Source organism: Phoxinus phoxinus, assembly GCF_949152265.1.
Source record: "Phoxinus phoxinus genome assembly, chromosome: 3".
Lineage (NCBI taxonomy): Eukaryota > Metazoa > Chordata > Actinopteri > Cypriniformes > Leuciscidae > Phoxinus > Phoxinus phoxinus.
Window position 1 is genome coordinate 19,636,126 of NC_136878.1, and position 72,089 is coordinate 19,708,214.

The following is a 72,089-nucleotide window of genomic DNA, read 5'->3' on the forward strand; positions in this document are numbered from 1 at the left end:
GCGGGTAGCTCTTGGGTCGTGAAATCTCATTGACTTTGTGTTTATTAGCATTCACACAGAAACAGTCATGGGTATGGTTTTAATAAATGCAAAACTACAGAATATACGGACTACGCAATATACACTGATTATATGTCTATGTACATAACTTACAGTTAAACAATACAAGACAAAACGGATGACAGATGAGAGAGGGAGAGAGAGAGAGAGAGAGAGAGAGAGAGAGAGAGAGAGAGAGAGAGAGAGAGAGAGAGAGGGAGAATACGAGTGATCATAGAATAGCAAAATCACAGACCTTTGAGAGCCAACAATGAATCAAACCTTAAAACATTAACAACTCATTGGATACTTGCACTGTTCGTGTGTGTGTCTGAGACCAGCCTGCGTGTGTCCTCGGAGCAGAGCGCGTGCTCTCGTGTTGCCGGAGCGCGCTGGTCGCGGGAGATTTGAAGGTCTCTTGGAAGTGAAGTTACAGAGGGAATAATTCAGGCTAAGTTCGTTTCACTCTTGGGTGGAAGCGAACAAAGGAGAATTTGAAAACAAAACAAAAGACTAAGATAAAGAAAATAAAAGAATACGCAAACTCCTGAGGAGTTCAGGAACGGAGACTTTCACATGACGAAGCAGTGATGAAGAGCGTTTTCTTCAAGAGCTGGAGAGTTGGATAGCGTTGGAAGCAGTGATGAAGAGCGGAAGGAGGCGGAAGAGAGAGCGTTTGGCTTTTTAATGAATGTATGGATCACGCCGCCTTTTGCGCGAGTGGCCAATCACCTTCAGTGATTTGGAAGCGGGAGAACTTTCTTTGTCTTGTCGAGAAGCTGTATAATTTATGATAGAGCTTGGAATTGTCATTTCTACGGCTGAAAAGGATTCATATTGTAATAATCATACCATTGCAGTCTGTTATCGAGATTCAACTCCGTTAGATTTAGAGAATTACAGAGATATCAAACACGTCAGTGTTAGCCTCCTTCGGCGAAGACACCACACTGCCGCTCTCTCAAAGGCCGCGCCGTAAAAAGAGCTCTCAGAGAGCTCCAGAGGCCTCAGCGGTCCGCGAGCTCACGCCGGCCAACTCCCCGCGTGCCTCGCTGTCTGACTCGCCTTTACCGCTCGTTCCATCACCTTCGGTGCGCCTGAGGTTGAGGACGTCGACGAGGAAAGCTGTTCGCTTGCCGCTTCGGGAAGCGAGGACTGGTCAGGCTCCATTCCAGACCCCGCCCCCTCAACCCAAGCAGGCGCCAGTGGAACTAGAGCCAGCGTGGACACTGAACTCGTCCGCCTGCTGACGAAGGCCGTCGAGGACCTCGACGAGTGGTTTCTGCAGGGGCGCCGCCCGGAACCTCAGCAAAGGCCTGCTCCGTTCCTTCCTGAACTCCACGACGAGCTGACAAAGTCATGGAAGGCGCCATTTTCTGCTAGGCTCAAATCGTCTGCTTCCTCAACGCTCTCCGTTGTGGACGGCGCCCTGGATAAAGGCTATTAGCATCTTCCACTCATCGAAGACGCTGTGTCAACGCACCTTTGCCCGCCCTCCTCTGGATGGCAGTCTAAGCCCGCACACCCCTCTAAAGCCTGTCGAACTACGTCAGCCCTCGCCGGTCGCGCTTACACCGCCGCCGGCCAGGCTGCATCGGCACTACACCATGGCGGTGCTTTAGGTGTTCCAAGGCAACCTTCTCCGCACTCTGGACGAGGCTGGCCCCCGACCCTGAGGCATTTAGAGATCTGCGCAGCGGACTTGGCCCTGTGAGCTACCAAGACAACCGCGCAAGCGATCGTCAGAAACATGGCGGTTCTCACTGTCTTGGAGCGCCATCTGTGGCTAACGCACACGGATATGAAGGACACGGATAGAGCTTCCTTCCTGGACTCGCCCATTACACCATCTGGTTTGTTCGGCCAGTCCGTCAAGGGCTTTGCGGAACGTTTCACTGAAGCTCAGAAAGCGTCACAGGCCTTGCGACACTTTCTGCCTCGACGCTCGAGTTCTGCATCAGGCCGCTCTAAGAAACAGCCGCCTGCTCAGACTTCAAAGGCGCCGCCGCCTCCGCCGCCAGCTTTCCAGCGCCACCAGTCTGCCGATGCTCGCCAGCGCTCGCTCTCGTCGAGCCGTCGAAGACCACCTCCTCCTGGGGGTCCGAGACCAAGGATTGGGGTGAACCCTGAGCCTCCTAAGCCTCCTAAGCCCTCCTGACCACGGGGGGAAAACGGCGACGGTTAAGTCCCACTGCGGCCGGACCACCGTCGAAAAGCTTGCGCACTGTTTCCCCAGTTCCCGCTTCAAAGGTGACTGTTTATATCGCAGCAAACAAGCCCGTTGCACAACATGCTCGCCTGCACACAAACGCCGTTTTCACGGCGACCCAAATAAATCTGAAAAAGAGCAAAATGTCAAGTCAAGTCAAGTCACCTTTATTTATATAGCGCTTTTTACAATACAGATTGTATCAAAGCAGCTTCCCAGTGATAACATGAAAATAATACAAAAAACAATTTCATCATCGTCCACCTTTAAGGCAGATCTATAATATTGTTGAATATTAAATGTCCCCAACTAAGCAAGCCAGAAGGTAAGGCAACAGCGGCAAGGAACCAAAACTCCATCAGGTGACAGAATGGAGAAAAAAACCTTTGGAGAACCCAGGCTCAGTCGGGGGCCAGTTCTCCTCTAGCCAATGAGTGAACAGTGTATGATTATGATTCAGGAGCATTACAGGTCAGAAGTTCAGAATGAAGAGGAGGAGAGACTGGTTGACACTTCAGGTCAGCGGGGTCGTCGTGTCCTGGCGCTGGTCCTTCATCAGATCTGGATACGGCCTGGTTCCGGTGGACAGCGGTAAACCTCGGGATAGACAGAGAGACTAATATTAGCGTAGACGCCATCCTTCTTATGATGTACCAAGTACATCAGGATTTACGGGAAGTGTTCCCGGTCCCGGCTGTTCTAAACTATGCAGCCTAACATTGAATTATAGAAGTCTATAATGTGTTATGTGTATGCTAGGCCGAAGAGATGTGTTTTTAGTCTAGATTTGAACTGACAGAGTGTGTCTGCTTCCCGGACAATGTTAGGAAGACTGTTCCAAAGTTTTGGTGCTAAATAGGAAAAGGATCTACCGCCAGCAGTCGATTTTGATATTCTAGGTATTATTAACTGGCCGGAATTTTGAGATCGCAGTAGACGTGAAGGACTAAAATGCGTTAAGAGCTCGCTCAAGTACTGCGGAGCTAAACCATTTAGTGCTTTGTAAGTGATCATCAATATTTAAAAATGTATACGATGTTTAATAGGCAGCCAATGCAGTGTTGACAGAACGGGGCTAATATGGTCATACTTCCTGGTTCTGGTAAGAACTCGAGCTGCTTCGTTTTGGACCAGCTGTAGTTTGTGTCAAGCGTGCAGGGCAACCACCCAGTAGAGCATTACAATAATCTAGCCTTGAGGTCATAAACGCATGAACTTGTGTGGCCTAAACGCATGTTCTGCATTATTCATTGAGAGCATATGACGTAATTTAGATATATTTTTAAGATGGAAGAAAGCGGTTTTACAGATACTAGACACATGACTTTCAAATGAAAGATTGGTATCAAAGAGCACACCCAGGTTCCTAACCGATGATGACGAAGACTTAACAGAGCAGCCATCAAGTGTTAGACATTACTCTAGGTTAGGGATGGGCGATATGGCCTAAAATCCATATTGCGATATACATTGCAGCCTCTTGCAATAACGATATATATCACGATATATAAATTATAATAAAACCATTTCAGAACAGGTTACACAGACCCTAAGGAAAGCCAAACAACTGCTAAATGTTTTTTTTTTTAAAGAAAGAAAGAAACAGTGTATGTAGTTTTGAGAACATTTATTGTGCAAAACTGTAATTATACAACATAATGTTGCAGATAAATAAAATTCAAGTACACTAGACTTTAAGTAGCCCTAATGTTTATATTGTGGCTAGAAGCTTATGAAACCCCAAATTCAAAATTAGAATATTGTGAAAAGGTTTTCATAAAGCTGTACGCCATAATCATCAAAATTATAAAAAATAAAGGCTTGTAATATCTTACTTTACATGTAAGGAGTCTATATAATATATTAGTTTCACTTTTGCATGATATTCTAATTTTTTGAGTTTCTCCTGTTATACGTCAACTAAAGAAAATGCTTCAAGTAGGCCTATAAAAGTTTATTTACAGTAGTGCCATAGACAGTAAAAAGTGCAGAATAGTGCAGAAGGCACTCAAAATCAAATGTAGTTTTAGTTTGGCTATTTTTTTAAAGGACACAAAAGATGCAAAGAGCAGAAAAACTGATGTCTTTTCAGTTACAAAGCAACACAACAACGAATCTTAAAATCGGGCGCACACAGAGATTTTGTGTTTACACCACTATTTTGTGAATACGAGCTGGTATTCAGTGACATGTTTTGTTTTGAGGTGGTAGAACAGATTAGTCGTGTGTGTTACCGAACTGTTGCCCCACGCACTCTGTATAGTTTGCTGCTGCTCGTCGGACGGCTTAAATCCGAACCAAGTCCAAATAATGGATGTTGCACCGATCTTTTTCACCAGCTCCTCCGTTTCGCTTTCAGCCATGTTTACTCAAGATGACGACGAATATGATGCGTTTCAGCCGGTTGCAGCTCGTGGCTCTAAATTTCGCGGGTAGATTGTGTCATCAACATGCATTATCGCGATTAAAATCTCTATCGTAGGCCAATTTTGTATCGTTTATATCGCATATCGTTTATATCGCCCATTACTACTCTAGGTTATTACGTGTGGACATTTTTTGTCCAATAATTAGAATCTCTGTTTTTTCTGAATTTAGTAGTAGGAAATTACTAGTCATCCAATTTTTTATATCAGCTATGCATTCCGTTAATTTTGTGAATTGGTAGGTTTCGTTAGGTTTTAAAGAAATATACAGCTGAGTATCGTCGGCATAACAGTGAAAGCTAATTCCATGTTTCCTAATGATATCACCTAATGGTAGCATGTACAAAGTGAACAGCAGCGGTCCTAGTACTGAGCCTTGTGGTACGCCATACTGAACTTGTGATTGATAAGACATCTCTTCATTTACTGCTACAAATATGATTTAAACCATGCTAGTGCAATTCCACTAATGCCAACATAATGTTCGAGTCTATTTAAAAGGATGTTGTGGTCAATGGTGTCAAATACAGCACTAAGATCAAGTAATACTAATAGAGAGATACAACCAGGATCGGATGATAAGAGCAAATCATTTGTGACTCTAACGAGAGCTGTCTCGGTACTATGGAACGGGTCTAAATCCGGACTGAAAATCCTTGCAGATATCATTTCTTTCAAGAAAAGAACACAGTTGTGAGGATACTGCTTTTTCTAATATCTTTGACAGAAAAGGCAGATTTGAGATCGGCCTGTAATTGACTAGTTTTTTAGGATCAAGTTGCGTTTTTTTAACAAGCGGTTTAATCATAGCTAGCTTAAAGGTTTTTGGTACGTATCCTAGAGACAAAGATGAATTAATGATATTAAGAAGAGGATCTATGACATCTGGAAGCATCTCTTTCAGCAGCTTAGTCGGTATAGGGTCTAACATACACGTTGTCGATTTAGATGATTTGACAAGTTTCTAAAATTCTTCCTCTCCTATAGCAATGAATGAATAAAATTTTCCCTCAGGGAGACTACAATACACTTCCTGATGCGATACTGTATTAGATGGTTGCATAGTTATAATTTTGTCCCTGATATTATCGATCTTATAAGTGAAGAAGTTCATAAAGTCATTACTGTTGTGTTGCTTGGAAACTTCTGGGCTTGAAGCTTTCTTTTTCGTTAGTTTAGCCACTTTTTCAAATAAATACCTAGGATTATGTTTATTTTCTTCTAATAGGGTTGAAATCCGAAACACCTCTAGTTTTGTTTTCTTCCAGTTGCGCTCCATTTTTCTGGCTGCTCTCTTAAGGGCCTGAGTGTGCTCGTTGTGCCACGGCGTTGGACTATGTTCTTTAATCTTCTTTAAGCGCAACGGAGCAACTGTGTCTAAAGTGCTGGAAAATAGAGAGTTAAAAGTTTCTGTTGCAATATCAAGTTCTTCTAAGCTATCCGGGATGCTGAGATGATGAAACTGATTAGGAAGATTATTGATAAAGCAATCTTTAGTGGCAGAAGTGATAGGTCTAACATATTTATAACACGGAGTCGGCTTTGCAGCCTTGGCTAAATGTAATTTACACGAGACTAGATAATGATCTGAGATGTCATCGCTCTGCTGCAGTATTTCAACGGCATCAACGTCTATTCCATGTGATAGTATTAGATCTAGAGTATGATTACGGCAATGAGACGGTCCTGACACGTGTTGTCTAACTCAAATTGAGTTTACAATGTCTTTAAATGCCAATCCCAATGCATCTTTTTCATTATCTATGTGTATATTAAAATCACCAACAATTAGTAGTTTATCTGCAGCCAATACTAATTCTGATAGAAAGTCAGCAAATTCTTTGATAAAGTCTGTATGGTGGCCTGTACACAGTAGCTAGCAGAATTTTCAAACGTGATTTATCGTTTACACTATATTTTTTACATTGAGCACCAACACTTCAAAATAATTATATTTAATACTAGATTTCTTAGTTTTTTTGAAAATATTACTATAAATTACTCCTTTGCGTTTCAGACGAGGTTCATGTTTATGAACCGTAATCTTGTGGGGTTGACTCATTTAAAGCAATGTAATCGTTTGGTTTTAGCCAGGTTTCTGTCAAACACAGCACATCTAGGTTATAATCTGTAATCATATCATTAACTATTAGCACTTTTGAAGTGAGAGATCGAATATTCAGCAACCCAAGCTTTATCATTTGCTCATTTGTATTATATCTGTTTTTTATTTGTTGAACATCAATTAAATTTGTAACCTTAGATGGGTTTGAACGTTTTTTGGATTTCCAAGATTGGGGAACAGACACAGTCTCTATATGATGGTATCTAAGTGAAAGAGGCTCTATGTGATGGGATTTATCTGACCTTGGTGACGTGAGGCCGCTAGCAGACGGTCGGTTAAGCCAGTCTGTCTGCTTCCTGACCTGAGGCCCAGATTGTCATGTTTTATCTCTAAGACTATGAGCCAAATTACTAGAGAGAAGAGCAGCACCATCCCAGGAGGGATGAATACCATCTCTTTTCAACAGGTCAGGTTTGCCCCAAAAACTTTTCCAATTGTCTATGAATTCTATATTATTTCGCAGACACCACCCAGACAGCCAGCCATTGAGTGAACACAATCTACTAACTATCTCATCACTTCTGCGAACAGGAAGGGGGCCAGAGCAAATTACAGTGCTTGACATCGTACTTGCAAGTTCACACACCTCTTTAATATTAATTTTGGTGATCTCCGACTGGCGGAGTCAAACATCATTAGTGCTGACGTGAATAATAATCTTAGAGAATTTACGTTTAGCATTAGCCAGCACTTTTAAATTTGCTTTGATGTCAGGCGCTCTGGCTCCCGGCAAACATGTGACTATGGTGGCTGGTGTCTCTATTTTCACGTTCCGTGTGATCGAATCACCAATTACCAGGGCACAATCAGAATAATTCTCAGTGGGTGTTTCACTGAGCGGGGCAAATCGATTTGTTATCGGAACGGAAAAGTGTTTTTTTGATCCGCGACTAGAGCGATCTCTCACTGTCACCCATCTGCCCTGCTGCACTACTTCAGCCGGAACCGACTAATGTAAAGAATTCACTAGGCTAGGCGCATCCAAAATAGTATCTAAAGCTCTAGCACTCTTCTTACTATTCTCGATTAAAGTTTGGATGCGTGTCTCTAGTTCTGAAATCTTCTCCGTCAGCCTGACTGTCTCCTTGCATTTATCACATATAAATCCTATATTGCCGACAGAGAAGGCTATGTTAAACATGTGACATGAAGTGCAGGTGACAATAACAGGACAAGACATTACTCACCGTGTTTGTTGACTGATTCTTACTCACCTGGGCTTTCTATGAACTCAAAGGCGCGGGCGCACGAGAGAAAATAAAGAGTGCACGGGTGGTGCATTAAAAGGCTAGCGAGTTAGCGTGTTGTGCTGACAATAACGGAAGCTAGCAATGTCAGGTTAATCTGAGATGTTGGGTAAGCTGTATTTAGTAGTATAAACAACTAGAAATGATAATAAGCCTAATACGATGCTTAGACGCAGCAAACAAACTCACAGCAGCAGCAGTCACAGCGAGGCAGACAGGAGCAATCGATGTGTCTCCTGTCTGTTCAAAATCAAAAAATGTCTGTTTCTTATCCGGTTTATGCCAAATGTGTTCTAAATGTAGGAATTGTGCCCACTATTCAGTGCTCACCCCTACTCATAAACACTGCCCGTTCAGTGTCCCACACACACTTAGGGCTCCCTCCCATAAAACATTTCCCCGCTATCGTGGCATGTGTATCATATGTAGAGAAGACGCCCATAACTCTATGCGCGCCGCCTCACATAAGCGCTGTAAATACAGTGTCAAAGCACAAACAGTTCAGGCCAGCGGATCCCTTTCACACAGCGATCCGAGCCTAGACATCATTCTACCCCTAGCCATACGTGCAAAAGCATGGGAAATCATCCCGGGTGTGTCAGAATGGGTGCTACAGATAATAAAGCGAGGTTATTCGCTGCAGTTCGCACGCAGACCCCCGCGCTTTCGAGCCATGGTCGAAACGGCGGTGAAAAAAGAAGTAGCACATCTGCTTTGCGCCGAAATAGCGAAACTGATGAAAAAAGGGGCTAGAAACCGTCCCTCTGACACAGAGCGAGGCGGGTTTTTACAGTCGTTATTTTCTCGTCCCGAAAAAAGACGGCGGTCTCCGTCCCATCCTAGATCTCAGACATTTGAACAAAGCGCTCATGAGGCGATCGTTCAAAATGCTGACGACCAAACAGATCCTCACGCAAATTCGCCTGGGGGACTGGTTTATGTCAGTGGATCTGAAGGATGCATATTTTCAAATACAAATAGCACCCCGTCACAGGCTATTCTTGAGATCGCCTTCGAGGGTCGAGCTTATCAGTACACTGTCCTACCGTTCGGCCATATCTGTAGAGCGGCAGGCTGGGCCTCTCCGTCTACATTTATCAGGTTCTCTCCGTCTACTGTTATCAGTCTAGCTGCGCTATAGCAGTTATGCTGTCCGACTAGGTTGGCATACTGTGTTATAATGTGTCAAGCATTCTTAGTCATGTAGCACTTAGGGTTCATTCACATTCGGCCCCATTCCTACATATTCCCGGTTTAAGCCAGGTTAAAAGCCCAAACTTAACATCCGAATTAGGCAAATAATCGTGTGTTGTAAAATGCAGTCTACTCTTACTAAACTGTGGTACATGTTTGATATTAAACAGTGTTATACATGACTAACTGTAAAATTTATACAAGACTAACTGTACATTTCTGAAATGCATTTTCTGTAAAGCTAATTTGAAACAATATGTAGGCCTATTGTGAAAAGCGCTTTACAAATAAATTTGAATTTAATTGAATTTGAATTTTAGAGAGAAACGCAAGTGCACCAGAGTGAAGGATTTGGACTTTAAATACAATCGGATTATTAGGGTCCATGTAAATGCAGCTTCTGTCTCCACTTTAAAAGGGATGATTATCAGCACATGACCTAGACACACATGAAAGACAATACTTATTACACTCAAGAGAACCACCTGTCATGGTTCTGGGCTCTTTCTGTTCCTCTACCTCCCTCTACTGGTCTTTTTGTTACACTCACATTAGTTCCACCGCATCAGCTGAACCACATTATCTCCTCTCATCGACTTTGATTAGGGCTCACCTGTTCTCTATATCGTTAATCATCTTTGCTACATCTAGGTCCCCTTTTCTCCCTGCTCTTCGTCAGATTCTTGATGTTTATACCCCGAGTTTACACGCACCTCTCGTGTCCTTGTCCTGTCCAGTTGTATGTGTTCTACCACCTGTGATTTCATCTACGTTGGTAACCTGTTACGTTTGCTCTGCACTGTGTACAGCTTCGCTTACGAGATCGGGTTCGGCTGAATCATCTCGGCTCTGAGGCGCAGACGAGGACGGTGGGCTGTGAACGTCAAATACCCACGCTCCTCCCGCTAGTTTGCCAGGAGATCTGAGGAGCAGACTTTATTTCCTCAAAGACTGTTAATGTTATATTTTACTGTGCCTGCCAGAGCGGCTACCTTTCTGTTATATAATACCTGATTAAAGTGACCATTTCATTTCATCTCGCAATTGGGTCCTCATCTCCTTCTCCACACCATCACACCACCAAAGAGAAAATGTAAACAAAACTACTTCTCACTGGCAACAACCTTTCCCTAACTAGCTTACTACTTGTTTGATGGGTTGTCTTGATGACACCCAGGGGTGCGTTTCCCATACAACTATATAGCTCACTGCTTAACTACCATAGTACGATGCATCGTTGGAGAAATCAACTAGCTAGTCACGACTGTTTCCCGAAACCGTATGTCGCAAGTATCGTTCAACCACGTTGGTTTATGACGTCTCGCACGTGGTGGACTAATAACTTATTTTAATTAATCTGTTTGAGATCGAATTAACGCTAGATTTTGTCATATAAGTTACAGACATGGCATCTGAAGACCATTTCAAATTTTTCTCAGTTATTTTGCTTTATTACCAGACTCAATATTTGGCTCGTTCTTACATAGTTGAGCACGTTCGCACATGCGCAGTCTTCAAAAATGGTGCTTTAAATATCTTGACAAACTAGAAGATGTAAATTACATTTGTATGTATTCTAAATAAAAAAACACGGGTTGTACTGAATGTCAGCTTGCTTATTTTGCTAAAGATAAGGATTTATTCAGTCTGCATCTCATGTAAACTAGAAACTATGCTTCTAACCACAGCTCGAGAGCTGTCGTTCAAACCACACAAGTTTGCGATGTTGTTTGCGAATGTTCATTGGAATGATGGTTTCGGGAAACACCAAATCGTTGAACTATGCTGATAACGACGGAACTTGCGACCATAGTTGGCTAACGATGCTTTTGGGAAACGCACCCCAGATCAGTACAACCATCCCGTGTCTTTGCTCATAAACACTTTCCGTTTACACAGTAACACAACATTAAACTTCAGGTTAAATGATGAAACTTAGGTGTAAAAATAAATAACCTACAGTATATATGTGGTGCACATGTGCAGTATACTGTACGTGGGAAACAGCTGATACCACATTAAAGCAGAGATAATCTCTCTTTAATTTTTTATTAGGTTAAAGGGCACACTGTGGTTAAAGCAGTCCAAAATGACCATGTGTGTTTCACTGGCTGGAATAGAAATGGGATTCCAGCATCTAAACTCATGTTTCCATTTAAGAAAGTTCTAATAGAAAATAACTAAAAAGATATACCAGAAATTAATCTTAAGATGTGGAAAAGCATATTTATATGAACCCTGTAGCAGATTTATACAGGCGAAGCTGGGGAGGGTTCTGGAAGTGTGCTGCACACTGCAAGAGCAAACAATACCAACTTTTTGAATGTTTGAGCAGCAAGTTCATTGCCTGCTGATGCAACAGCAACCAATCAGCTATGCTATGTAAGTAATGACATGATTGCTACCAATAAGTTAAAGACCTATCAGCCTGCACCATTCAGACCTTCATGCCAGAACTACGTAATTAAAAGACACAGAGGAAGGCAAAGACTGTTGCCAGAAGGAGGATGGTTGTGGTCACCCTCTGACCCTTGGTACTTTTAATTGAGTCTAATGGGCTTCTGGGGGTTTAAATTAGAATTTTAACAGCCATGGCTCACTTGAACGTTCCATCAATGTAAGTCTGTGGGATTTATGGGAGTTTGAGTATTGATCATCATTTTAGGAAAACCGAAAGTACAATCAGATAGAAATAATTTGGCAATCCGAGTCAGAACAGTCTGAAGGTCTGAGCCGAGTTTGGTGGATGTATCTTTATACCTTCTAGAAGGAAGCTCTAAGGCCACGCACACACTGCAGCTAAATTCAGTTGTCAGTTCACCTTTTAGTGTTTAATCCTGTTCTGCACACACACAGTTCAGTAATTTAAGGTAGTGACAACTGCATTTACAAACATTTCACAAAAACTGAACATTTAGGGACTTACAACGAGAGATATGAAAGATGGCAGACGAGATATTCTGTTTACAGCATGGTAATTCGCATTGTTTGCTGGCTTTGCCCACTCAAGGGTGAACATATTGTGATTTTGAATCATTTTAGTCTCTATGTGGCTGAGGCTTAGACTGTAGCTGCAGACCAAGAAATGTCTACAATCTTTGAATATTTGCATAATTTATAACAAAGGGATTTTTGCAGGATGGGGAAGTGCCATTTTTATCATTGGCTTTCTTCTACAAAGAAAAACGGACACTTGTTGTGTGCTTTCACTGTATTAGACATATTTTACAGTATTTGTATATATTCTTCTATATTCTTTAACTATATATCTTGTCAGATCTGTAACATATGTTATTGTTTAGTCCAATTTAGCCACATTAGCCTGCTACAAGACCTTCCATGAGTGAAAAGTTAAAATGTTTTCTGATTCAATAAAGGGAGAGTGAGAGTGAGGGGGAGGGTGAGGGTGAGAGTGAGAGTGAGGGGGAGGGGGAGGGTGAGAGTGAGGGGGAGGGGGAGGGGTGGCTGAATGTATCCTCATCCCCAAAAGGATTTATTTACTTTGGTGTGTGTCATATGTCAAAGTAAGATATTAATAGACTAAAAATAAATCATTATAATACACATGAACTGAGATGGAAGCTGTGACCTATACATTTTGAAGCAATAAAGGTTTAACTTATAACTGATTTCTCTGTGAGTCTGTCCATACATTTCTTGTGTCAAGAAGGCTCATGGGTCAAAAAAATGGGTCAAGAAAGCTCATCATCGTATATAAAAATATATGAGGTTGCCCATGTATAGATTCTGCTTAGTGTGCATGCTCAACTTCTATAAAAGCCAAGAGGGTAGACCAGAAGAGATGCAGAAGACCTCAGAAGTTCCATCAAGTGGTAAGAGCGTATGCTGACTGTGACTGAAAGGAATTTATCATCACTTATGCGTTTGTAATTATGTTTTTATTTATATTAATACATTTTAATGAATTTTTTTTTTTTTAATCCAAGGGTAGTGAACATTTCATCTGGTCTCAAGGACAAAAGGCAAGTGAGTTTAAGATTCAGTGTGTGGATTAGGGTAGATGAAAACAGTTGTTATATGCTGTATTAGAGACAAAAACTGGAGAAGCATGTTGTTTTTAAAACAACATGCAAAGTGTTGCTATTATAATCCATGATGACATTTGCATAAATATAAATTATTAGAAATGTCTTAAGTTTTATCATAAAATATTAAATTAATATAATAAAAAAATCTTCTGTATCAATTGAGAGAAAAAAAACTACAGTTATCTACAGAGGATAATTTTTTTGTGAGCATTAGTGAGTACACACATGCAATGTAATGTCCGTTTCATTCATACTCGTAGCAGGTGGACGCACTCGGGCTGAGAGTCCACAAGTTAGATAAACTTCATATATGCCACAATTCATATTGTACTGTATGTGCCGTCCCCTGACACCAGGATTTAAATTTCATCACCAGAAAGACATATTCAATCGACATTTTTTGCCATTAATGGGCCCCTTACCTGCTTCTTGCTTGCTATCTAAATGTTTATCTAGTATTGTTTTATGTGTCTGTATTCATGTGTAAGCCTAAACTTGGGAATATGCCTCTTTCCTAACACAATTCATGTGTTTTATATTTTATGTCTTGCCTTTGTTGAATATTTATGAAATTTGTAATGGATAAGTTGATATTTTCTCTCTTTAGTAAGCCGCCACCATGAGTACGGACGCGGAGATGGCCGCTTATGGCAAAGCTGCCATTTACCTTCGTAAGCCTGAGAGGGAGAGGATGGAGGCTCAGGCCAGACCATTTGATGCCAAGTCTGCCTGCTATGTGGCTGATGTCAAAGAGTTGTACCTCAAGGGAACAATCAAGAGCAAAGAGGGTGGCAAAGTCACAGTTGAGTTGCTTGACACTAAGGAGGTAAATTTTCATTTTCATTTCATGTAGATCGTCATTAAATTACTTATTAAATTGTTTTCTTTTATATCTAATATCTAATTTATCAAATTGATAGGAGAGAGTTGCTAAGGAAGCAGATGTCTACCCAATGAACCCTCCCAAGTATGACAAGATTGAAGACATGGCCATGATGACCCATCTCAATGAAGCCTCTGTGCTGTATAACCTCAAAGAGCGTTATGCTGCGTGGATGATCTACGTAAATTCTAAAACGACATAAAAAAAAAACATTTAAGTTAATTTTTCTATGTTGTTGGAAGCTGACCATGTCTCTGCTCATTTCAGACCTACTCTGGACTCTTCTGCGCAACTGTGAACCCCTACAAGTGGCTCCCAGTGTATGATGCAGAAGTGGTGTCTGCCTACAGAGGCAAAAAGCGTATGGAGGCCCCACCCCACATCTTCTCTGTCTCTGACAACGCCTATCAGTTCATGCAGACTGGTAAGACATTATGGAATTGAATTATATGGAATTTGTTAAGATGAATTAGATGTTGCTGTTAATATAATACATTATATTACAAATTTCAATCAACAGATAGAGAAAACCAGTCTGTCCTTATCACGTAAGTATTTTAATTTTAATTTAATTTTAATTTTACCAAAAATTAAAAGTATAACGTAGATGGAAAATTTATGGAGATATTTACAAAATAGAATTTAAGATTGAACAAAGATTGAATATACTTTGAAAAGTCTACATGTCTTTAAATCTTCTGTATTCTAATCTCTTATAAACCAGTGGAGAATCTGGTGCTGGAAAGACTGTGAACACGAAACGTGTCATCCAGTACTTTGCCACAGTTGCAGTGTCAGGTGTCAAGAAAGAGGCCAGTAAAATAAAGGTATGAGATACAAAACTACCTCATATATATTATTTTAAAAGATGGTGATTTACACTCATCTCACAAACTATACGATACGTGAATTTGTGAAATGCCTATAAATTGTCTGTAGTCATGAAATAGAAAAACAATTGAAAATAATTGAAAACCCTTCAAACATTACAGGGCTCTCTTGAGGACCAGATCATTGCTGCCAACCCTCTGCTTGAGTCTTATGGTAATGCCAAGACTGTGAGAAATGACAACTCCTCGCGTTTTGTAAGTTAACAACTGTTTATTTACAGTACATATGGTCAGTTGTGTTCAATTTTACTGTACAGAATTTTCTATAAATAGATTATAATAATTATTATTTATGTATTATTCTATTATGATTTAAACAGGGTAAATTCATCAGAATTCACTTCGGCACAACTGGAAAACTGGCTAGTGCTGACATTGAGACATGTAGGTGGACATGATTTCATTGATCCATCCTGAACATTTGTTTTTGTCTGTCACTCTTCAGATGATTGTGACTCAAGTACATTCTCTCAACAGATCTGCTGGAGAAGTCTAGAGTGTCATTCCAGCTTCCAGATGAGAGAGGCTACCACATCTTCTTCCAGATGATGACCAACCATAAGCCTGAGATTGTTGGTAGGTGCACTTATTTCATTAATTCAATGTTTCAGATAATATTGTAAGATGCTCTTTCGTAAATGCTGTGTATTTTACAGAAATGGCGCTCATCACCACCAACCCCTATGACTTCCCCATGTGCAGTCAGGGTCAGATCACAGTGGCCAGCATTGATGATAAAGCTGAGCTGGATGCTACTGATGTGAGTCACTGCTATTTGAATATTGACATAGTCTTTTTAAATATGGCAAATCATATATTATATTATTCTCTGTAATTTACAGGAAGCTATTGACATTCTTGGTTTCGCAAGTGAAGATAAAGTGGGCATCTACAAGTTCACTGGAGCTGTGCTTCATCATGGTAACATGAAGTTCAAGCAGAAGCAGCGTGAGGAGCAGGCTGAGCCTGATGGCACAGAGGGTGAGACTTGTGTTATCCTGGGCTTTATAATAGTCACCATTGCATCGACTTTGCTAATAAACCACAGAAACTTTGTATAAAATGTTTAATGTAAATATAAACTAGAAGTTTCGTGTATATCAATAAATCTAAAAATAAAAGAGAAAGTACCAGCCTGATTTATTATAATTTTACACAAAAGACTCTATAGAGCAAAGATAATTTATTTAAAAATGTATTTAACAGAGGCTGACAAAATCGCCTACCTTCTGGGTTTGAACTCTGCTGATATGCTGAAGGGTTTGTGCTACCCCAGAGTCAAGGTCGGAAATGAGTATGTGACCAAAGGCCAGACCGTACCACAGGTATAGTAACATTTCAAGCATGCCATGTGTTTAACCTAAAATTCTGGCTAATTATTGCAGAAGCAGAATAAAATATCCACTCGATTCTGCTTACAGGTGTACAACTCTGTTAGCGCCTTGGCCAAATCTATCTATGAGAGGATGTTCTTGTGGATGGTCATTCGTATCAACCAGATGTTGGACACAAAACAACAAAGAAATTTCTACATTGGTGTGCTGGATATTGCTGGCTTTGAGATCTTTGATGTAAGAATGATTCTTTTATCTCTTTTTATGTCAAAATGAATGATATTTAGAAGGTAGTAAATGTTTCTGTCATTTTTTGTCCTCCAGTACAACAGCATGGAGCAGCTGTGCATCAACTTCACCAATGAGAAACTGCAACAGTTTTTCAACCACACCATGTTTGTGCTGGAGCAAGAGGAGTACAAGAAGGAGGGCATTGTTTGGGAGTTCATTGACTTTGGCATGGACTTAGCTTCTTGCATTGAGCTCATTGAGAAGGTTATCAATGGTTTATGAATTTATTAATTTCCATTGATCCTATTCTCAAAATCTCCTATTCTTGATAATAAACATCATTCTTTTATAAACAGCCCATGGGTATCTTCTCCATCCTTGAAGAGGAGTGCATGTTCCCCAAGGCTTCAGATACTTCCTTCAAGAACAAGCTGTATGATCAGCATCTTGGCAAGAACAAGGCTTTCGAGAAACCAAAGCCTGCCAAAGGCAAGGCTGAAGCGCACTTCTCCCTGGTTCACTACGCTGGAACTGTGGACTACAACATCACTGGCTGGTTGGACAAGAACAAGGATCCACTGAATGATTCTGTTCTGCTGCTGTACCAGAAGTCTTCTGTCAAACTGCTGGCTACTCTCTACCCACCTGTTGTTGAGGGTAAAGAAAAAATCTATTTAACAAAACTTTGATTCAGTTTTGAATTTTCTTTCTTGTTTTTGCATTTATACATGTTCCTTTGTGTATCTCAATAGATACTACTAAAAAGGGAGGCAAGAAGAAGGGTGGCTCCATGCAGACTGTGTCCTCCCAGTTCAGGGTATGTATAGAGATGACATCACAGCAATATTGCTTTATTTGAAAAAAAAAAAAAAAAAAAAAAACATGCCAACCTTTTTCTATTCTCCACAGGAGAACTTGGGCAAACTCATGACCAACTTAAGGGCCACTCACCCTCACTTTGTGCGTTGCCTGATTCCTAATGAGTCAAAGACTCCAGGTAAACTATTAAAAAAAAAACATACAGATATTTCGGTTCTCAATATATATAATGAAGTTAATTTACCAAGTTCATGGTGTAAACTGTTCGTTATAGGTCTCATGGAAAACTTCCTGGTTATCCACCAGCTGAGGTGTAACGGTGTTCTGGAGGGTATCAGAATCTGCACAAAGGGTTTCCCCAGCAGAATCCAATACGGTGACTTTAAGCAGAGGTATTTTACAATACAACATGAACACAATAAGTACATTGTACTTATTTTTCTATGTAAGTACATAGTACTTAAAGCCACTTAATATAAAGTGGGACCACATTTCCTAGTAGGCTCCTAATTAAAAGATATGAAGTATTTTGATACATTTTCCACAGATACAAGGTGTTGAATGCAGGTGTTATCCCAGAGGGACAGTTTATGGATAACAAGAAAGCCAGTGAGAAACTCCTGGGATCCATCGACGTTAATCATGACGACTACAGATTTGGACATACGAAGGTTTATATTTAGCTTTAGCAATATTTCAAAGATTCAGTGATCATGGTCATTTAGCTCATACAGTTTAAATCAATATATTTTGATTTAATGTTTTACATAAATTCAGGTGTTCTTCAAAGCTGGTCTTCTGGGTCAACTTGAGGAGATGCGAGATGAGAAACTGGCTGCTCTGGTCACAATGACTCAGGCTCTCTGCCGTGGTTACCTGATGAGGAGGGAGTATGTGAAAATGACAGAGAGGAGGTGATTATTGTAATGAGTAAAGATGACATCAATGATAACTGTGCAAATTTAGTGAGGATTATGCCATTTAATGATGAATTATTCACAGGGAGTCGATTTACACCATTCAATACAACATCCGCTCATTCATGAATGTCAAACACTGGCCATGGATGAAGGTTTATTACAAGATTAAGCCTCTGCTTCAGAGTGCAGAGACTGAGAAGGAGCTGGCAAATATGAAAGAGGACTATACAAAATGCAAAGAGGCTTTGGTTAAGGCTGAAGCCAAAAAGAAGGAGCTTGAAGAGAAAATGGTAGCACTGTTGCAAGAGAAAAATGATCTGCAGCTGCAAGTAGCATCTGTGAGTATATTTTATAATTAACTGAATTTTGGCTCAATTAAAAATGAGCAAGGTTTTTTCCAATGAAATAGCAATCTATTTTACAAACAGGAATCTGAGGGTCTCTCAGATGCTGAGGAGAGGTGTGAGGGTCTGATCAAAAGCAAAATCCAGCTTGAAGCTAAACTCAAGGAGACAACTGAGAGACTGGAGGATGAGGAAGAAATCAATGCTGAACTGACAGCCAAGAAGAGGAAACTGGAGGATGAGTGCTCTGAGCTGAAGAAAGACATTGATGACCTGGAGCTCACCTTGGCTAAAGTAGAGAAGGAGAAACATGCGACTGAGAATAAGGTTGGAGATTGAGTTGGTTTAAGATTATATTTAATCTCTGTTTTATATATTGATATAGAATATGAATTGTAAAATATAAGCTTATTTGAAACAAAAAATCACACAGGTCAAGAACTTGACTGAGGAAATGGCAGCTCAGGATGAGAGCATTGCCAAGCTTACGAAGGAGAAGAAAGCCCTCCAAGAGTCACATCAGCAGACACTGGATGATCTTCAGGCCGAGGAGGACAAAGTCAACAGCCTGACCAAATCTAAGACAAAGCTTGAGCAGCAAGTTGATGATGTGAGTTGATTATGTAAATTAATTGTATGAATTCATCAAATCAACTCTTTTCTGCTGTGAACATATTTTATATATCATTGTCCTGTAGCTTGAGGGTTCCCTTGAACAAGAGAAGAAGCTCCGCATGGACCTGGAGAGAACCAAGAGAAAGCTTGAAGGAGACCTGAAATTATCCCAAGAATCCGTCATGGACCTGGAGAATGACAAGCAGCAATCTGAGGAGAAAATAAAAAAGTAATTAAAGCAGGAAATCTTTAAAAACTTTGAAAACTTTTGTTGTTCTTATTGTTGTGTTATGTTTTTTTTACAACTACTTATTGTTGAACAGGAAAGACTTTGAAACAAGTCAGCTGCTCAGCAAGATTGAAGATGAACAATCTCTGGGTGCTCAACTCCAGAAGAAAATCAAGGAGCTTCAGGTATTTTGATATTCTTTTAAACATTACATTATTATGATCAAATACAGATCATCTAAAATCTAATTATCTACTTACCACCATAGGCCCGCATTGAGGAACTGGAGGAAGAGATTGAGGCTGAGCGCGCTGCTCGTGCCAAGGTTGAGAAGCAGAGAGCTGATCTCTCCAGGGAACTTGAGGAGATCAGTGAGAGGCTTGAGGAGGCTGGAGGAGCCACTTCTGCTCAGATCGAGATGAATAAGAAGCGTGAAGCTGAATTCCAGAAGCTGCGTCGTGATCTTGAAGAGTCCACCCTCCAGCATGAAGCTACTGCTGCTGCCCTCCGCAAGAAGCAGGCAGACAGTGTGGCCGAGCTAGGAGAGCAGATCGACAACCTGCAGCGTGTCAAGCAGAAGCTTGAGAAAGAGAAGAGTGAATACAAAATGGAGATTGATGATCTTTCCAGCAACATGGAAGCTGTTGCCAAAGCAAAGGTTGGAAAATATTCTAAAGAATATATGTGACCCTAACTGGCAAAATTAGTTGTAATACGCATTTCATTTTCATTCACAAAAAATGTTTTCATTAAGCCCTCTTTTATCGATCCCAATGCTCCAAATAGTAATTAAACATCTAAAATGATCTTTATGTGTACGTTTTCTGAGAGGAGTACCTTCCTAAATCTTTCCATTGTTTTAATAATGGCATGAGTCTGAACCAATAAAATATGATTTTTAAACTCATGCTGATGTAAACAAAACATCTGATATGTAACATTATATCAGATGCGTGCATTACACTAGGTCTTAATACACAGGCTGCTGTCTCATTAATGTTAATAAAACAATTGTGGTATCACAGATATTTTGTTTTGATTTGGTGTGCCAAATTTGGTGGTATTTTAAGGTATGGTTGCTAGGTAATTTTGTTTTGGATCCTTCAGAAAACTTCAACTAGATTTTTCTCAAAATTGACTTTGCTGACTCTATTTACTTAGACTCTTACATAGTTGTAGCGCAATCTTTTTTTGTCTGATTCCAACAAATCATTCATCATCATACATGAAGGTTTTTAAATAACAATAAAAGTAAATAACAATAACCTATTTTTTTTTAAATGTTCTCATTGTGACCAATTTTTGCCAGCAAGGGTCACATACAACACATACAAGTCTTGAAGTTTTTTCAAATATCTAATGACTTTTGTATTTGCAGGGCAATCTTGAGAAGATGTGCCGCACACTTGAGGACCAGCTTAGTGAAATTAAGTCCAAGAATGACGAGAACATTCGTCAGTTAAATGATCTCAGTACTCAAAGTGCAAGATTTCAAACTGATAATGGTAACTCATGAACAAATTAATATTATATCAAAAGTAATTCATGTAATTAATTAACGATTATCATCAACAATAATCACATTAATTAATGATAATTATCAACAATTATTAACAAAAAAATAATAGTGTATTAAGATTATTCAGCAGTAAATTTCTGACTGTAACAGTCTTATTAGAGGATTTTTTTAATGATGACTGATACAATCTTACATCCATTTGTTTTGAAATAAACTGATAGAGACATAGAAAAGTCTGACACAGTGAATCTAAATCTATACAGGTGAGTTTGGCCGTCAGCTGGAGGAGAAGGAGGCTCTGGTTTCTCAGCTCACCAGAGGCAAACAAGCTTCCACTCAGCAAATTGAGGAGCTTAAGAGGCATATTGAAGAGGAGGTTAAGGTAATACAGTATAATCAATTCATGCACATACTTGTCAATTACTTTACTGTAGAGACAAGCTAATATTATGCAACTTTGTCCCTTAGGCTAAAAATGCACTGGCCCATGCTGTGCAATCAGCCCGTCATGACTGTGACCTGCTCCGTGAGCAGTTTGAGGAAGAGCAGGAGGCAAAGGCTGAGCTGCAGCGGGGAATGTCAAAGGCCAACAGTGAGGTTGCTCAGTGGAGAACCAAATATGAAACCGATGCCATCCAGCGCACGGAGGAGCTTGAAGAGTCCAAGTATGTCCATTATTGTATAATATTCCTAATTCTCACAGCTATTTTATAGATTAGAATTCAAAATAATGTGTATTACTTTACAGGAAGAAGCTGGCTCAGCGTCTGCAAGAGGCAGAGGAACAAGTTGAGGCAGTGAACTCCAAATGTGCATCTCTGGAGAAGACCAAACAGAGACTCCAGGGTGAGGTGGAGGACCTCATGATTGACGTGGAGAGAGCCAATGGTTTGGCTGCCAACCTTGACAAGAAGCAGAAGAACTTCGACAAGGTGAACAGTTTTAGTCATATAATATATTATCTTTGTAAAGTATTTATAGTATAGGCTTTGTTAAATATGTTGTATACAAACCAATCCTTAAATATCTCCATCAAAGGTCCTGGCAGAATGGAAGCAGAAATATGAGGAAGGTCAGGCAGAGCTGGAAGGTGCTCAGAAAGAGGCTCGTTCACTCAGCACTGAACTGTTCAAAATGAAGAACTCCTATGAGGAGAGCCTGGATCAGCTGGAGACCCTCAAGAGAGAGAACAAGAACCTGCAGCGTAAGAATGAAACCGTTAAATTAGAAAAAACTTAAAGGGATTGTTCACCTAAAATGAAAATTATTTTACTAATTACTGACCTAATTACTGGTAATTACTATGACTTTTGTTCATATTTGGTACACAAATTAAGACCTTTTTGATGAAATCTGAGAGCTCAATTCATATGGATTAGTTTTATGATCTCGTAATAACCTTTTTGAAGCTTCAAAGAACCAATTGTGTAGCTGTCTATGGAGGGACAGAATTTCAAATTTTATCAAAAAGATTTTCATTTGTGTTCCAAAGATGAACGAAAGTCTTACGGGGTTTGTAATAACATAAGGGTGAGTCATTAATTAATGATAACATTTACATTTTTGGGTGAACTATCCCTTTAAATGTTCTTAGTCTCAGTGAGCATAAAAAAGTAAGCACATATGATTAATAAATGTGCATTATGATAAATATGATATGTTTTTCTCTCTATAGAGGAAATTTCAGATCTGACAGAGCAGTTAGGTGAGACTGGTAAGAGCATCCATGAGCTGGAAAAGGCCAAGAAGACAGTGGAGACTGAGAAGTCAGAGATTCAGACTGCCCTGGAAGAGGCTGAAGTGAGTATCTGGAGATCAATATGGAATTCTTGCTAGAACCATCATACTGTGTTGTTGTATTCATCAATACACTGTGTGCATTTTCTTTCTTATATTTAAATGTTGTTTTATTTGTCATAGGGTACACTGGAGCATGAGGAGTCCAAGATTCTTCGTGTCCAGCTTGAGCTAAACCAGATCAAGGGAGAGGTTGACAGGAAGATTGCAGAGAAGGATGAGGAGATGGAACAGATCAAGAGGAACAGCCAGAGAGTCATTGAATCCATGCAGGGCACTCTGGACTCTGAAGTCAGGAGCAGGAATGATGCCCTGAGAATCAAGAAGAAGATGGAGGGAGACCTTAATGAGATGGAGATTCAGCTGAGCCACTCCAATCGCCAGGCTGCTGAGGCCCAGAAACAGCTCAGGAACGTTCAGGGACAACTCAAGGTATGCATAGGAATTCTTCTTTTTGACTTTGGGATTTAAGGATTTTGGGATATTTTTTTTAGATAATCTAACATATGCTAAGTACCGCCTAGAAACCACATCGAAGGCTCATTCTAAAGCTATTGTTATGTTCAGGATGCCCAACTGCACCTTGATGATGCCCAGAGAGGACAGGAAGACATGAAGGAGCAGGTGGCCATGGTGGAGCGCAGAAACACTCTGATGCAGTCTGAGATTGAGGAGCTGAGAGCTGCTCTGGAGCAGACAGAGAGAGGCCGCAAAGTGGCTGAACAAGAGCTGGTGGATATCAGTGAGCGTGTTGGGCTGCTGCACTCTCAGGTAAGGGCATATTGTTTCCCTGAAATTAAGGGAATTGAGAGCATCATTCAAAATGTTCAAACTGTTGCTTTCCATTTTGTAGAATACAAGTCTCCTAAACACCAAGAAGAAGCTTGAGGCTGACCTTGTTCATGTCCAGAGTGAAGTTGATGACACTGTACAGGAAGCCAGAAATGCAGAGGAGAAAGCCAAGAAGGCCATCACTGATGTGAGTAACAGTAGCTGGCAAATGTTTCAAAAGACGCTTACGTACTTAAAACATTTGGATCTAATGACTTTCTGTATTAATACAAAAGGCTGCATTGATGGCAGAAGAGCTGAAGAAGGAGCAGGACACCAGTTCTCACCTTGAGAGGATGAAGAAGAATCTGGAGGTCACAGTGAAGGACCTGCAGCACCGTCTAGATGAGGCTGAGAATCTGGCCATGAAAGGAGGAAAGAAACAACTCCAGAAGTTGGAGTCCAGAGTAAGCTTCTTTATAGTTATGATATGGGCAAAGTTAAGTATGTTATATTATGATTTGTTTGATAAAACATTATATTTTCTTTAGGTCCGTGAGCTTGAGGCTGAAGTTGAAGCTGAGCAGAGACGTGGAGCTGATGCTGTTAAAGGTGTCCGCAAATATGAGAGGAGAGTGAAAGAGCTCACTTATCAGGTATGACCATATTCCTCACAAGTTTGTTCAGACAAAAGAGTCTGTATAATAGTGTATGTACTGACAAAGCCTATATTTTAAGTAAAGGATCAATGCTTGATTTTGTAAATGTGTATTTTTTGAAGACTGACGAGGACAAGAAGAACGTCACCAGACTCCAGGATTTGGTTGACAAACTGCAGCTGAAGGTCAAAGTCTACAAGAGGCAGTCTGAAGAGGCGGTATGTAAAATCTAACAACATTTTGACACTGTAATTATTTATACTGGAATGCTAATTTGATGAAATGTGATACATGAACCATATAAAAAAAAACTTTAGGAGGAGCAAGCCAATGGTCACCTGTCCAAGTTGAGGAAGGTGCAGCATGAGCTTGAGGAGGCTGAGGAGCGTGCTGACATTTCTGAGTCTCAGGTCAACAAGCTCAGAGTCAAGAGCCGTGATGCTGGAAAGGTTAGACTAAGTAGATGAGGTTTTTTTTTTTTCATTATTTATTCACTTGTTTATCCAAATACATGAACTGCCTCTTAGAAGAAGTAGTGTAACTATAATAATTGCATTTTGCTGATGTTACATATCCTGTATGACATTTGCACATCTGTATTCTCTTCATAATGTAAAGTGAAGAACATTTTTGTTAATAAGACTAATGTTTGCCTCTTCCTTCTCTCCCAGGCCAAAGAAGAATGAGTCATTAACACTTGAAGGGAGCATTTACAGAAGTCATAAAATATGAATGTTTATTGTAAAAGTACCTTTCTTAATAAATCTGTTTATTTGAGCATATAATTAGCCTTTGTGTGATTTTTCAACTATTAACACTAATATCTGATCTACAGTATATGATTACATTAAACCTTATTATTCACATCACAAGAGTGCTGAGTATCAAGAGTGTCTTGAATCCAAAGGTGAAATTTGAAAGGTTCCATAAAAGTTCAAAAGGTTTCATAAAATTGAACTCTGATGATTACTGAATGCATTCGCTCAAACATTTCTGCTATAAAGTTTCCACCCTAGATTGATGTCATTGACTATTGCAATATTTTGTGAACTAGCCTTGAGTTAGCACAATTAAGCCTCTACAGATGATCCAGAGATCTAAAAAAGTAATTTTCAATGAATTATATTGTAATATATATTTTATATATAACAAAGTTCAGATGTTGTGGGAAGGAGGCGGGAACCTGCGAACAGTCAACAATTTTAATACCAAAATAAAACAAATACAAAAAACAAAAGTATAAGCCAGCAGCACCTCACGGACGACTGCTGGCCACATAAAACAGAAACAAAACACAACAAAATCAGGCCTGTTCCTCTCTTGAACTTCACAGTCGTCGCTCCTCCTTTATGCCTCTGCTCCTCCGTGAGAGATACGAGACCGGTGCGCCTCACCAACCCGATCTCACGGCAATTCGTACGAATTTTACGAGGTGGCTAATTCGTACCAATTCATACGACCTCACTCGTACGAATTTGTACGTTTTTTGCTAAATCGTACATATTTTACGATTTGCCAAAATCGTATGAATTCATACGAATGACCTACCCCTGACCCCGCCCCTAAACCCAACCGTCACGTGGGTTTAGACAAATCGTACAAATTCGTACGAGTGAGGTCGTACAAATTCGTACGAATTAGCCACCTTTTAATCACTCGTACAAATTCGTACGAATTGGTCGTGAGATAGCGTTGGCCTCACAGGTGTCATTCATCATTAATCACGCCACCGGCCTCGCGCCTTTCTCTCACGTCCCTCGACCTCGTCCTGCTCGCCACAATGCCTATAACTGATATGTAAAATTATGTCATATCTGTTGATGACTGAGACTAGGTGTAGCTTCTTACCATAAATCAGAACTCTAAAGCTTATCCATTTATAGCCTCTGCTTAGTGAGCAAATCGACCTTAAAGGACAAGTTCGGTATTTTACACTTAAAGCCCTGTTTACAGATCGTATCTGATGAAATAGAACGGTTAAGATAAAAAAAAATTAAAAGCGAAATAAACCTAAAATTCTCTGGACAGGAGCATGTGTCCAAATTTTAATCTTAACCGTTCTATTTCATCAGATACAATCTCAGGGCTTTAAGTGTAAAATACCGAACTTACCCTTTAATATAAGTTTTGTCTCATAGGAGCCTAGAGGAGTTGCTGCTTGTGGTAAGAAGCTGAAATACTTTGCATTTGATGTTGTTATAAGTGAATTGATATGACAGAAACAGTCTTTATAATATATTATAACCATATAGGCCCTATGCCTAAGTTTGTTTAACTGAATTCCTTTACAGGGTTGTTCAAATTTCAGAAAGGTAGGTAGCAGCTTTACTACATTAAAAAGACGTGGTTGAATATTAGCATGTTGTCAGATGCATGTAGACTCTAGCTCATCATAGATGTACTTTTGTTGTTGTTGATAAATTACTTTTATTGTCTATTGGCAGATTCTAAGTGCACTATTGACACTTTTTATAAATATGGATTCTGTGGTATATAACTTATATGATAAAATAAAAAAAAACAAGTGATTCCACTTCCTTCCTGCCTGACTTATCTTTTGATTTAGTCTTATCCTCTCATCCCTATATTTCAATGTAATAATACATATTCTACATCTTCCTTGGACCTACATTCCAAACATTCATCTGATTGACTTTTGCCCATTACAAATAGTGTTTTATTTAAACCTGTATGATCAAACCTTAGCCTAGTTAAAACGCTCTCCTCTCTTCTGTTACTTCTATTCACACCCTGAGCATTTTTGCAAGCTGTAATATTTCCTTCCACTTTTATCTACCTCCCATCTGTCCTGCCATTTCTTCATCATTTCTTTTTTCTTTTTTAATTATCGCCTTAGCTTCTCCTTTTCCAAGGGGTATATTTATGACATTGTTCGTCCTGGTTGATTTTTTTGCTATTTTATCTGCTCCCTCATTCCCTTGTATACCTGCGTGGGCAGGTACCCAGAATCTCACATCTATCCGTAATCTCTGTACTCTAAATAAACTTTGTTGTATTTCTAGCATTAGATCTTCTCTATTATATTTCATATTTTGAATACTATAAAGAGCTGCTACTGAATCAACACAACACACCACTCTGTCTGGTTTTACTTCTTCAATCCACTGCAGTCCTAAAATAATCGTCATCATCTCTGTCGTATACACTGAAGCCTGATCGGGTAATCTTTTCCCAATACCTATATTCATTGTTGGTATATATATTCCTATTCCTACCTTGTCCTCTTCATCTTTAGATCCGTCTGTGTACATATCTAAGTAACTGTAATATTTGCTCCTTATGTACTGACTTGCCAGATGTCACTTTTTAGTTTGAATATATTTCATTTTAATAATCAATTTTTGGAAATAACCAAATAGGGGTATTACTAATAGGTGTAGGGGAATTAAACCAGATATTATTTACTCTATATTCTTCAGATTTAGTATTTGTTACCCAGCCAAAGCCGCTACCTTTAAAGGAACTATACTCCCAACATTCCTGAATAATACTCTTTGCATGGTTTTCATACCCACATCCGTGTTAGCGACTCCAGTATGAGTTTATCTCTTCTCCGGTCTGAGGGCAATTCTCCTAACTCAACCTGAATTGCTTTAATTGGTGTTGATCTCATTGCACCTGCACAGATCCTCAATGCTTTATTACTAACTCTATCTAACTTCAATAAATGTGTTTTAGCTGTTGCTCCATATACATAACACCCATAATCTATTGTTGACCTTATTAGAGCACTGTAAATATACATTAATGATTGTTTATTTGCTCCCCAGTCTTTCCCCACTACTGCTCTCATTAAATTTATGACTTTCTTGCATTTTGATTCCACCTTTTCAATGTATATTTTCCATGTTCCCTTTTGGTCTAACCACATACCAAGATATTTAAAATGATCTACTGTTTCCATATGATGGCCATATAACTGTAGCTTCTGTTTATCTATCCCTTTGTTCCTGGTAAATATCATATGGCAAGACTTACTTGGAGAAAGCTTAAATCCCCAACTATACGACCATTGCTATTTCTATTGCTTTGATTTTACTTCTCACCCTTATGGGATTTTGTCCTCTTGCCCAGATGGCCCCATCATCTGCATATAGAGCTGACCCAATCCTTTTATCTAGATTCATAAAAATATCATTAATCATAATATTAAATAACACTGGACTAATAACACTGCCTTGTGGAATTCCATTAACAATTTCAAATTCCTCAGATACGTCTGCTCCCACTTTTACTCAAAATCTTCTTTCTGACAGAAAATCTAAGACCCAATTATAAAACCTACCTCTAATTCCCATTTTGTTCATTTTAATTAGTAGGCCTTCCCTCCACATGGAATCATAAGCTTTTTCAATATCAAAGAACACAATACTCATTATTTCATTCATTTTAAATGTTTTCTCTATCTCATTGCTTACTTTCACAACAGCATCCATTGTAGAGCGCCCTTTTCTGAACCCACTTTGATATGGTGCAAATAATCTTCTATGTTCAAGGATGTAATTAAGTCTTCTGACTAGTATCTTCTCCATCCACTTGCAGAGATGTGATGTTAGGGTGATAGGTCTATAGTTACCAGCATTATTAGAGTCTTTCCCTGGTTTATTAAATGGCAATATTAACGCACTCTTCCAGCTTTTGGGCATTTTACCTTCTTCCCATATCTTATTAAATAAGTATAATATTATCTGTAATACTTTTTCAGGTAGTTTCTGGAACATGACATAACTCAGTTTATCTTCTCCTGTAGCAGTATTCCTAATACCATTTAATACTATCACTAGTTCATTCATATTAATTTCTGCATCCAAAGTACTTTCCTCACTATCTTTTTTACTAGACACATCTCTATTTTCCTTAATAACCTTCTCTTCATGTATTCTATGAATATCATCTAAATCGTCACCACTATGCACACTGGCAAACTTCTTTCCCAACACATTTGCCTTTTCCTTATCTGTTATTGCCAATATTCCTTAAGAGGCAGTGTAGAGAAAAAAATCTCTGATAGAAATTCGCAGAGAGAATTTAAGACTAATGGTTTCATTAACTGTAACTCTGAATATGTGGTCTATCGCCTACAATGCCCTTGTGGGTGTTTCTATGTAGGCAGAACTAAAAGAAAACTAAAAGAGCGGTTTTATGAACACAAATACGCAATTAGAGTCAACAACGAAGATTACCCTATGGCCAAACACTATAAAGAAGTACACCATAGTGACCCTTCATCTTTGAGAATTCAGGGCATTGAAACTATTAAAAAATCAATACGTGGAGGTGATATTTTAAAACAGTTATTGCAACGTGAAACCTTCTGGATATGGAGTTTCAAAGCAATGGACTATCCAGGATTAAATGAGGAGATAGATTATAGACCTTTTCTGTGATTTTGTAACACTGTTCTTTCCTGTGACTACTCACTTTTCATATGTATTGTATATGTATATGTTTATGCATATGTATGCATGTGTATGCATGTTGCTTGTTTTTTGCTTACATTGTGACCAACAGCTTTATTGCTGAGAATCATGTGAGAGGTGTGCCCTAGCAATATATGCATGAATGTATGCTATCTATTGCTTTTTTGTTTATTATTGTGACCAACAGTTTAAGTGTTGAGAACCATGTGAGAGACGTGCCCTAGCAATGTACATGAATATATATGCATGCTATCTGTTGCCCATGTTTCTGTTTACTGTTGTGACCAATAGCTTTAGTACTGAGGGGCGTTTCCTAACAATTACCTACAGACCTTCAATACTGATTGTCAGCACCTGTGTGTTTGCTTCTATTTGTATGTCTTTGTCATTATAAGATCAGTTTTTTATCTGCTTCACTATGCCCTGAAGAAGGCCCCATGCCGCTATGCGTGGGCATTTTTAATTTTGTCTATTTAGGACATGTCATTTGTACAATAAAGACATTTTAATTAAGGAGTGCCTCGGCTATCAGAGATTTTTTTCTCTACACTGCCTCTTAAAGATGTTCGACCTTGGACCGAAGAGCACCCAAATTAAACTAAAAAAGGATTGAGCACGCCATTCATCTTGAATCAAAACAGATTGCCAATATTCCATCAACCTCTAATGCTGGTATTTTAGCATACACTTTTTTCCCCACTCATGTTCTTTAACATTGACCACACCTCTCCTATTTTAACTTTCCTCCCTATAGTAGAACAATAGCTCCTCCATGCATTTTGTTTACTATTCTTAATTATTGTTCTTGCCTGAGCCTTTTTCTTCTGATAATTAATTAAATTATCTTGGTTCAGGTTATTTCTTAACATTCTCATTGCCCTATTTCGTTCTTTAATGGCTTTTGTACATGTATCATTCCACCATGGGACAATTTTCCTTCCCCCCCAACTAACTTATATGGTATGATTTTTAATGCTGCATTCAATATTAAATGTGTAACTTCAGATGCACATTCCCCAATATCACCCTGCATTGAAATTGTCTCTGCTGAAATACAACATATTTCTTTAAAACTTTCCCAGTCAGCTTTATTAAACTCCCACTTCTTATGATTAGGCCTTTCTTGGATATCTACTTCAATATTTATATAGAGCATAATATTGGAAATTTATCACTTCCAATACTTGTACTTTCCTTTACCTTCCATTCACAAGAATTTGCCAAATTATTAGAAACTAGCGTGAGAACAATACAAGACAGTGTGTTAGAACGTATTTACAAGGGTTATATACGTTGATAACTACTAAGTGCCCATCTGATTTATACATTTCAATGATTACACATTCTATTTCTGTTGCAGTTTCTATTCTTCTAAATGGTATCCCATCCCTTACAAATGTTGCACATCCTCCTCCCTGATTTCCACCTCTATCAAACCTAACAGTTTCATAACCAGGTAAAATAAAATCAAGGTGAGGCCGTAGCCAAGTTTCTTGAATGCAAACAATATCAGGTTTGACTTCAAACTCAGCTACATATTTCTTAAATTCTTGTCCGTTTGCATATAAGTTTTATATAACTTATATATAAGTTATATAAAACTCTGAGACCCTCCATCATTATTAGTACTTAGCATGCCATGTATATCTTCAGCTTTTAAATCTTTGATACATAAGAACTCCTCTGCAGCTTCTACCACTGTCGTGATCCTGCCACTTTTCCTTTCTTGTCGTGTGGCAACATTCACAACTTTACATATAAAAGCTATAAAGCTCTTTTTTTCTACCTTCAAGATGTTCTCCTCCACTATACACTTATGCCTACATGGTTGCTGTGTGATTGCCGGTGTTGTGTCTACTGGTCCTGGCTGAAATCTCCTTATGCCTAACCTCTGGGGTAGGCCTGCTCCATGCGTCACACTTTCATTCGGGATTTCATGACACTCTGTTGATCTATTTTCCTTGGTTTCATATTTGCTCTGCATAATGACACCTTATTCACAACCTTGTACCTCTGTTCTTCTTTAGCTGTACTTTATTTAGCATATTTAATTTTCCCCATATCCTTCTCAATAGCTTTTGTCACCTGAACTGGGTGGAAGTGACCTTTATCATTACCAAGTGTAATAATTACTTTCCACTCTTCCTGCTTGTCATCATCAGGCCTACTGCTCCCCTTAGATTTGGCTTTAATCTTTTTGTTAATTTGTCTTGGAGTACTCTCTCCTCCACTACTCGCTTCAGACCAAGATTTTTTCCTTGCCTTTTTTGTTTGACTAACCTCCATATCTGAAGGCAACCCATTATCATTACCATCTGAACTATATCCCATTGCTACATTCACGATACAGTTCGATTGCAATCTGCTTTCGCTCAGTCCAAAGAATCCACCGTCCAACTCAATTCCGGCTCCAGTCGACTTCCAGCACCCGCCCAAAAACTCCAGTCCTAGGTTCTCCGTTGCATACCTTGTTGAGCGCGATATCCTGTTACTCTGGGAAGGCCCTTTATATAAGGTTTGTTCCGTTAATAATAATCATGGGGCGGAGCTATTCGTAAACGGCACTTCACCACACAAGTGTTAAACAAATTACAGTTAGTTTAATTTGTTTATGCAGTTTTTTTATGTATTAGAATGTACAGTATCAAAAAGATGCATATTGTGACAGAAGATTTAATTAGAGACGCCATAAATTAATGACTAGTGCGTTCTCACTTTTTACATTTGAATAGGCTTTTTCACTTTTTAATATTCCGTAACTATATGAGACCCTCTATGCATACTATTTGTGGACAGTATGTTTGATTATCAATAACTATTTTATTGATTCAAAAAGCATATCAATGTTTATTTTACAAATTTTAGTATGCCGCCACCATGACGCGGAGATGGCTGTTTATAAGGCTGCCATTTACCTTTGTTAGCCTGAGAAGGAGAGAATTGAGGATCAGAACAAACCATTTGATGCCAAGACTGCCTGCTATGTGGCTGATGTCAAAGAGTTGTACCTCAAGGAAACAATCAAGAGCAAAGACGGTGGCAAAGCCACAGTTGTTTTGCTTGACACTAAGGAGGTGAGTTTGAACTTCCATTAAATGTAGATGCTCATTAAATTACTTATTACATTGTTTTCTTTTATATCTAATATAGCAAATTTATAGGAGAGAGTTGCTAAGGAAGAAGATGTCTACCCAATGAATCCTCCCAAATATGACAAGATTGAGGACATGGCCATGATGACCCATCTCAATGAAGCCTCTGTGCTGTATAACCTCAAAGAGCGTTATGCTGCGTGGATGATCTACGTAAATTCTGAAAACAACAAACAAAAGCATTTAAGTTATTTTTGTCTGTGTTGTTGCAATCTGACCACGTAGGAGGGGACGTTCTCGCGACCTTGTGCAACGTTCCCTAAAAGTTCTCTAAAAGTAACGAAAGTTCCGAACCTTTACAGAACATTAGGGACGTTCATAGAACGTCCTCTTTTGGTAATGAAAGTGCAGTTCAAGGTTCCTTATATGACTTTAGGGGGACGTTCTATTTGGGGTATGTTATGGTCACATAGCAAACGTTACAAAGTGGACATTCGGGACGTTAACAGAACGTTCTCGCATGGTCCTCTGTTGGTCATATAATAACGTTCCCGTTATTACTTTAGGGGGACGTTCGATGTTGGTTATTCTATGGTCACACAACAACGTTACAAAGAGGACATTCGGGACGTTAACAGAACGTTCTCGCATGGTCCTCTGTTGGTCATATAATAACGTTCCCAATGTGACTTTAGGGGGACGTTCGATGTTGGTTATTCTATGGTCACACAACAACGTTACAAAGAGGACATTCGGGACGTTAACAGAACGTTCTCGCATGGTCCTCTGTTGGTCATATAATAACGTTCCCAATGTGACTTTAGGGGGACGTTCGATGTTGGTTATTCTATGGTCACACAACAACGTTACAAAGAGGACATTCGGGACGTTAACAGAACGTTCTCGCATGGTCCTCTGTTGGTCATATAATAACGTTCCCAATGTGACTTTAGGGGGACGTTCGATGTTGGTTATTCTATGGTCACACAACAACGTTACAAAGAGGACATTCGGGACGTTAACAGAACGTTCTCGCATGGTCCTCTGTTGGTCATATAATAACGTTCCCAATGTGACTTTAGGGGGACGTTCGATGTTGGTTATTCTATGGTCACACAACAACGTTACAAAGAGGACATTCGGGACGTTAACAGAACGTTCTCGCATGGTCCTCTGTTGGTCATATAATAACGTTCCCAATGTGACTTTAGGGGGACGTTCGATGTTGGTTATTCTATGGTCACACAACAACGTTACAAAGAGGACATTCGGGACGTTAACAGAACGTTCTCGCATGGTCCTCTGTTGGTCATATAATAACGTTCCCAATGTGACTTTAGGGGGACGTTCGATGTTGGTTATTCTATGGTCACACAACAACGTTACAAAGAGGACATTCGGGACGTTAACAGAACGTTCTCGCATGGTCCTCTGTTGGTCATATAATAACGTTCCCAATGTGACTTTAGGGGGACGTTCCATACTGGTTATTAAATGGTCACACAACAACGTTACAAAGAAGACATTCAGGACGTTAACAGAACGTTCTCGCATGGTCCTCTGTTGGTCATATAATAACATTCCCGTTATTACTTTAGGGGGACGTTCGATGTTGGTTATTCTATGGTCACACAACAACGTTACAAAGAGGACATTCGGGACGTTAACAGAACGTTCTCGCATGGTCCTCTGTAGTCATATCGCTACCAATGTGACTTTAGATGAACGTTCTAGGTCACACAACAACGTTACAAATATGACAGATTACTGAAAGCAATGTATTAAATGTAGCCTACATAGGGCTGCCTCACGCATTGAGCGTGAGACTCACGCAGTCACGCAATTGGCCCTTTTCACACGCTCTCACGCCACACATCCATTTTCTCACGCAGAAAATAATCACGGAGCAAAGAGGACACTGACAACGACAGACAAGAGCAGGTTACTTTTGATAAATTATCAGCTCTCAGATTCTGTCAATTTTATTACGCAATTCAACCAATAGGCTAAATACCGTTTTGGCACTTGTAAATGTGAAGTGACAGATCTCTGCGCCTCAGTTCAAGCGGCACGAACAGATCAACTCTAACTCTTCTTTACTATTAGTAAATAAACCCGAACTTACCGAAATGTATAGGCCTATGTCTCGGATCAATCAGTGTGTTTCAACCGCGGTAAGAAGTCAATAAAACAGGTCGGCTAGAACAATGTCACACATAAGTTTCATTTAGCCTACATCAGGAAAGCAATTTAATGACCATTTGGCTGGAAAAATTAGCTATAGAGTTTTGTTAAATATGTCCAATATTAGGCTACATATTATATTTTTACTTAGCCTATATCATTAAAATATTATAAAGTTGTTATTATAATAAAGAACGCATTATATTTCATTTAAGTTGTTATTTTTAACCTTTAATAAAAAATAGCCTAGGGCTCTCTATGTTTACAGCATTAGTGATGTATTTTTTAGCATGTTTCTACTTTAACTAATAATTATCAAAATGAATCGATATTGAATCAAGATGTAAAGCAATAATAAATACAGTAACCTGCGAGTAATTAAAATAACATTTTAACATGTTAGTAAACCTAATCAAAATAAGTTACCAAATGTTTTGAAAATCACAACTTATTGTGATGCAAGTTTTTCTCTCTCACAGAGATCACATTGAGATCACGTTTAATGGAGCACAAAAATATAAATAGAGTAGGCTAATTTGTTTGCATCTACATCTGTCTGCATTGACTTGCTTACTCCTATTATCAACGCGGCCACGACATTGGAAAGCCATTACAAGTATGAAAACAATACAATGTCATAGATCAAGGCAACGTGAAAATAAGCGATGCATAAAGCAGTTCAATTTTTCACCACAGATTTACATTGGAAAATTGTGGAGTTTTGTGGAGCTCTGACACTGTCTCCTAGCCTACTGCTGAAACCGCATGCTACATTTGAATATATCAAGCGCACTTTACGACTTAGTCTAAAAATACTTACCAACATTGGTGCAGAATGGTGAACACATTTACCATTTATTATTTTCTATATGTCTATATACATTTCTATATAAATATTCAAAATGAATATTTTGGCGAGGCACTGCCACACCCGCGGCTGACTCAGAAGGAAGAGCTGCAGCCCCATTCAACTGTGAGCCACTGCTGCTGGTGCTGTCTATTCCATTATCTGTCCTTTATGTGTGGAGTGGGGAGCGCGCTTACTGCAGGGCATGGAAGCGCCCGCGCAATCACTTGCATTTTTTCCTGTCAACAGTGTAAACAACTTAAATACTCCATAATTTCTGGTCATACAGATAAGAATCACATTATTCAAGGCTTTTATTTGTGTAAACTGACAATATCAAGAAAACGTTGTGCTTTTGCAAAATAAACCACCACAAAGGACTGTTTTAAAGCTGACAAGCTGATATGAATATGAAGATTGAAGATTGTTGTATTGCATGTATTTTCTAAAAGATGAATATGACATTTCGTTAATTAAAAAATAAGCACTTCAATGTTGTATACAACAAGTTTTGTTCTGTTAGATGTGTTTTGACTGTTTCTTGTATTCTGTATAATTATATGAAGATATATTAACCAAAAAAAAATATATAGGCTATATAAATATAAACAAAAAACAAAACCCCAAAAATTATATATAGCCTATATATATATATATATATATATATATATATATATATATATATATATATATATATAGGCTATATATTTTTTTTTTTTAAGAAGAAATCCCGCTTGATATTCATAATTTCAGGAAAGCAGCTGCTAGATAAAGTGGACAAAGTTAATGGCGATTTCAAATTCTCAAGTCAATAGCTATGTGATGACCACAAAGATCACAACACTGAACTTCCCCCAGAATGGAAGACATTTTTTTTACAAGCGAAGAAAAAATCAATTGGATGAGTCACATCTGAGAAGAAGAAACAGGTAAGACGTTTATACATTAGGCTACAACAATTATACATTACAATAATGAACGATTTTTCATGAGAAATGTTAGGTAGCGTATAATAGCCTATAACGAATAAAATACGAAAATTTTACAACCGTGAATTATGACTTATTGGGTCTATTTGCACTTCAACATTTTTAAATACATTTTAAAAAATATTACTAAATTTTAATTATTATAATATACATTCTTTATTAGTAAATAACACTAAATTATGCTCACAACAATTATTTATTTGAACACAATACTTTCAATATAACGCAAAGTAGCTATGGTGATATAAGGTCCATGTTTTAGGCTAATTAAAATAATAATATTATAGGCTATAGGTCAAGCCTACACACACACACGAAGATATACCCAAGTTGCATTAATTAATTAGTTAGCCTAATTATTGGGTGCGGAACCCAGTTTTTTTTGTTTTCATTTATATTATATTATAATATAACGTAATTATTAGCCTAGTATTATAACGCAATATATCATTATTAATACACATAAAAAAATTTAAATAAAATAAAAAACGTTTAACACCTGTCACAAATTCTAAATCTGGCAGCGGGCATATATAAGCTGGGGTCAGTGACCATCGCGCTCACACAGCCCAACTCTTTGACTCGACTCGACATACCTAACTCACCTGTAGTGGACATCCCAACTGGACATCCCAACTGTCAGTTTCTCTGAGGTAGGCCTAAATGTATTTTTAATTAACCATTTTAACACAAAACAAAATGACATATAATTCCATATTATTATTATTATCATGTCTACATATTTTATAAGGACAGTAGCCTTTGAGCGAAATTTTCTCATGGTAAAACGTCCGTTTCCACAAGAAATGTAATAAATTGTCATAAAATTGACGGACTGTCTTTTCCAGTAGTAAATGTACAACATTTACTCGCACAAACTGCTTTTCCGTCTTTTTCTTTAACTTTATACCACTCGTCCGCACTGTTAAACGCCGTTAGGCTACAATTGTCGTTAAATACCGTTATGTTTACTTGACGTCATTTGGTCTAAAGGAGTACGCCTATCTATCCTTTTCAGATAAGCTGAATAGATAAGCTTATTTTTTTAGGGTTAAGTCTGTCATGTTAAAATTAGCTACTTTAAAATAAATTATGAATACAATTATTATCAATATTGTAAGTTTATTTGAAAATCAACGCGCCTTCTCACAGGCTGTGAGCGCGCGCGCACCTCGGCCTCCGCACGAGCGCGAGGAGCCGTCATCACGGTGTGGGCGCAAGACCCCATTTCGCGTGGACGTGTGAACAGAAAACACTAAATGACATATAAAATATGTAGACATGATAATAATAATAATAATAATAATAATAATAACAGTAATAATAAGATGGAATTATAAGGACAGTAGCTTTTGAGCGAAGTTTCCTCATGAAAACGGCCGTTTTCACAATTAATGTAATAAATTGTCATAAAATTGACCGACTGTCTTTTCCAGTAGTAAATTTACCACATTGCTTATGTGCTTTTTCGTCTTTTTCTTTAACTTTATAGCACTACCACTCGTCCGCACTGTTAAACGCCATATGCTATAATTGTCATTAAATGCCGTTATGTCTACGTGACGTAATTTTGCCTAAAGGAGTAGTCTATCCTTTTCAGATAAGCTTAATTTTTTAGGGTTATGTCTGTCATGTTAACATTAGCTACTTTAAAATAAATTATGAAGGCAGTTATTATAAATATTGTATACTTTATTTTAATATTAACGTGCCTTCTCACAGGCTTGGCTGTGAGCGCGCGCGCGCCCCTCAGCCTCCGCAACAGCCAGCTCCCAGTTTGCGCTTATATTTTCAAAACGAGCCTACAATAGCTATTAGCAGAAATAAGCCTTATTGGTGATAATAAAGGTCCATGTTTAATAATGTTCATGAAATTAAATTTTTATTGGTTTTCTTTATATTCTACATAACAAAATCAGAACAAACAATAAATACACGGTATAAAACACACACAAACAAAATAAAATAAAAACTAATTAAATAAATAAATAATAATAATTATTATTATTATAGAAATTACACTTTAATGCACAACCGGGTAAGTCACAATTTAGGCATGGATCTAGTATCATCTATATCCTTTGAAGTAACAGTGTAAATACAATTCTCCCACATCAAGGTTTATGTGATTTCCATTCACTTTATGCATCTTTTCTGTGCTTTCCAGACCCTGCCCCACAGACAGACTAGCATGATGTCATCTCAGAAGGTAGGCTTGTCTTGCAAAAAAGGTTTTTAAATTTACAGCATATTGCTGACATGCCAGAAAAAAAATTTCACCTTAATGTGGAGTGAAAGATCACTGTATTTGTTTCAAAATTAATGATTCTTTAGGTTTTCTATTTAAATTACATGTGTACCCATTTGCAGAGAAAAAAACACATATCTGTGTCACACAACTGGATGCCTGCAGAAGCTAGGAAAAGAGAATACAAACGACTATGGCAGAGGGTGCAAAGGAAAATGAGAAATGTGCACATTAATGCAGCTGGTCCTAGTACTGTGCTAGACAGTGAAGCACACAATTCCAGGGACACTATGCCAATCTGGAACCCAGGCCTAAAAAATGCAATGACTGGAGAATCTAATAGTGACAGCGATGAAATGTCGTTTGTCAATACTGACATCAATGCAGTCACATCGCTACAACATACAATGGCAGAAGACACAGAGAATATGGTTCTTGAATATTCCAGTAGTGACATGGATGGAGAGTTTTTTGAGAATACTGCCAACATTGATATGCCCACTGAAAATTTAGCAGAGGAGTTAAAGAAGTGGATCAATGAATATAATATCAAGCACAATGCTGCAGACAAACTGCTCAAAATTCTCAGAGATCAAGGGCATAAACACCTGCCATCTACTACTAAAACATTATTAAAAACGGATCATGTTGAAAGCCAAATGGTGTCTGGTGTGGAATGCATTAAATTAGGAGTGACTGAACAATTAATCATGTGCTTGAATCGGTATCCCAACAATTATGCAAAAGACATCACTGAGCTTGAGATTTCCCTCAATGTAGATGGACTGCCACTCTTTAAGAGCACTGGTAAATCTTTCTGGCCTGTACTCTGCACAGTACATCTAAAACCAGCAAGCACATTTCCTTTGACCATTGCCCTTACTGAAGCCAAGCCCAAATCACTGGATTTCATTAAAATCATATCAGATGAATTGAAAATGATACAAATGAATGGCTTTGCATGGGGAGAAACAACACTCAATGTGAGATTGAGATGCATTACCTGTGATGCACCAGCAAAAGCCATGCTGAAGTGCATCAAACAATTCTCAGGTTACTATGGCTGTGACAAATGCACCCAAAAAGGCAACTGGGAGGGGCGCATCACGTACCAACAAGTGCATGACCTCACTTTGAGGAATGATGTCTCATTTAGAGAGCAACACCAGCCAGAACATCATCACGAAAATGCCGTGTCCCCTTTCAGCAATCTCCAAATTGACATGATCAAGTCTTTCCCTGCTGACTACATGCACCAATGCTGCCTGGGAGTGATGAGAAAATTGCTCCTACTATGGTCACGGGGCAAGTCGGAGAATCGGCTATCGCCAGCTCAGCTGAGGGAGGTCAATCAGAGGCTAAGGAATTTGAGAAGTGACATACCCCATATTTTTGCCAGGAAGCCACGCAGTCTGGAGGAATTGGAGAGGTGGAAGGCCACTGAATTCAGGCAGTTTATGCTCTACACTGGCAAAGTTGTTCTCCGGGGAATCCTGCCAGAAACCCTGTACAGTCATTTCATGGCCTTTAGTGTGGCTTTGTGTATACTAGTGTCTCCACATTTAACACAAACCCACAATGTGTATGCCCATGAGCTCCTCACATATTTTGTAGAACAAGGCCGGCACATATATGGGAAAGAATTCCTAGTGTACAATGTGCACTCACTGCTTCACCTCACTGCTGATGCCACCACATATGGATCATTAGACAAATGCAGTGCCTTTGCGTTTGAGAGCTACCTCCACCAGCTGAAGAAGATGGTTAGATCAGGAAACCATGTTCTAGTCCAAGCAGCAAAACGGCTCCAAGAACGTTCACAGATTCCTATACAAACAAATGAAGAGAGACCAATACAATTGAAACATCCTAATAATGTTTACATTGTTAGCCCAACATCCTGCTGTGAAGTTCTGGAGAGGACCAACTCCGGAAAGTTCTTATGTAGAGTCTTCTCACACTTAACGGCGTACCTTTACGAGCCATGTGACTCAATGATCTATGGAGCCTATGTATGTGGTCCATCAAAGATGGAGATTCTGGACAAGACAAACTTGCAAGGAAGGGCAATGATCCTTGAGGACGGGCATGGCCGCAAAGTTGTCTTTTCTCTCCTTCATGACCTTGATTAAGGAAATATGGAAATATGTACATAGTTAGTATTATTTTTTTCTGTCATTGCTTTAATGTCTTAACTTAGATTTCATATTTATTGGCCCTCTTTTCTAAGGGGTGTATGTTCTTCTGTTTAATGTAGGTTGGATTTTACATAGTTATTTTTGAACAAGAAAATGCAATTGCTGTGGCGCCTACATTATGGGTAGAGGAGGTGAATGGGGTAAGGCAACATGCATGTGCACACACACACACACACAGACACACCCACACACACATAATTAATACCGGAAAAAAATAAGATGTGATTAACTTTTCCCTGAAATGTTTTAGGTTCTGATTTGCTACTGGCCCCGTAGAAATGCTGATGCCATGGCAAAGGCCTCCCAAAGGCCAGATAAGGAGCTCTGGAAGCGACATAAAATAAGAATACTCTCCGAGACTGGTGAGAAAACTGAATAAATATATAGTCATATGGAGGTACACTGCCTTTACATAGTAAAATGATTACAAAAAAGACAACACAAATTTACTCTATCCTTAGACAACTATAAGACAGCCAGAGAGCGAGCCAAAAAAGCTGTTGAAAGTTCAAATGTGGACACAGAAGAAGAGGTGCTAAAAGTGCGGGAAAAAAAAAGTACCATCAAAATACTGGACAGAGAGTGAAGGTAAACACACGCGATTGCTTTTTCATGCATTACTCCGCTGTTTATGTATAAAAATTATGCCATATACCATGCATGATTACAGAGACAACTACTTTATAAAACTAAACGATATATAAACTGTTTCATCCTGAATTAATAGGAGAATGTGAGATTCCTACCGAAAAAAGGAGAAAAATGTCCACATCCTCTCAAAAGCCATTAAGCCTCCCAAAGCCCCCGAGTTGTAAGTAACAGATTTAACTTTTGGTGTCATTTCTTGTGTTGTGTTGATTTGATGGTGGTGTGTACGCTGTCAATTGTTGAACAGGCAAAATAAGTGCATTGCCAGCTGAAGTGAACAGGCTATTTGTGTGAAATACAAACAGATTTCTGATGAAAATCCTATTTTAAACATTTTTGAATTGTGTCTTATATTGAGTTGTAGGGTGGTATTTTTTGTCATGGCATTTTGTGTAAGTTACAATTCCTTGTCAAAATACTTAAAGGAACACTCCGACTTTTTGGGACTTTATCCTATTCAACTTATCCCCCAGAGTTAGATAAATCCATACATACCTTTTTCATCTCCGTGTGTGCTATGAGTCTGTTTGACGCACCCACCGCTAGCCTAGCTTAGCACAAAGACTGGATGTAAATGGTTGCAGCTAGCATACTAATCCAAATAAGTGACAAAATAACGCAAACATTTTCCTATTTACATGTTGTGATTTGTATAGTCACAGAGTGTGCAAAAAACAAAGTCAAATGAGACACAGACATATTTTAACCGTATAAATACTGGGAACTATATTCTCTGAAGGCGAAGCACTGCTACTTGGGCGGAATGATAACCGCAGCACCTGAGACGCGCCGTGGTGAGGAGCAGAGAGTTCGTTCAGAGCGCGTCTCAGGTGCGCTGCGGTTATCACTCCGCCCTATATTCAGGGAATATAGTTCCCAGTATTTATACGGTTAAAATATGTCTGTGTTTCATGTGACTTTGTTTTTTGCACACTCTGTGACTATATAAATCACAACATGTAAATAGGAAAATGTTTGCGTTATTTTGTCACTTATTTGGATTAGTATGCTAGCTGCAACCATTTACATCCAGTCTTTGTGCTAAGCTAGGCTAGCGTGGGTGCGTCAAACAGACTTATAGCACGCACGGAGATGAAAAAGGTATGTATGGACTTATCTAACTCTGGGGGATAAGGTGAATAGGCTAAAGTCCCAAAAAGTCGGAGTGTTCCTTTAACTCCCCTGAACTATGAGTTTATCCCATGCTTTCAATGTCTGTTCTTAGACAAACCACCTACTGACATCACAATAACTGCTCACTCACCTGAGGAAGAGGAGCCATCCCTACCAAATCTTTCAGCTAATGATACTTTCCATGGTATGTATGTTTACTGTTGGTCTTCTATTCATCTGTTAAGATAAATGTTTTTTTTTTTATCTTCAGTAAATTAAGGCGAGACACTACAGGTGAATAGGGTAACATTTTAAAATAATAGATATCACCATGAAACTTCCTCAGGTGATTACTTACACAAGTTCATAAAAAAAATGTATTACAAGTTTTTGAAATGTGTATGTTTAATTATGCAAATTAGGCATTATCTGATTAAATATGCACAACTTTGCATATATTTTTGGTAGATAGATCTGAACATATGATAAAGTCGGTGCAAAATTTTTTTTTTTCATTTTGATTACACACACGATGAAAAAAGATGTTCAGAGGGATTTCAGGATATGCTTCATTACCTAGGAAACCCCACCCCCCCCCCCACCCCAACCACCCCACATCATCATCTCACCCATCTCAATTTTTCAGATTTCCAGCATCTCATCGAGCAATCTGAGCAGCGGATGCTCCTCGCAATAGAGAGAATGTCGACAGATATTTCAAATTCTATTGAGCGTTTGGTCCAGGCTATTCAACAGAATCGTCCTGGTCCGGCAACCATCACAACACCACCACAGGAGACCATTGAGAGGCCCTGCAAAACAGTGCAGGAGCTGCAAGCTTTAATATTAAAACTTGAGGGACCTGAAGGAAAAAAAAGGATGGTATGTTGATATAGCACAGGGGTCTGCAACCTTTTTGTTACAAAGTGCCATTTTAAGTTCAAAATGTAGATCTGTGTGCATGTAGGCTAATTTATCTGAATGAAATACATACACCTCTCGCATTTGCTTGTGTGCCAGCGATTAACCCTGCTCCGCATGCCACTGCAACACTAACATTTGCTTTTTAATATTTATCTTTGTTGCATAGATACAGTTTTTGAGTCTGATGGGAGGCAGCAACATTGGAGACGCTGTGAGGAGAATCCTTCGGAAAATAGCTACCAATGAGGCCTGGTCAAATTACAGCCTGAAAGGCCGAAAAGGAAAACTGACCTTCATAGGGACAGCCCTCCACCATATTGTTTTAAGTATGCTTTTCAAAACTTCTCTCTTCTTCTGTGCCTCATTCATTCATTCATTCTCACTTCATCATACAACTTTTTAAAGAGCAAATGATAAACAGAAAAATGTCTGTACTGCAGTGTACCTTCAGATTATTTTTTTTCTCGTTTTTGACTTCAACAGTATTTCTCCATAAGGATTTAGATTATCAGCCATGTCTAAACTTTCCGAGGTAGACTGACCACGAGCTATGAGGTTGTGAAACTAAGGTTTTTGCTTCTGTAGAACTATAAGTTCTTATGGGAAAAAAACTACACTACCCACAATCCTAAACGTAGGATTCCCTATTCAAGCGCAAGAATCGCGCGCTGTTCTGTGATGCACATCCTGATGCCTCGATAACGGCCCATTTCAAATGTTTACTGCTTTCTTCTCTTTCTTTTTATGCCAGTCATACGACCCACTAAGGCGGAATATACACCAATAACTGAAATGCCAGGCCTACTGTAGGCCACACCATATAGGCCTATGCTTATATTTAATTTCACGAAAACACAAAAACATTTTCAATAATTAGGCAGACTGAGGCAAACGACCACAGCATTCCCAGAAAGGTTGAATCTGTTATGATAGCAATTTTTTGACAAATACCTAACTGAAAACACCATTACTGCAATTATTGCTCGTCGTGTTAATGTAATAATGAATAATGTTGATTAAAAGAATATTAAACGTTTTTGTGTGTGGGTGTGTGCACTTTATGAATTAGTTAATTCGTTTTATGGGGCATTTATGAATTAGTTAATTCGTTTTTCCGATTACAAAATCAAGTCATTTTAGTAGCATGACAAAAACAATAGGATTAAATTAATATCTTACTTACATCTACAGTTTTCCTCGAGTGAAATCCATATTCTGTCTGTCTCTGTCTGAGGTGAGCGGCACTGGCGTGAACGCGGCAAAAGCTCCCGCGAACCAGCAGTTTTTTTTCTTCACTCTTCACTCTAAACTCATATGATTGGTTATTGCATCATGAGCTCATCAAGTTCGTGTCTGAATGTAAATAAAATCCGACGACTGGAGGTAACGGAACAAAAAAAAAAAAAAAAAAAATTACACTGCCTTAGCTTCTCTGCAGGGACAGCATGTGCTGAGTGGGTGCTGCTAGATCATTGACGGGGAGCTGCGCAAAACTTGGTCACTAAATATTTAATAGCCTATTCAGTTATGTTAATGATCACAATTCAAGTTTTAATTGTTTTAAATTGAACAAGCGCAACATTCAGCATTCAATCAAATAGGCCTATTCTAAAAGATGTAGCTATTATTAATAATAAAGTTATTTCAACACAATATCTCGTTATTTCGAAATATGTGTGCGTGTATCTGTAAATCCGGTGACGCGTGTAGGCTATTGATTTTTATTAATAAACAAGTGTTTTCTCTAAAAGTGTCGACTCGGCTGCAAATATGAAGTTGACGATCGCCATCTCCGTGTGAACGCGCGTATAGAGAGAAATGCACATAAATAAGCCTAATAATGGATTACATAATCAGAGAGTAGCCTTTTTCTTTTTTCGTTTTGAATTATTTCGTTTAAAGACATTTCAAGCTTTGTGTATTTGGTGTATTTGTCATGTCTGTGTGAGGCATACACTGAGTTTCGTTAAGTTAGGATATGCTCTAGTTCACGTGCGCAAGTGAGCGCGCGGGCGCCTCCGTTATATTTGTTTCGTCGGCCTATTCATTAAATACAGGCAATTGGTTGATGAAAAATTGATTAATATTAAGATACAATTTATACAAAACGAAATTCACTTTAAAGAAAGGCTTTCTATAACAACTTCAACTTCAACGGTCAAAATCATGTCTGACCCGCTCCATGTCTCATATTGCGCATCCTATCTCGGTCGTGCTGTTCACTTTTCATAAATCAACATAAATGGGAAAAAAAATAACATTATAATATTTTAACAAATATGAAACGCGCTTTTTTAATGGCTAGAACAGTATAGTAGGCCTACATTGCCTACTCTCTATTTGTACAAATTTCTGCACATTAATTTAAATCTGAATTTTGCACACAAAGGCATTTGTTCAAAAAAAAGTTCACGGATAATTGTGCATGCATTTATTAGCCTAATCATTATGATACTAAAATCCTAACAAATAGGCTATGTACAAAAAATCAGATGAGCGCATAATATGAACGGTTAACAATTTTCCTCCCATAGAAAACCATTAGGCTATAAGAACGCTTAATGTGGCTTAATGCAGATTAGAATGTCCCCTTATTTATGTCGAAATAACGAGATATCGATACTAGGCCACTGTGTCCACCGTGGTCTCCTTTTTGATCAGCGGAAACGATTTTTGCTTGTTTGGGATCTGACTGTCCAGCATATTTGAAAAAGTTAAGCAAACTTTCCTGTCTTTTTGACATTTTTCCCCTGAGTAAAACGATCGAGGCTAACAGCAATCTCAACTCGTACAACAAGCGCGCAAGTCATGTGTCACAAACATTGAACACTACACAAACAGTAAAAAAAAAAAAAATTCATCAAGGCAATTAATTTTTAGTGACACATGAGGTGTCGGATCCAATAAAAAAAAGGTTCCGGATCCAATGTCGGAGGTGACGGAACATGTTCCTGCGTGTTCCGGCTCAAATTAAGCCCTGATTGTTCTTGAATATAGCTACTTTCCAGCTGTCTGGAGCCCTGCATTAGAGACTTTCACATTTATTTTGTTAATACCTTTTTTTTCTCTTCTAGGTGCTTGTGCCAAACAATTTCCGAAACACACGGAAAAGGAAATTGATACATGTATAGGGGAAACCCTCAAACATGCACCTCACCGTGCCAAGGTGGTCGACCGTCGCGACACCTGTAAGTTGTTTTATTCAATGAGATAGAGATGATTATGAGCAGTTTATTAGATGAGTCGCTCTTTGTCTTGCTCCCTCATTCCATGCTTCCTGCTCTCTCTCTCTCTCTCTCTCTCTCTCTCTCTCTCTCTCTCTCTCTCTCTCTCTCTCTCTCATATACATATTCTCTAGAATAAGTTATAACATAACTGTTTTGATGAATCCCTTCACTTCTTTACTTAGTAGGCTATACTTATACACCAAAGTGAAGTTAAAAGTAATTAAAACGTCGTTGAAGTGATTGGTAAATAAATACAATGTTTGATTTTTTCAGGCAGCGGAAGAAGAACTTCGGGCACCTCCTGAGACAGTGGCTCAGGAACAGGGACAGGGAGACAGTGACTGACACACACACACACACACACACACACACACACACACACACACACAGTATATCATTCATACAAATAATTGTTATTGCTGTTTTTGTTGAAAAATAAATCTGAAAATCTGAAAAATAAATAAATAAATGACGGATCCCTGCTTTGTATTTTATCTTTGAATGTTAAACGTGCATGCTTATTTCTGATTAAGGTTCTGCAAGAACAAGTGTGGAAGAGTTTCTCGAGTAACATTCTAGTTTGATTCCCTACAGGTTCTTGACAACAGTGGGGACGTTCAGAGAACGTTCTGGGGACATCACATTTCCAAATAAAACATGGTCCCCTAAACGTTCCGATAACGTCCCGAATGTTCTGTGAAGGTCCGCAAAATAACGTTCTCCGACCCTTTAAAGAACTCCACATCATGACCGTCTCCGAACGTTCCCAGAACGTTACTAGGCGACGTCTGACACCAGTGGGGGACGTTCTGAGAACGTCCTAGGGACATCACATTTCCAAATAAAACATGGTCCCCTAAACGTTCTGAGAACGTCCCGAATGTTCTGTGAAGGTCCGCAAAATAACGTTCTCCGACCCTTTAAAGAACTCCACATCATGACCGTCTCCGAACGTTCCCAGAACGTTATTTTGCGGACCTTCACAGAACATTCGGGACGTTCTGAGAACGTCCTGGGAACGTAACATTTCCAAATAAAACATGGTCCCCTAAACGTTCTGAGAACGTCCTGAATGTTCTGTGAAGGTCCGCAAAATAACGTTCTCCGACCCTTTAAAGAACTCCACATCATGACCGTCTCCGAACGTTCCCAGAACGTTATTAGGCGACGTCCTTGACACCAGTGGGGACGTTCTGAGAACGTCCTGGGAACGTAACATTTCTAGCTGGATTATATTATATTATATAATGTTTTTTTTTTTTTGTATTATGTCTATGATCTTTGTTACTTGATTTATATTTGATAAACCTGTTTTAATCAAATAAGTAAGGAATAATTGACTCCAGGCCGTTGAATTATTATAAAAATAATGCACACCCGAGGTGGTAATGCGGTCACGACGCGAAGCGGAGTGGCCGTTACACCTCGGGTGTGCATTATTTTTATAATAATTCAACGGCCTGGAGTCAATTATTCCGCTTATACTACAGTTACCACACCTCGAAATATTGTTCAGATAATGTATTTCAAGACGTTTGTAAAGTTTTTGTCATTAAAACGCTCTTGTATGTAGGACTAATTCCTTGCGCATCTAAACCCATGCTCCGTTGCTAATTCCAAAACGTCATTTTAGAGTTAGTAACGGAGGTTTGAGCCGCTGATAGCAGAGTAATGCTGGACACACTTAACGACTAGAAACATTCTCTGACTGTGAATGCAGCAGATTTTAAACACCGCTGTGAACACAGACTGAACGCGCTGAAAACGCGTGCATGATCAGTCATCAAGTATCAAATTACATTCATAACCGGCCTTAGAGAGAAGCATGTGCGTCAATATTATTATTTATTTATTAATTCAATTCGTTTTAATTAATTCGTTCATTCTTTAGGGCGGAGCGGGGGGGTGGCTAATTGGGCTTAAGCCCCGAATGTTTTGTCAAAAGCCCCGAATCTTTTAGGTTTTTTAAAATAACTTTAACTTTGTTCCATTCCTTCTCAGTCTTTCTGACTGGAGCGTCAAAAAATGAAACAAAAGCTCTATTACCGTGCGTGGTGGCGGACGGTAATGCATCGCGCATCACTCAGCTTGTTTGCCAACTGCCAATAAAAACTAACGAAGAATAAATCTTCTTCGTCGTTGTCATCAGGGGCTGGCAGCCGGGCTATTGTATGTTTTCACCTGCGTCGTAGCGAGCTTACTGGCTAACCGGCTGAAGTTAATATTATGGACATAACAACATTTTTTTATATGGAACACTAACAGTAAACCTCACCGGCCGGAGAGAGATTCAGAAGCAGCATTGGACAAACCGCGCGGACAAGTGAATGCTGCGTTCACACCCGTTCACACAGAACGTGAATAGAGCGTCTGGCGCGAGTGATTTCAAACTTTAAGTCAATGTGAAGACGCGTTTACGCACGTCTGGAGGTCCTGCAGCGCGAATGACGTTTAGCGCGGCACGGCCGCGAATTCACCTCATTTGCGCGTCCAGTTTTTTTTTTTTTTTTTTTACAGAGTAGGCCTAACTATCATCATTTTCCCAGATAGTGTATAGATTTTTAGGCATTCTATTATCTCAAACAGCCTGAAAAATAGTGCATTTAGCTGACGTAAATGGTAAAAAAAATCTCACCGGGGGAGAATGCCCCCGGACCCCCCTAGGTTTGGGCTAAGCCCCGAATGTTTAAATCGTCTGCCTCCGCCCCTGATTTAGTGACAGTAGACTACACTAATAAATGAAACACAAAGCCCTTTTAACAAGCAGGCTATAGGCCTATCAATTTTATTTATTTGTTATATTATCTTCAATAATTACGAAAACCCGTGCAACAACAGGACTATCAATTTATTTAAATATTCAGTTAATTTTTTTAGTGATTATGTATAGGACTGTATAGCCTACTTTATTTATTAAAATTAAACTGCATGTTTCCATTGATTGTGAAGTTAGACATTGAAAATTGCAGATCAAGCGCATGGGGCTGCAGTGTCCCTTGTTATGAATTGTATCCTCTTTTCCGTTATTACAGTTGACTACGCGAAGTGATATGGAACTGTAATGAGGTCAAGACCTGCCGGAACTACTTTAAGCGTGCGGTTCCCTGAAAATAATTGCACACCTCAGAACGTTCGTCAACCAATCAGATTCAAGCATTCAACGGCCCTGTAGTATAATATAAAATAATTATTAATAGAAGTATTTTATTTAAATAAGTACTAACATTTTATATTGATATAATAACTTATTTGCCTGGCTAAAAGCGGCGTCCACCCCCGACTTCCGGTTATTAGCGGCAGCTGACGTCAGATTTTATTGGCAGGTACTGATAACTTTACGTTATCTTTAGGTTGGTTATCAAGAAAGTGAATTTGTGAAGGCCTCAGACCTAATTTGTCATAACACGTGTTGCTATTAATAATTTATTTGAAATAAATGATTTTTTGTTTTTTTTTACAAATATACAAAGCTCTGGACTGCAGTTATCTAAATGATGCCAGGTAATTAGTTGCTGCTGATCTAAGCTTGCAGCTGTTTGAACTCCTCATGGTCCATGTTAGCAGTTGGCATGGTCAGAAATAAATGCAGCTTTGACAGCGGAAACCAGATAGAGGAATGTGGGTGTCCGGTTCAGACGCTTTTCACGTGTCAGGACAGGAGTCGTTTGATTGGGGTCACTGCACCCATGTATCATAATTCAGGACCTTGTATGGAACACGACCAATAAAAGCAAACTTTGATGTCTTGATGACTGTTGATAAAAAGGTATTAAACATTTTTCCTTCAAACATGATAAACAATATAATCAAACATTTAAGCCTTAAAGAAAATGTAGATTGAAAATATTATTCTTTCTATTGCAACCGTATGCAGCTGAATTATTCAGTTTGTGGATAATTTAAAATGTTAACTTTGATTTAAAAAGTTAGAAATGATAACAAAGCAAAATTCCACGAGTTTTAACATTAAACGTGTTAAAACATTTAATGTACTTTTCTTTCATTTGTAAAATGTATTTTTTTAGAACTCAAAACACAATATTTGCTGTGTGTAAATCATGTTCTGCTTTATCTGTTTATTTCTGAGCTAAACACTATATCCCCTGAAGGTATTTAGGGTTGTGAGTGATGAGAAGCTTTATAGTTGTTGGCTGTTTGTGGCTATCAATTATTGCTGTAAAGTCTTGATGAGCTGCTGAACTCAGACTATTTGTACAATGAGAGCTATTCCAAAACAGTTAAAAACACAGCAGGTGTGAAGTTGTCAACCTCTCATCTTAATGTGTTTTAAATGTTAAAGAGTCTATGAAGCCAAGCTGCCTGACTGGATATACTTCTCTAATACGTTTTGGCATGTTACTGACAGTACTGGCATACTGTTCATTCACTCTGAGGGCATTGCAATTCAGGCCTGAATTTACAAACACATCTATGTACTGGTCATTCCCACTACAGTCCCTTACAAATATCTTGCCTCTACCATACCTTGAAAATGTCTCACATATTTCTCCACTTTTTGTCTCAGATAAAAAAAAAAGTGACTAGATTTTAATTTAGTTTCAGGCAGGGTTGTAAACATTACTGACATTGACAACATTCAGAATAGCGTTTAATTTTTAAACGTATGTTTTCCCTTATATTTGTCTATAGGATTATTTCCCTTAATTGCACAAGGATTGACCCCACCCTCTGAATTCCGTTTTCCACTTACATCACACAGGCATATATAACACGTCCTGTAAGAGAAATATATAGTACATGCTTATGTAGACTGTTTGGCTCGGACAAGACTGAGCTGCAGGGCACAACATGGCAGTCGTCACGGTTGGCATTTGGCAACATTTGCAGGAACGTGCAAATAGGCCAAGTTCTGAAACATTAAGGAAATGGCTTTGAATGCGGTAAAGACCTTAAAGCATAGCATATTTAATTTCTTCAATAACATCCAACTGTTGCATGGAATGACAAATGTAATTTATTACTCAAAGCCAATTAGTATTGAATGCATGATGGTAAAAAAAAAAATGTTTGACTACTAATTGTTAGTACGTGTATTGAACATTTATCTAACTGTACTAATGTATGTATGTATATATATAAATATATATTTTTTTATAAATAAAAAAAAATATATATAATTATTATTATTATTATTCTTTTTTTATAGAAACATAACATTGAATACAAACATCATTATTGCCCCAAAAAAATATACAGTTAATTTTAATTAAAATGTTTTTTATTTATACAATGTTTTAGCAATATTTTAAACAAGTAAGTTCATTTTGGAAATACATTTAGTAAAAGCTCAAAAATGGAAAAAGTAACATACTACTAAAAATTTCGGCTATAAAAATGGCAATGGTGCATGCCCATGCAAACTTGTTCTGGGTGCTTGCAATAGTGTTACTATCCAGTTGCTAAGATGTTTTCAGTGGTTGTTAGCATATTGCTATGCTGTTGCTAGAGTGTGCTGGGTAATTGCTAAGTGATTAAGTACTGGCCCAAGTCAAATGAGCCCACACCAAAGTCTCTCTATGAGATTCATTAGATCTGGCTCGGGCCCCTCCTTCATTGCAAGTTTATGGGGTATATTGTACTGTTTTATTTCTTTTTAAAAGTTTTAAATATGAGCCATTGTTTTGGACAAAATTATTAAGAGTTACTGATTTGTATACAATTACAACATGTACAGTACAACAGAAACAAATGAGAAAATATGATGTGTTTATGTGTGATTAACACAAGTTTTCTGGTCAACTTTTCAGGTCAGTGATATAGTTAAGCATTGCCTTAAGTTTCCTGGCCTTTAGGCAAGTTTACTCAATGACTGATACAAAACAAAATTAATAAAGAGATGTTTAAATGTGGCAAAAAGGTGTTTGAAACCAACTTATATAACATTGCTAGACAAAAAGCTTTTAGTGGGGCTTGTTCAAGAATGTATCCACCTTTTTCCTCTGTCCCATGACTCTGCTCAAATTATGGGAGTAACTTCTATTCATCTGTAAACAATCAGCAAAAGGTCTGCTCTGTGAATGCAATAATATCCATTTTCAAAAACTGGGTACAATGAGATGATATTATTGAAATCACCCTTCAACCATTGAACATTAAAAGTAAATGTAAAATATTTAACTTTAGTCATCTCTGTATTGTGTAACATATGTTGCCTTAATCAAAAAAAATTCATTAAGTGATAATATTTCAGTGATTTACGTGAATTTGACAAACAATAAATATTGTGTTTTTCTGCTTTAGAAGCATTCCAGTAAACCCTTCTCATAAAAATCAATATTTTTGTGTATTATTATTATTTTCAATACATTACATTTTAATGCATCTGTGAAAACAAACCTGGAAGGAGATTTGTGGAGAAAAACAAGAGGTTCTTAGTGAGACAGTGCTTATGATTTATGGGGATTTAAAAAAAAACACTGGTTGGATTTTTATCATTATAGGGTGGTTGTGTACACACACTGCCAACACACATTTATTTTCAAACACCATGTAAAAGTGAATTTTGCATAATAGGTGCCCTTTAATGGAAACCTATTTTCCCCTAACCTATACTCGACCTCGTCCTGCTCGCCACAGTGACTTACCAATTAAGAGAACAATAGCAGCAACAAGTGCAAATATAGCTGCAAGCAGCAATCACCGGGGCCAAGCGCAAGCAAGACGACAAGACATGCCAAAGTGGCTGGGAGTGTGAGACCCACTGCAGCAAAGAGCAATTAAAGACATTTGAAGATGAATTTTGGCAAAATGGTTGAAAAATCACATACAATAACTAAAAATATGATTATCACTTTCGACCAATAGGTGGCGCAGTTACGAAACTGATGTGATGTGGTCAGAGTGAAGTGACAATGACACATACAAAGTTTGGTGTCAATATGTCAAGGCATTGCAGATATAAAGCCTGAATAGTCATTTTGGCATCATGCCTCAACTTTGCCACTGCGGTATACGAAAACGGTTTTGTCTATCGACACGAAATCCATAACTTTTACTCGGCACGGTCTGGAGATGACACGATCCAATTTTGGTGAAAATCGGACGTTCGGTCTAGGAGGAGTTTGAAAAAGTAGGTTTTAAAAGAAAATAAAGATGGCGGACAGGAAGTTTGGCTGACTATGGCAAAATTGGTATCTATGTTTTCAGCATAACCCAAGGAATCTATTGAGATCAGTGTCATTACTATAGGCAAATTTATTCAAAAGTTATTAGCATTTTTGGAAATTTCATTATAACTTTTGACCAAAAGGTGGCGCTGTCTCATAAATTTTTGAGTACTTTTAGGGCGTTGTACTGATGACCCATACTGAGTTTCGTAACGATACGTTCATGCGTTCATAAAATACAGCATTTTAGCACATAATTCAAAATGGCCGACAGCCAAAATGGCTGATATGGGAAAATTGGATATCAGTCGACTCAGCACGATGCCCTGAATCTAACGAGACCACTTTTGTGATTTTTGGACAAACCGTTCAGAAGTTATAAGCAAAAATATAAATTCTTCATATCTCCGGACCAGTAGGTGGCGCTGCGCCGAAACGCAGCATGTAGCCTCAGGTCATGCTTGTGATGACATGTACCAAATTTGGTCTGAATCCGATAAATCGTTGTGGAGATACGGCCTTACGTCTGTTTTTGCAAGCGCTACGTAAAATTTATTTGCGCGGTATTCGAGAACGGTAATTCGAATCAACTTGAATTCCATAACTTTTTGTCGGCATGGTCTGTAGATGATCTGATTCAATTTTCATGGAAATTGGAGCAACGGCCTAGGAGGAGTTCGAAAAAGTAGCTTTTTCGGAAAATTCAAAATGGCGGAAAACTTTTCATGGCGCAAAATGACGTCATTGAGTGCAATCGAATCGTCACGAGGTCAGGAATCAGAGGAAAAAAGAATTTTGTTTCTAGCCCTTGTGGTTCAAAAGTTATTAGAATAAACATGAGTGAAACTTTGGACAGTTGGTGGCGCTAGAGGGAATGACTTAGACACACCAAAATTGGTGTATTTAATGTTGGGACTGTCCTCTATCCGAATGTCAAACCATTACAACTTTCCCGCGATCGGTTCTATGGGCTGCCATAGACTCCCAGAGCAGAAGAAGAAGAAGAATTATTTTTGGTACGGGAACAGATACAATAGGTGCCCGCACCTTCAGTGCTTGGCCCCTAATAATAAGGGAACCTTTTTGCCATTTATAGTGCCACCTATGGTCCGATCTGCATGAAACTCGGCACGCTTGTTCACCATGTCATGACACATATGCTCAGCGATTTTCGTGATGTTCTGAGTTTTTGTTTAGGATTTAGAGGCTTTTGACTGTATTTTGCCCCGCCCATTTTCCAAATGACCCTGTTATAGCCAACCAAATGCAAAAATTCTACTTTTTTTCAAAAACTATTGACCGAGAGAGTCCAGAGAAATGTCCTAGACTGGTTTGGCTCCGGTCGGGCGAAAAACCAGGGACTAGTTCGCAAAAGTAGGTTTTGGACAAAATTCGACATAGCAGAAATTTTTTCTGGCCTAAATCGAAATCGGAGATGGCCATTTTGTCCGCCTTGAGCCAAGGATTCCAACGATTTGGGGCACTTGATCCTGGGACAAACGGTCTAAGAGCTATGATCAATTTTGAACTTTTGGTTGCTGTAGCGCCACCTATGGGCCATTCGGGGTCATACTCTGATAGGTTGTCCCCAAATTGAGGCCTACCATCTGGCCAGGTTTCACGTCTCTAGGCCTTACGGTTTGGCCTGCACGATGCGTTTTACGAATCCTTAATTACAATAGGGTTTCAGCATTTCATGCTTGAACCCCTAATAAGATTGAAGGCTTTTTGCCAGTTACAGCGCCACCTATGGTCCGATCTCCATGAAACTCTGCATGCTTCCTCACCATGTTCTGACACATATGCTCATCAATTTTGGTGAAGTTCTGAATTTTCATATGGGATTTATAGGCTTTTTAGTGTATTTTGCCACGCCCCTTTTCTAAATGACCCTGTTACAGCCACCCAAATGCAAAAGTTCAACTTTTTTTTCAATATTTATTGATCTAGAGAGTCCAGAGAAATGTCCTAGACTGGTTTGGTTCCGATCTGGTGAAAAACCTAGGACTAGTTTGCAAAAGTAGGTTTCGGACAAAATTCGACATAGCAGAAAATTTTTCTGGCCTAAATCGAAATTGGAGATAGCCATTTTGTCCGCCTTGAGCCAGGGATCACAGTGGTGTGAGACACTTGAGTCTAGGACAAACGGACTCTAGGAGTTATGGGCGATGTAGTACTTTTGCACTAAATCTGTAGCTGTAGCACAACGTAAAATTTGTTTGCGCGGTATTTGAGAACGGTTTGACGAATCAACACGAATTCCATAACTTTTTGTCGGTACAGTGTGGAGATGATACGATTCGATTTTGGTGAAAATCGGACAAACGGTCTAGGAGGAGTTCGACAAAGTAGGTTTTGACTGAAAATCAAGATGGCGGACAGGAAGTTCGGCCAAATATGGCAAACTTGGTATCTATGTTCTCAGCGTGACCCAGCGAATCTATTGAGACCAGTGGCATTTCAATAGGCAGATGTATTCAAAGGTTATTAGCCTTTTTGGAAATGTTGTTATAACTTTTGACCACAAGGTGGCGCTGTTTCGAAACTTCTCACGCTCCTTCAGGGCATCGTGCTGATGACCCATACCATGTTTCGTAACAATCCATTCATGCGTTCTTAAAATACAGCATTTTAGCACAAAATTCAAAATGGCCGACAGCCAAAATGGCCGACATGGTAAAATTGGATATCAGTCGACTCAGCATGTTGGCCTGAATCTAACGAGACCAATTTGATGATTTTTGGGCAAACTGTTCAGAAGTTATAAGCAAAAATAGCCATTTTTCATATCTCCGGACCAGTAGGTGGCGCTGCGCCGAAACGCAGCATGTAGCCTCAAGTCATGCTTGTGATGACATGTGGCAAATTTGGTCTGAATCCAACAAAGCGTTGCGGAGATACAGCCTTACGTCTGTTTTCGCAAGCGCTACGTAAAATTTGTTTGTGGGTTTTTTCGAAAATTGCTAAGCGAATCAACTTGAATTCCATAACTTTTTGTCGGCATGGTCTGTAGATGATCTGATTCAATTTTCATGGAAATTGGAGCAACGGCCTAGGAGGAGTTCGAAAAAGTAGCTTTTTCGGAAAATTCAAAATGGCGGAAAACTTTTCATGGCGCAAAATGACGTCATTGGGTGCAATCGAATCGTCACGAGGTCAGGAATCAGAGGAAAAAAGAATTTTGTTTCTAGCCCTTGTGGTTCAAAAGTTATTAGAATAAACATGAGTGAAACTTTGGACAGTTGGTGGCGCTAGAGGGAATGACTTAGACACACCAAAATTGGTGTATTTAATGTTGGGACTGTCCTCTATCCGAATGTCAAACCATTACAACTTTCCCGCGATCGGTTCTATGGGCTGCCATAGACTCCCAGAGCGGAAGAAGAAGAAGAATTATTTTTGGTACGGGAACAGATACAATAGGTGCCCGCACCTTCAGTGCTTGGCCCCTAATGACAAGTCCCAGTTAGCCTAGTACGGTGGTGACAGGGAGGGGACATATTCGGTTAACTTATTTTTGTCGTGGCCACAACATATAAACTCGTGGGAACGTGATAATATGTTGTTGCCACAAGATATTAATTTGTGGGAAAGTCATATTAAGTCGTGGGAACATGAAAATAAATCGTGGCCACGAGATCATTTTGTTGAGGTAACGACATCATTACAGTAGGCTATGTCGTGGCCACGCGATGTAAAGTCGTGGCCTCGAGATCATATGTTGAGGGAACAATATATTTTTCTCGTGGCCACGACATCATATTTTGAGAGAACGACATATATTTCTCATGGCCACGAGTTAGGGAACCACACCGGTCAATAATGTATAAGCAGTCGGAGATGGAGAAGACTGATTGCAACACCATGCATCAGTCGTGTCGCGAGTGAAAATATATCTCTGCTAAACTAATACTTGGCATCTAACACACACAGTAACATCTAAGAATTTATTAGCCAATGGCTAATTACAGACATTATTTAGTCACCCAGTGAAATTTTCTTGCATTGTAGAGGGTTGTGGAGTGAGTTTCATCGTGTTGACTGTTGTACCCGAACGTGACGCGCTGTTTGAATGCTGAATGAAATTGTGTTTGGTTGGATGGGACAAAACAAAAACCACCTAATTCTGAAAACAGAAACATATGAACTATGTTTTACTGCTTTTGTTGCAGTAGCCATACATCATATTCATGTTTTAATCCAAGGTTTTTGCAATATATTTGCTATGACAATTGTATGACCTTATTATTAAAACTAGCAAAAGCTAATGTCATTTTCCTCACCTCATGCATTGCAGGGTCAACTTTCTGTTTGATTTTTGCTCCGCCCATCCACGTGATGTCACACCGATGAGAGCATGCAATTTTGATTATGTGGTCTCACAACTAAAGCTGAGCCAAAAAGTTTTTTTTATTTTCACTCATCAGGAGAGAAAATAAACTCTGCAGTTATACTGTCCCATTCAACCTTATGTCCCAATCACCATTAATTCACTACACACTCTCAATCTTACTGAATAAGCATGTCTAGTGTGTTTTATCAAGAAATGAAAGCTTTAGCATAAGTTCTGCCGGGAAGACTCAATTACTACGTCATCTTTTGCTTCACTTCTATCCAATCATATTCTCATGCTCACTGTATAAAAGCTCAGTACTTACACATGTTTGAGTTCGCAGATGCTGACGCTTCCATTCACCTCCATCCTCCCCACCACCACCAGGATGGTCCCTTCCCAAACCTTGCAGGGGGTCGGCTGCGCCCCTGCCTTCATCTTCAGGCAGGAATTGCAGATCCGATACCCTCGGATTATGCACTACGGACGGGGCTTGCTGAGCTGTCAATAAATGTACGATTGTTGAAATAATTCTCCCGAGTCTTTCTGGTAGAACTGGAGTATGTCAGAAAAGAAAATGAAGACTCAAAAATATATTTCTTAAAGATTTACCCATTTAAAGTTGTTTTTAATTATTCAGCTTGGGTGAAAGTATGGTGTGTTATAAAAAAAACTAAAGTATACTATGCAGAAAATATGATATATAAACTTTATTTTAGTTTATGTAATACACAGGTATAGGCAAGCACTACCCAAATCAAACCCGACTGTGCGGTTTTTTTTTGTCTGCAAAGATTGCTGACTTGTAAACATATCGAAGTATGACTAAAACGACATGATCGGAACTGTTTTCTTGATTGTGTTTGTTGTTTACAATTTACATGCAAATGTTGTTCACCTCCCCGTCTAAACAAACTTTCAAGACCATCAATGACCAACTTCTAAAAACAAATTTATAGTTGTCTTTATAAAAAAATGCCCACTTGTATGTATCCTTGGAGCCGCTACTGTGACGCAAATGCTTCCAGTGTGAATATGTCACCGGGTGAACAAACCCGGAACAAAAAAAATTGACTCGTTGCCAGGGGGAAGAAATGCCGGTGTAACACCGGGCTGGCTTTTGGTTTACACATGATGGCCGCCGACTATAATGAGCGGCAGCTGAAGCCAATGATTGGCGCTTCATTGAAACACACGCCCGGAAAAAAGGAGTATAAGGAGAGGGGCTTGAAGCACAGTGGGAAGGAAGGTTCTGGCAGCAGTGAAGTTTTGCACAAGTGCTCGAGTGGATTGCAGCAGCGGCAGTGAGCGGCGGCAAGTGCTGGGAAGTTGAGGTTTTAAGCCTGATCGGTGTTCCATATTGGGTCCCCCGAGGCATGCTCATTAAGTGAGTCTTTGAAGAAACCACGAACAGCAACGCAACGAAGTAAGTGAGAATCAGCATGTTCAGCGCACAAGTCCCACCCCCGAAAGTTCCTAAACTTTGAAAAAGTACTACCTCGCCAGCAGGGACTTTCTGACGGGTAAATGTTAACCCGGAACTTCATTTAGACCCTGGTTCCTGCGGTGTAAACACACCGAGTACCACCCTAAAAAGTTCCTAGTTCCTGGGGAAAGTTCCTGCGGTGGAAATATCCTATCCTACCTTACAACGTTATGCTGCCTTTAGTAGATACTAGAGAATTAGTATCTAATTAGTATTAGACTTGTGATGCGTAATACCCTCAGTGGACAGTAGGGGGAGACAATGTGCTGATCGGAGACTATGTGGGTAACTATGAGTCGCGGAGAAGAAGCCGTCATTACAGAGAGCGACTCGTTACTGATAACAGCACAACGCTGGCTGCATCCCAATTCGCCTACTTATACTACGCCCTAAAAGTATGTACTCTTTTTGTGAAGAAAAAGTACATACTTTTGAGTGTGTAGCAAAAGAGTAGGCAAGCTTTGGGACATACTACTTCCTCATCTTTAACGGACAAATCTATCACGTGCATCCTGTCAGTAAACTGCCCTGTCAATCATCTTGTCACAGTTAAAATCCTCCATTCAATCTTATTTCATTTCCTACAGTTTCGGAGAGAAATGTAGTACACGTTCATCTGCCAGTCGCGGGTCTTCCATGCGGAGACTCTCCTCATGTGTTTGCAATTTGAATGTAATGATGCATTTAAAAGTTAATGGTATCTTTACAAAAGTTCATAATGCTGCTGCAGATGCAATATTGAAATTTATTGTTGAGGATAACTAAAAAAAGTTTTGTTTGAGCTCTGTCCGGGTACTTCGCAGAGGTGTGTTGCATACAAAGGGCAGCACAGAGACGCTAACAACATAAAACTCTGCCTTAAAGTACTGAATGAATGTGGGTCTAATATCCCTAGATTTGTTTCCTATTATTTGGATGAGCTCCCTCCGGTGACGTTCTCGAGTTTAGATGTCTCCTGTTTGCTTCGGAGAATGAGCAGCTTTGTGCAGAAGTGGGAGCTCTAAAACACATAACCCAGCTCCAGACGGGTGTTTGAGAACAAGTTTGTGCTGAAGCTGTGGAAATCAATCACCGGGTATCTGAACTGGAGTGCAGATCTGGTAACCCGACTACTAGTGCTGTTGCTGCTGCTGGGATCTCTCCAGGATCAAAGAAGGCCTTTTACCATGGCCCGGGGAACGCTATGGAACCGACGCCGGGGGTGCGAGGTGGCGAACATGAGCTGGCCGTGGAGCAGGGAATTGGAGGCTTGGCAGCCCTGCACACAATGGGAGACGTATTTGCGAGCGGTCCTGAACCGGTGCAGTGCAGTTGCGATGGGACTGTCGCGGTGGATGTAGCTACGGGGAAGGATTCTGCTGGGTCAGTGATTTCCACTGGCTCTCCAAGTTTGAGTAAAGTTGCGAGAAATGGCCGGGCTCGGCTGAAGACAAAGTCTGTTGCTACATCCTTGGTTGGGCATGCGACTACCGCGGGACGTAAAAGATCTGGTCCTGCTTCCATCATCGGCACTGGAGCCGTGAGTACTATTAAAACTGTGAAGACCAAAATAATGAGTGTTTTTGCAACACAATATTCACCAGACCTTGATGCAGACACACTTGCTGATTATCTTAAAAGTAAACTTAACAGAGTTGTCACCTGTCAGAATCTAGACAATGCACGTAGCACGGTTGGCTCTTTTAAAGTGACTGCTGAATGTAATGATATTGGTGAAATGTACACTCCTGAGCTCTGGCCTGAAGGAGCTCTAATAAGGCGTTATTATGAGCCACGTAAGGCCAGTGTTGTCGGTTTATGTTGTGTGCCGCCCGAAAGGGAGGCAAATGGGCCCTCTGTGGTTAACCTGTCAGCATAAAAATGTAAATTCGGGTACTGTCCTACAACTGCCGTGGCCTGCGCCTGGGACAGAGTATTACAACTTGGAATAATACGGCCACCATATAAGTTAAAACGCCCTCGGAATGGGAGGGGCTAGAAAGTAATATTCAGTTGGTAATCATATACAATTTCACCGCTAGATGGCAGAAAATCCTACACAGTGTAGCTTTAATGTGTTGAGACACTCCATGAGGAGTGCCATCCGGCAATCTACTATATCCTTTTCTGCTACTGTGTGCTCGCCACTGCAACAATCAGTCTAAAAGAGTAATTCCGCGAGCGTTGTTTCAAATGCCTCGCTCTTTATGCACCTCGTGTGGATGCCTTCTGCACGAGGCCGACGGGCACACGGAGTGCGTCACATGCCTGGGGACTGCCCATGCTAAAGCTGCACTCTCTGCCGGCAGCTGCTCTCACTGCGAGAGCCTTCCTGTTTCGGTGCTGCGGATGCGGTGAGCTCTCTGTAAAGATGGCGACACCGCTTCTCCCGTTCTTACATTTACATTTACATTTATTCATTTAGCAGACGCTTTTATCCAAAGCGACTTACAAATGAGAAACAATAGAAGCAATTTAAATAGCAGTAGGACAACAGTATGTAAGTGCTATGACCCTTCACAGTACAATCCAATGCAATTATTATTTTTATTTTTTGTTAGAATAGAGAAGAAAGTGTTAGTATTACTGGATCAAGTGCTGCCGAAAAAGATACGTCTTCAGCAGTTTCTTAAAAATGGCTACGGACTCAGCAGCTCTGGCTGAGTTTGGCAGATCATTCCACCAGCAGGGAACAGTCATGGTAAAGGTCCGAGAGAGAGATTTTGTGCCTCTTTGAGATGGCACCACAAGACGCTGCTCGCTTGCAGAGTGCAAGTTTCTGGATGGCACATAAGTCTGAAGTAGTGAGTTCAGGTACAAGGGAGCAGTGCCAGTGGTTGTTCTGTAGGCAAACGTCAGTGACTTGAATTTTTAATGCGAGCGGCAACCGGCAACCAGTGCAATTTTGTGAGGAGAGGAGTGACGTGTGCTCTCTTCGGCTCGTTGAAGACCACTCTAGCTGCAGCATTCTTGATCAGTTGCAGAGGTTTGACAGTGTAAGCTGGAAGACCAGCCAGGAGAGCATTACAATAGTCCAGTCTGGAGTTCTTCCTTTTCCAGCTCTACTTCAGCCGAGGAAAAAGAAGCGGCGCAGCCAACGGCAGCCTGAGCACATGGAGATAAGCGAGCCCACGCTGGGCACGACCCCACGTGCCTCGCTTTCTCCGTCACAGTCTCCTTCACCGGTCCTGTTCATGCAGGCGGATCAGTGCCCCTCTCTTCGAGCGGCGGGTCTCGTCTCCTTTGGCAGATCGGATGATGAACGCGACAGCAGCCTCTCCTTTGCTGCGTCAGGACTAATTTGGACGCTGAGTTACTGCACATCCTCACCGCGGCTGTTGCTGACCTTGGGCTTGAGTGGGCCTCGCCTGAAGAGCCTCCCAGAAGTCGGCTGGACGGATGGCTTGTGCCAGGTCGCCAGCAGGCCCCCCGTCACAAACCAGCGCCTTTCTTCCCTTAGGTCCATGGCAAACTCACTAAGAAGTGGCACGGCCCCTACTCAGCACGCACGATCCCTTCCACTTCCGCTACACTCTCATCTGTTGACGGCGCAGCGGAAAAGAGATATGAGAAGCTACCGCCTCTCGAAGAAGCTGTTGCCGCTCATCTCTGCCCGCCCACTGCTGCTGGTTGGGGATCCAGAGCAGTTCACCCCTCAAAGCCCTGCCGTAAGATTTCAGCCCTCGCCGGACGTGCTTTTTCGCGCTCTTTACCTCACCGACATCAAGGAAGCAGACAGGATGGCTTTCGTTGATGCTCCTGTCTCCAGCACCGATCTCTTCTACACCGAAGTGCAGAAGTCGTCCCAAGCTATGCCACACTTCTTGCCAAAGCGCTCCAGCTCCGCTTCGAGTCGGCCCAAGACCACGCCACCTTCTCAGCCAGCGCTGAGAAACCAGCGCCTCGGGACCCTCAGCTCCGCCCCGCGGCTGATAACCATCGCCACTCACGGCCAGCTAAGCGCTACCCACTGGCTCGGCGCCAGGGCCCCCGACCCATAAATACATTTTATGAATTTAAATAAAATGGAATTAAGTTATTTCCTTAATAAAGGTTGAAAAGTGAAGTGTAAAAGTGATTTAAGAAAAAAAGTTGAAGTTTTAAGTTATTTCGTTAATTGGTGATTGACCAATGAGAGCGCTCCGTCATCACGCGCCCTGGGTGTTTGTGTGGACGTGCCTGCGTAACGAGGAGATATGACGCGAGCTGATCTTTGCGATCTAAGTTAAAGTAATAGGCTATAGTTAAAAGGAAACCTGAAAAGTAGAAAAGCGTTAAATTGATTCATTTCATACCATCCAGTGTATGGAGAAGCTGATTGAATATTGTTGAGTCACATTTTACTCCGGTGAGTCAGCAGCATAATATACTCAATAGGAAAAAAATTATGAACTTAATAATACGGTTATTTAGTTTGAGCAAACAATGTTTATTTCCTTTTTCATGTTGTATTTCAATGTTAGGGGTTATAGTGAACCGTGTGGGTATTCCTTGTTCACAGAGTTTACCGACGCCATTGGCTGTGCGTGCCTGTGAAACGCGCCTATAAAGATTAATATAGAGGTAAATGATTATGTAAGGGCATTGGGTCATACCTGAATATTAGCTCAAATGATCTATAGGGAATTTTAATAACTAATCATGAATATGATTAATATATTGCATATTACAGTTACATTAAATTATTGAAATTGAAAATAGATAGATTATATGAATACATGAATAATCAATCACAACGTCTTATAATTCCTCATTCATAGATCAATAATCTTATTTCAGATCGATTATGAGATACTCCTTAAGGGAAATTAATGTAATTATCAAATAGGTGTTTGTCCAGCAAACGACTATAAGATTAACCTATCAATTTCTCAATAAAGTTATCCCTTCTTATAAACTCCAAGAAATATTAACTTTCCGGCCGTGAACATTAATTTTCCTGTGTTTATAAAATTAAACTACCTAATGTAGTACATAATAAGAGCGGGTAGCTCTTGGGTCGTGAAATCTCATTGACTTTGTGTTTATTAGCATTCACACAGAAACAGTCATGGGTATGGTTTTAATAAATGCTAAACTACAGAATATACGGACTACGCAATATACACTGATTATATGTCTATGTACATAACTTACAGTTAAACAATACAAGACAAAACGGATAACAGATGAGAGAGGGAGAGAGAGAGAGAGAGAGAGAGAGAGAGAGAGAGAGAGAGAGAGAGAGAGAGAGAGAGAGAGAGAGAGAGAGAGAGAGAGAGAGAGAGAGAGAGAGAGAGAGAGAGAGAGAGAGAGAGAGAGAGAGAGAGAGAGAGAGAGAGAGAGAGAGAGAGAGAGAGAGAGAGAGAGAGAGAGAGAGAGAGAGAGAGAGAGAGAGAGAGAGAGAGAGAGAGAGAGGGAGAATACGAGTGATCATAGAATAGCAAAATCACAGACCTTTGAGAGCCAACAATGAATCAAACCTTAAAACATTAACAACTCATTGGATACTTGCACTGTTCGTGTGTGTGTCTGAGACCAGCCTGCGTGTGTCCTCGGAGCAGAGCGCGTGCTCTCGTGTTGCCGGAGCGCGCTGGTCGCGGGAGATTTGAAGGTCTCTTGGAAGTGAAGTTACCGAGGGAATAATTCAGGTTAAGTTCATTTCACTCTTGGGTGGAAGCGAACAAAGGAGAATTTGAAAACAAAACAAAAGACTAAGATAAAGAAAATAAAAGAATACGCAAACTCCTGAGGAGTTCAGGAACGGAGACTTTCACATGACGAAGCAGTGATGAAGAGCGTTTTCTTCAAGAGCTGGAGAGTTGGATAGCGTTGGAAGCAGTGATGAAGAGCGGAAGGAGGCGGAAGAGAGAGCGTTTGGCTTTTTAATGAATGTATGGATCACGCCTTCTTTTGCGCGAGTGGCCAATCACCTTCAGTGATTTGGAAGCGGGAGAACTTTCTTTGTCTTGTCGAGAAGCCCCCCCCCCTGCTGTATAATTTATGATAGAGCTTGGAATTGTCATTTCTACGGCTGAAAAGGATTCATATCGTAATAATCATACCATTGCAGTCTGTTATCGAGATTCAACTCCGTTAGATTTAGAGAATTACAGAGATGTCAAACACGTCATATTAAGATCATAGGAATACAAAGTTACATTATTATGCATTAGTATAGGCATTTAAAGTTTGATTACTACATACTAATATTGTAAACAATTCCAAATCTGTCGTGACACATAAATGGCAACACAGAAAAGTTTCATATACATTTGGTAATGTCTTAAATATGATTCGTTTAAGGAAACGTTTGGTGTTGGTCTCTTTGTGTGTGTGCGTTGGCAGCCTGGGAGAGGTTGTGTCTCACTCCGTCTGTGTCGCCGCTGTGTCACAAACGTTTTTTCTTTCCTAAAAGAGCAAATTGCGGGCGTTTTTTTCAAATGCCACAAATTCCTGTGCCTCGTGTCGGGCTCCCCTCACGGCTGGGGACCGCCACGTGATCTGCATTTCCTGCCTGGGGAAGGACCACGCCGATTTCGCACTCTCTAAAGGCGGCTGCCCGGAGTGCGACGAGATGGTATTTTGAAAATGCTTCAAGTATAAAAGTTTATTTACAGTAGTGCCATAGACAGTAAAAAGTGCAGAACAGTGCAGAAGGCACTCAAAATCAAATGTAGTTTTAGTTTGGCTATTTTTTTAAAGGACACAAAAGATGCAAAGAGCAGAAAAACTGATGTCTTTTCAGTTAAAAAGCAACACAACAACGAATCTTAAATTCGGGCACACACAGTATTCAGTATTCAGTGACATGTTTTGTTTTGAGGTGGTAGAACAGATTAGTCGTGTGTGTTACCGAACTGTTGCCCCACGCACTCTGTATAGTTTGCTGCTGCTCGTCGGACGGCTTAAATCCGAACCAAGTCCAAATAATGGATGTTGCACCGATCTTTTTCACCAGCTCCTCCGTTTCGCTTTCAGCCATGTTTACTCAAGATGACGACGAATATGATGCGTTTCAGCCGGTTGCAGCCCGTGGCTCTAAATTTCGCGGGTAGATTGTGTCATCAACATGTATTATCGCGATTCAAATCTCTATCGTAGGCCAATTTTGTATCGTTTATATCGCATATCGTTTATATCGCCCATTACTACTCTAGGTTATTACGTGTGGACGTTTTTTGTCCAATAATTAGAATCTCTGTTTTTTCTGAATTTAGTAGTAGGAAATTACTAGTCATCCAATTTTTTATATCAGCTATGCATTCCGTTAATTTTGTGAATTGGTAGGTTTCGTTAGGTTTTAAAGAAATATACAGCTGAGTATCGTCGGCATAACAGTGAAAGCTAATTCCATGTTTCCTAATGATATCACCTAATGGTAGCATGTACAAAGTGAACAGCAGCGGTCCTAGTACTGAGCCTTGTGGTACGCCATACTGAACTTGTGATTGATAAGACATCTCTTCATCTACTGCTACAAATATGATTTAAACCATGCTAGTGCAATTCCACTAATGCCAACATAATGTTCGAGTCTATTTAAAAGGATGTTGTGGTCAATGGTGTCAAATGCAGCACTAAGATCAAGTAATACTAATAGAGAGATACAACCAGGATCGGATGATAAGAGCAAATCATTTGTGACTCTAACGAGAGCTGTCTCGGTACTATGGAACGGGTCTAAATCCGGACTGAAAATCCTTGCAGATATCATTTCTTTCAAGAAAAGAACACAGTTGTGAGGATACTGCTTTTTCTAATATCTTTGACAGAAAAGGCAGATTAGAGATCGGCCTGTAATTGACTAGTTTTGTAGGATCAAGTTGCGTTTTTTTAACAAGCGGTTTAATCATAGCTAGCTTAAAGGTTTTTGGTACGTATCCTAGAGACAAAGATGAATTAATGATATTAAGAAGAGGATCTGACATTTGGAAGCATCTCTTTCAGCAGCTTAGTCGGTATAGGGTCTAACATATACACGTTGTCGATTTAGATGATTTGACGAGTTTGCAAAATTCTTCCTCTCCTATAGCAATGAATGAATAAAATTTTCCCTCAGGGAGACTACAATGCACTTCCTGATGCGATACTGTATTAGATGGTTGCATAGTTATAATTTTGTCCCTGATATTATCGATCTTATAAGTAAAGAAGTTCATAAAGTCATTACTGCTGTGTTGCTTGGAAACTTCTGGGCTTGAAGCTTTCTTTTTCGTTAGTTTAGCCACTGTTTCAAATAAATACCTAGGATTATGTTTATTTTCTTCTAATAGGGTTGAAATCCAAAACACCTCTAGTTTTGTTTTCTTCCAGTTGCGCTCCATTTTTCTGGCTGCTCTCTTAAGGGCCTGAGTGTGCTCGTTGTGCCACGGCGTTGGACTATGTTCTTTAATCTTCTTTAAGCGCAACGGAGCAACTGTGTCTAAAGTGCTGGAAAAGAGAGAGTTAAAAGTTTCTGTTGCAATATCAAGTTCTTCTAAGCTATCCGGGATGCTGAGATGATGAAACTGATTAGGAAGATTATTGATAAAGCAATCTTTAGTGGCAGAAGTGATAGGTCTAACATATTTATAACACGGAGTCGGCTTTGCAGCCTTGGCTAAATGTAATTTACACGAGACTAGATAATGATCTGAGATGTCATCGCTCTGCTGCAGTATTTCAACGGCATCAACATCTATTCCATGTGATAGTATTAGATCTAGAGTATGATTACGGCAATGAGACGGTCCTGACACGTGTTGTCTAACTCAAATTGAGTTTACAATGTCTTTAAATGCCAATCCCAATGCATCTTTTTCATTATCTATGTGTATATTAAAATCACCAACAATTAGTAGTTTATCTGCAGCCAATACTAATTCTGATAGAAAGTCAGCAAATTCTTTGATAAAGTCTGTATGGTGGCCTGTACACAGTAGCCAGCAGAATTTTCAAACGTGATTTATCGTTTACACTATATTTTTTACATTGAGCACCTACACTTCAAAATAATTATATTTAATACTAGATTTCTTAGTTTTTTTGAAAATATTACTATAAATTACTCCTTTGCGTTTCAGACGAGGTTCATGTTTATGAACCGTAATCTTGTGGGGTTGACTCATTTAAAGTGATGTAATCGTTTGGTTTTAGCCAGGTTTCTGTCAAACACAGCACATCTAGGTTATAATCTGTAATCATATCATTAACTATTAGCACTTTTGAAGTAAGAGATCGAATATTCAGCAACCCAAGCTTTATCATTTGCTCATTTGTATTATATCTGTTTTTATTTGTTGAACATCAATTAAATTTGTAACCTTAGATGGGTTTGAACGTTTTTTGGATTTCCAAGATCGGGGAACAGACACAGTCTCTATATGATGATATCTAGGTGAAAGAGGCTCTATGTGATGGGATTTATCTGACCTTGGTGACGTGAGGCCGCTAGCAGACGGTCGGTTAAGCCAGTCTGTCTGCTTCCTGACCTGAGGCCCAGATTGTCATGTTTTATCTCTAAGACTATGAGCCAATTTACTAGAGAGAAGAGCAGCACCATCCCAGGAGGGATGAATACCATCTCTTTTCAACAGGTCAGGTTTGCCCCAAAAACTTTTCCAATTGTCTATGAATTCTATATTATTTCGCGGACACCACCCAGACAGCCAGCCATTGAGTGAACACCATCTACTAACTATCTCATCACTTCTGCGAACAGGAAGGGGGCCAGAGCAAATTACAGTGCTTGACATCGTACTTGCAATTTCACACACCTCTTTAATATTAATTTTGGTGATCTCCGACTGGCGGAGTCAAACATCATTAGTGCCGACGTGAATAATAATCTTAGAGAATTTAATGTAAAGAATTCACTAGGCTAGGCGCATCCAAAATAGTATCTAAAGCTCTAGCATTCTTCTTACTATTCTCGATTAAAGTTTGGATGCGTGTCTCTAGTTCTGAAATCTTCTCCGTCAGCCTGACTGTCTCCTTGCATTTATCACATATAAATCCTATATTGCCGACAGAGAAGGCTATGTTAAACATGTGACATGAAGTGCAGGTGACAATAACAGGACAAGACATTACTCACCGTGTTTGTTGACTGATTCTTACTCACCTGGGCTTTCTATGAACTCAAAGGCGCGGGTGCGCGAGAGAAAATAAAGAGTGCACGGGTGGTGCATTAAAAGGCTAGCGAGTTAGCGTGTTGTGCTGACAATAACGGAAGCTAGCAATGTCAGGTTAATCTGAGATGTTGGGTAAGCTGTATTTAGTAGTATAAACAACTAGAAATGATAATAAGCCTAATACGAGGCTTAGACGCAGCAAACAAACTCACAGCAGCAGCAGTCACAGCGAGGCAGACAGGAGCAATCGATGTGTCTCCTGTCTGTTCAAAATCAAAAAATGTCTGTTTCTTATCCGGTTTATGCCAAATGTGTTCTAAATGTAGGAATTGTGCCCACTATTCAGTGCTCACCCCTACTCATAAACACTGCCCGTTCAGTGTCCCACACACACTTAGGGCTCCCTCCCATAAAACATTTCCCCGCTATCGTGGCATGTGTATCATATGTAGAGAAGACGCCCATAACTCTATGCGCGCCGCCTCACATAAGCGCTGTAAATACAGTGTCAAAGCACAAACAGTTCAGGCCAGCGGATCCCTTTCACACAGCGATCCGAGCCTAGACATCATTCTACCCCTAGCCATACGTGCAAAAGCATGGGAAATCATCCCGGGTGTGTCAGAATGGGTGCTACAGATAATAAAGCGAGGTTATTCGCTGCAGTTCGCACGCAGACCCCCGCGCTTTCGAGCCATGGTCGAAACGGCGGTGAAAAAAGAAGTAGCACATCTGCTTTGCGCCGAAATAGCGAAACTGATGAAAAAAGGGGCTAGAAACCGTCCCTCTGACACAGAGCGAGGCGGGTTTTTACAGTCGTTATTTTCTCGTCCCGAAAAAAGACGGCGGTCTCCGTCCCATCCTAGATCTCAGACATTTGAACAAAGCGCTCATGAGGCGATCGTTCAAAATGCTGACGACCAAACAGATCCTCACGCAAATTCGCCTGGGGGACTGGTTTATGTCAGTGGATCTGAAGGATGCATATTTTCAAATACAAATAGCACCCCGTCACAGGCTATTCTTGAGATCGCCTTCGAGGGTCGAGCTTATCAGTACACTGTCCTACCGTTCGGCCATATCTGTACAGCGGCAGGCTGGGCCTCTCCGTCTACATTTATCAGGTTCTCTCCGTCTACTGTTATCAGTCTAGCTGCGCTATAGCAGTTATGCTGTCCGACTAGGTTGGCATACTGTGTTATAATGTGTCAAGCATTCTTAGTCATGTAGCACTTAGGGTTCATTCACATTCGGCCCCATTCCTACATATTCCCGGTTTAAGCCAGGTTAAAAGCCCAAACTTAACATCCGAATTAGGCAAATAATCGTGTGTTGTAAAATGCAGTCTACTCTTACTAAACTGTGGTACATGTTTGATATTAAACAGTGTTATACATGACTAACTGTAAAATTTATACAAGACTAACTGTACATTTCTGAAATGCATTTTCTGTAAAGCTAATTTGAAACAATATGTAGGCCTATTGTGAAAAGCGCTTTACAAATAAATTTGAATTTAATTGAATTTGAATTTTAGAGAGAAACGCAAGTGCACCAGAGTGAAGGATTTGGACTTTAAATACAATCGGATTATTAGGGTCCATGTAAATGCAGCTTCTGTCTCCACTTTAAAAGGGATGATTATCAGCACATGACCTAGACACACATGAAAGACAATACTTATTACACTCAAGAGAACCACCTGTCATGGTTCTGGGCTCTTTCTGTTCCTCTACCTCCCTCTACTGGTCTTTTTGTTACACTCACATTAGTTCCACCGCATCAGCTGAACCACATTATCTCCTCTCATCGACTTTGATTAGGGCTCACCTGTTCTCTATATCGTTAATCATCTTTGC

General features: G+C 39.6%; 2 protein-coding genes across 2 annotated transcripts; both read left to right on the forward strand.

The window, feature by feature from the left end:
• Window positions 1-13,047: 13,047 nt before the first annotated feature.
• LOC306995671 (myosin heavy chain, fast skeletal muscle-like) lies at window positions 13,048-25,083 on the forward strand. Its single transcript, XM_079607465.1, has 41 exons — window positions 13,048-13,073; window positions 13,188-13,223; window positions 13,897-14,115; window positions 14,210-14,353; window positions 14,440-14,596; window positions 14,693-14,720; window positions 14,897-14,999; window positions 15,165-15,257; window positions 15,383-15,446; window positions 15,540-15,638; window positions 15,719-15,822; window positions 15,905-16,043; window positions 16,269-16,387; window positions 16,484-16,633; window positions 16,721-16,891; window positions 16,984-17,284; window positions 17,380-17,444; window positions 17,537-17,624; window positions 17,721-17,838; window positions 17,994-18,117; window positions 18,224-18,360; window positions 18,449-18,704; window positions 18,795-19,037; window positions 19,144-19,320; window positions 19,409-19,554; window positions 19,649-19,739; window positions 19,823-20,212; window positions 20,933-21,059; window positions 21,337-21,455; window positions 21,542-21,738; window positions 21,822-22,005; window positions 22,112-22,277; window positions 22,749-22,873; window positions 22,994-23,302; window positions 23,438-23,641; window positions 23,724-23,849; window positions 23,938-24,108; window positions 24,193-24,297; window positions 24,423-24,518; window positions 24,618-24,749; window positions 24,972-25,083. Exons 3-41 carry the CDS (start codon window positions 13,909-13,911, stop codon window positions 24,984-24,986), a joined length of 5,790 nt encoding a protein of 1,929 aa, XP_079463591.1. The 5' UTR covers window positions 13,048-13,073; window positions 13,188-13,223; window positions 13,897-13,908; the 3' UTR covers window positions 24,987-25,083.
• Window positions 25,084-37,428: 12,345 nt separating this feature from the next.
• Window positions 37,429-47,782, forward strand: LOC306995611 (uncharacterized protein; the record flags this gene model as incomplete). Its single annotated transcript, XM_079607368.1, has 11 exons — window positions 37,429-37,506; window positions 39,021-39,062; window positions 41,359-41,439; window positions 41,550-41,661; window positions 41,761-41,887; window positions 42,027-42,110; window positions 43,173-43,265; window positions 43,707-43,942; window positions 44,151-44,310; window positions 47,059-47,172; window positions 47,745-47,782. The coding sequence occupies exons 6-11, from the start codon at window positions 42,062-42,064 to the stop codon at window positions 47,780-47,782; spliced, it is 690 nt and encodes a 229-aa protein (XP_079463494.1). The 5' UTR covers window positions 37,429-37,506; window positions 39,021-39,062; window positions 41,359-41,439; window positions 41,550-41,661; window positions 41,761-41,887; window positions 42,027-42,061.
• Window positions 47,783-72,089: the final 24,307 nt, after the last annotated feature.

Bases quoted from the DNA above. Each gene is read 5' to 3' on its own strand.
- LOC306995671 (XM_079607465.1), top strand. From the start codon at position 13,909: ATGAGTACGGACGCGGAGATGGCCGCTTATGGCAAAGCTGCCATTTAC. The intron at 17,285-17,379 runs GTAAAGAAAAAA...GTATCTCAATAG, and splicing joins CTACCCACCTGTTGTTGAGG to ATACTACTAAAAAGGGAGGC. The intron at 23,303-23,437 runs GTATGCATAGGA...TGTTATGTTCAG, and splicing joins ACGTTCAGGGACAACTCAAG to GATGCCCAACTGCACCTTGA.